Genomic DNA, 72,089 nt, shown 5'->3' with positions numbered 1-72,089 from the left:
CCTCACCTTAACCCTAACCCTAACCCTCACCCTAAGCCTAACCCTCAACCTGACCCTCAACCTCACCCTAATCCTCACATTAACCCTCACCCCTACCTAACCGAAACCCTCACCCTCAGCCTCACCCTAACCCTCACCCTCACCCTCACCCTAGCCCTCACCCTAACGCTAAACCTAACCCTCACCCTCACACTCACACTCATCCTAACCCTAAGCCTAACTCTAATCCTAACCCTCACCCTCACCCTCACCTTCAAGCTAACCCTTAACCTCACCCTAACCCTTTCCCTAAACCTTAAACTCAACCTAACCCTCACCTCACCCTCACCCTAAACCTAACCCTAACCCTAACCCTCACCCTCACCCTCACCCTAACCGTAACCCTCACCTTCACCCTAAACCAAAACCTAACCCCAACCCTAACCCTCACCCTAACCATCACCCTAAACCTCACGATAACCCTAACCCTCACTCTCACCCTAACTCTCACCCTAACCCTTACCCTCACCCTAACCCTAACCCTAAACCTCACCCAGACCCAAACTTTAACGCTCAACGTCACCCTAAACCTAACCCTAATGCTCACCCTAAACCTCACCATCACCCAAACCCTAACCCTCAGTCTCACTCTCACGCATACCCACACCCTAACCCTCACCCTCAGCCTAAACATCACCCTAAGCCTAAACCTCCCCCTTATCCTAACCCTCACCCTCACCCTCACCCTCACCCTCACCCTTAGCCTAACCCTAATCCTAACTCTAACCCTCAACCTCACCTACACCCTCAACCTAACTGTAAACATATCCCTAATCCTAACCCTCAACCTCACCCTCACCCTAAAACTAACTCTAACGCTAACCCTAACCCTCACCCTAAACCTCACCCTAACCCTAATGTTAAGCTTAACCCTCAAACTAACACTAAACCTAACCCACACCCTTATCCTAAACTGAATCCTAACCTTAAACCTAACCCTCACCATAACCCTCACAATAAGACTAAGGCTGACCCTAACCCTCACTATCACCCTCACCCTCACCCTATCCCGAACCCTCACCCTCACCCTAACCCGAAACCTCACCCAAAACATCACCCTAAAACTAACCCTCACCCTAACCCTAACCCTAACCCTCACCCAAACCTTAACTCTTACCCTAACCCTCACCCTCACCCTAACCTCACCCTAACCCTAAACCTAAACCTAGCCCTTACCCTAACCCTAACCCTCACCCTATCACTCACGCTAACCCTAACCCTCACTCTCACCCTAACCCTCACCCTAACACTTACCCTCAACCTAACCCTTACCCTCAGCCTAACGCTCACACGAAACCTAAATCTCAGCTTAACCTTAACCCTAACCATGACCCTAACCCTACGCCTAAACCTCACCCTAAACCTAAACCTCACCGGCACCCTAGCCCTCAAACCAACCCTAATCCCAAGCGTAACCCTCATTCTTACCCTCACCCTCACCCTAAAACATACACCCACCCTCACCCTAACATTAACCCTTACACACACCCTAACCCTAAACCTCACCCTAACCCTGACCCTAAACCCTCACCTTCCCCCTAACCCTAATTCTAACCCTAAACCTCACCCTAACCCTAAGCCTAAGACTAATGCTAACTCTATCCCCCACCCTCACCATCATCCTAACCCTAAACCTATCCCTAACCTCACCCTATCCCTTAACTTCACCCTAAACCTAAACCAAAACCTCATCCTCACCCTAACCCTAACACTAACCATGACCCTAACCCTAAACCTCAGCCTTACCCTAACCCTTACCCTAACCCTAGCCCTCAAACCAACCCTAATCCTAACCCTAACCCTCATTCTTACCCTCACCCTCACCCTAAATCAAACTCTAACCCTCGCCCTAACACTAACCCTAACCCACACCCTAAACCACACCCTCACCCTCACTTTCCCCCTAACCCTAATTCTAAGCCTAACCCTCACCCTCACCCTAAGCCTAAGCCTAATGTTAACTCTAACCCTCACCCTCACCGTCACCCTAACCCTAAACTTATCCCTTAACCTCACCCTATCCCTAACCTTCACCCTAACCCTAACCCAAACCCTCATCCTCACCCTAACACTAACACTAACCCTGATCCTAACCCTAACCCTCACCCTAAACCTCACCCTAATGATTACCCTCAACCTAACCCTAACCCTAACCATAACCCTAATCCTCACACTAATCCCCACCATAACCCTAACCCTAAACTTCACCCTAATCCTCACCCTATCCCTAACCCTAACCCTAACACTCACCCTAATACTAACCATAAACCTAACCCTCACCCGCAGCCTAAACATCACCGTCAGCCTAACACTCACCCTCACCCTAAACATCACCCTAACCCTAACCTTCACCCTAACCCTAACCCTAACACTCACCCTAAACCTCACCCTCACCCTCACCCTAACACGAACCATAAATCTAACCCTAAACCTCACCTTAAACCTAACCCTCAACCACAACTTAATCCAAACCCTCACCCTAACCCTAACAATCACAATAACCCTAACCCTCACTCTAACCATAAACCTACCCCTCAACCTAACACTCATCCTAACCCTAACCCTAACCCTCACCCTCACCATAACCATCACCATCACCCTAACACTCAAACAAAGCCTAAACCTCACCCACACCTTAACACTCAACCTCACGGGAGCCCTCACCCTCACCCTAACAATCACCCTCAACCTGAACATCACTCGAACCCTAACCCTCACCTTAACCCTAACCCTAATCCTCACCCTAAACCTAACCCTCACCCTGACCCTCACCCTCACCCTAATCCTCACATTAAAACTCATCCCTACCTAACCGAAACCCTCACCCTCACCCTAACCCTCACCCTAACCCTAACCCTAACCCTCACCCTTACCCTCACACTCATCCTAACCCTAAGCCTAACTCTAATCCTAACCCTCATCCTCACCCTCACCCTCAGCCTAACCCTCACCCTCACCCTAACCCTCTCCCTAAACCTTATCCTCACCCTAACCCTAACCCTAAACCTCACCCTCAACCTAAACCTAACCGTAACCCTAACACTAAACCTAACCCTCACCCTCACCCTCACCCTAAACCTAACCCTAACCCTAACCCTCACCCTCACCCTCACTCTAACCGTAACCCTCACCCTCACCCTAAACCAAACCCTAACCCCAACCCTAACCCTGACGCTAACCATCACCCTAAACCTCACGATAACCCTAACCCTCACTCTCACCCTAACCCTCACCTTAACGCTTACCCTCACCCTAACCCTAACCCTAAACCTCACCCAGACCAAAACCTTAACACTCATTGTCACATTAAACCTAACCCTAATGCTCACCCTAAACCTTACCATCACCCAAACCCTAACCATCATTCTCACCCTCACCCATACCCTCACCCTAACCCTCTCCCTCAGCCTAAACATCACCCTAAACCTAACCCTCCCCCTTATTCTAAACCTCACCCTCACCCTCACCCTCAGCCTAACCCTAAACCTAACCCTAATCCTAACCCTAACGCTCAACCTCACCCACACCTTCAACCTAACTGTAAACATATCCCTAATCCTCACCCTGAAGCTCACGCTCAACCTAACCCTCACCCTAACCCTCACCCTAACCCTCACCCTAACCCTCACCCTAACTCTAATGCTTAGCTTAACCCTCAATGTAACACTAACCCTAACACACACCCTCATCTTAAACCGAAAGCTAACCCTAACCCTAACACTTACCATAACCCTCACAATAAGACTAAGGCTAACCCTAACCCTCACTATCACCCTCACACTCACTCTAACCCGAACCCTCACCCTCACCCTAACCCTCACCCAAAACATCACCCTAAAACTAACACTCACCCTAACCCTAACCCTAACCCTCACCCAAATCTTAACTCTCACCCTAACCTTCACCCTCACCCTAACCTCACGCTAACCCTAAACCTCACCCTATCCCTTACCCTAACTCTAACCCTCACCCTAACACTCACACTAACCCTAACCCTCACTCTCACCCTAACCCTCACCCTAACACTTACCCTCACCCTAACCCTTACTCTCAGCCTAACGCTCACACTAAACCTAAATCTCACACTAACCTTAACGCTAACCATGACCCTAACCCTAAACCCTAACCCTCACCCGCACCCTAGCCCTCAAACCAACCCTAATCCTAACCCTAACCCTCATCCTTACCCTCACCCTCACCCTAAATCACACACTCACCCTCACCCTAACCCTAACCCTAACCCACAACTTAACCATAAACCTCACCCTAACCCTAATCCTAACCCTCACCCTAAACCCTCACATTCCCCCTAACCATAATTCTAACCCTAAACCTCAACCTAACCCAAAGCCTAAGACTAATGCTAAATCTAACCTTCACCCTCACCTTAATCCTAACACTAAACCTATCCCTAAACCTCACCCTATCCCTTACCTTCACCCTAACCCTAACCCAAACCCTCATGCTCACCCTAACCCTAACATTAACCCTGACCCTAACCTTAAACCTCAACCTGTCCTCACCCTAAACCAAACCCTAACCCTAGCCCTTCCCCTAACCATAACCCTCACATTCACCCTCACACTCACCCTAACCCTCATCCTAACTCTAGCCCTCACCCTAAACCTAACCCTAACCCTAAAACTCACCCTCACCCACACTCTCAAACTCAACCTAACACAAACCCTAACCCTAACCCTCACCCTCACCCTCACTCTCACCCTAACCCTCACCCTCACCCTAGCCCTCACACTAACCCTAACCCTAAGCCAAACCCTAAACCTCAACATCACCCTCACCCTCACCCTCAACCTCAGGCTAACCCTAACCCTAACTCTAATCCTAACCCTAACCCTCACCCTAACACTCACACTAACCCTAACCCTCACTCTCACCCTAACCCTCACCCTAACACTTACCCTCATCCTAACCCTTACCCTCAGCCTAACGCTCACACTAACCTTAATCCTCACTCTAACCCTGACGCTAACCATGACCCTAACCCCAACCCTAACCCTAAACCTCACCCTAACCCTAACCCTTACCCTCACCCTAGCCCTCAAACCAAACTTAATCCTAACCCTAACCCTCATCCTTACACTCACCCTCACCTTAACTCACACTCTAACCCTCACCCTAACAATAACCCTAACCCACACCCTAACCCTTACCCTCAACCTAACCCTAACCCTCACACTCACCCTCAATTTCCCACTAAACCTAATTCTAACCCTAACCCTCACCCTAAACATAAGCCTAAGACTAATGCTAACTCTAAACCTCACCTTACCGTCACCCTAACCCTAAACTTATCCCTTAACCTCACCCTATCCCTAACTTTCACCCTAACCCTAACCCAAACATTCATCCTCACCCTAACACTAACACTAACCCTGATCCTAACCCTAACCCTCACCCTAAACCTCACCCTAATGATTACCCTCAACCTAACCCTAACTCTAACCCTAAAAGTAATCCTCACACTAATCCTCACCCTAACCCTAAACTTCACCCTAATCCTCACACTAACCCTAACCCTAACCCTAACACTCACCCTAATACTAATCATAAACCTAACCCTCACCCTCAGCCTAAACATCACCGTCAGCGTAACACTCACCGTCACCCTAAACATCACCCTAACCCTAACCTTCACCCTAACCCTAACCCTAACACTCACCCTAAACCTCACCCTCACCCTAAGCCTAATCATAACCCTACCCCTAATCCTTAACCTAACCCTCTCCATCACCTTCACCCTAAACCTATTCCTACCCCTAACACTAACCCTCACCCTCACCCTCACACTAATACGAACCCTAAACCTAGCCCTAAACCTCACCTTAAACCTAATCCTCAACCACAACCTTATCCTAACCCTCACCCTAACCCTAACAATCACAATAACCCTAACCCTCACTCTAACCATAAACCTACCCCTCAACCTAACACTCATTCTAAGCCTAACCCTAAACCTAATCCTCACCCTAACCCTAACCCTAACCCTCACCATCACCATAACCATCACCATCACCATCACCCTAACACTCACCCTAAGCCTAACCCTCACCCACACCTTAACCCTCAACCTCACGCGAACCCTCACCCTCACGCTAACACTCACCCTCAACCTAAACATCACCCGAACCCTAACCCTCACCTTAACCCTAACCCTAACCCTCACCCTAAACCTAACCCTCACCCTGACCCTCACCCTCACCCTAATCCTCACATTAAGCCTCACCCCTACCTAACCGAAACCCTCACCCTCAGCCTCACCCTAACCCTCACACTCACCTCACCCTAGCCCTCACCCTAACGCTAACCCTAACCCTCACCCTCACACTCACACTCATCCTAACCCTAAGCCTAACTCTAATCCTAACCCTCACCCTCACCCTCATCCTCAGCCTAACCCTCAACCTCACCCTAACCCTCTCGCTAAACCTTACCCTCAACCTAACCCTAAACCTAAACCTCACCCTCAACCTAAACCTAACCTTAACCTTAACATTAAACCTAACCCTCACCCTCACCCTCACCCCAAACCTAACCCTAACCCTAACCCTCACCCTCACCCTCACAGTAACCCTCACCCTCACCCTAAACCAAACCCTAACCCCAACCTTAACCATCACCCTAACCATCACCCTAAACCTCACGATAACCCTAACCCTCACTCTCAACCTAACCCTCACCCTAACCTTTACCCTCACCCTAACCCTAACCCTAAACTTCACCCAGACCCAGACCCTAACCCTAACACTCACCCTAAACCTCACCCTAACCCTAATACTAAGCTTAACCCTCAACCTAACACTAACCCTAACCCACAACCTCATCCTAAATCAAACCATAACCATAACCCTAACCCTCACCATAACCCTCACAATAAGACTAAAGCTAACCGTAACCCTCATTATCACCCTAACCCTCACCCGAACTCTTACCCTCACCCTAACCCTAACCCTATCCCTAACCCTCACACTAAACCTAAACTTCACCCTAACCCTAACTCTAACCCTCACCCTAACTCTTATCCTTACCCTAACCCTCACCCTAAGCCTTAGCCTTGCCCTAACCCTCACCGTAACACTAACCGTATCACTAACCCTCAACCTAACCCTCACCGTAACAATCACCCTAACCCTAATCCTAACTCTCACACTAAGCTTAACCCTCAACCTAACACTAAACCTAATTCTCACACTCACACTAACCGTTAACCTCACCAGCACCCTAACACTCACCCTCACGCTAAATATCACCCTAACCCTAACCCTCACACTAAACTTAAGCCTACCCCTCAACCTAACCCTAGTGCTCACCCAAACCATGACCCTCAGCTTAACACTAAACCTAACCCTAATCCTAACGGTAATTCTGGCCCTCACCCTCACCCTCACCCTAACCCTAACCCTCACCCTAACCCTAACCCTCACCGTCACCCTCAGCCAAACAGTATCCCTAAACCTAATCCTAACCCTCCCACTCACCCTCACCGTAACCCTAAACATAACCCTCACCCTAACCCTACCCTCACCCTCACTGTCACCCTCACCCCTCACCCTCAGCCTAACCCTCACCCTCAACCTAACCGTCAACCTAACCCTCACGCTAATTCTCACCCTAACACTCATGATAACCCTAACACTCACTCTCACCCTAACACTCACCCTAACCCTTATCCTCAGGCTAACCCTAACCCTAAACCTAACCCTAACGTTCACACTAACCCTAACCCTCACCCTAACCCTAACCCTCACCCTAACAATCACCCTCATCCTAAACCTAAACCTAACCCTAACCCGTACCCTTACCCTCACACTCGCCCTAAGGCTAAACCTAAACCTCACTCTCACCCTAAACCTCATCTAAAGCCTTAACCTCACCCCAACCCTCACCCTAACCCTAACCCTCCAACTAAACCAAACCCTTACCCTAACCCTAACCCTAAACCTAACCCTAACTCTAACTCTAACCCTCATACTCACCCTCATCTTCACCCTCACCCTCAGCCTAACCCTAACCCTAATCCTAACGCTAACCCTCACTCTCACACAAAACCAAACCCTATGCCTAACCCTAACCCTCACCCTAACCCTAACCTGCACCCTGACGCTAACCCTCATACTAAACCTAACCCTAACACTAACCATAACCCTCAGACTAACCGTAACCTTCACCCTAACCCTACCCCTACCTCTCGCCCTATCCCTCATACTAACCCTGACCCTAACATTTATCCTAACCCTAACCATAACCTCACACTAACCCTAACCCTAAACCTTACCCTCACTCTCAACCTAATGGTAACCATAACCTTAAACCTAACCCTAACCCTAACAATAACCCTAAAGCTAACCCTAATGCTAACCCTCACCCTCACCCTAACCCTAACCCTCACACTAACCCTAACCCTCAATCTAACCGTAACCCTAAACCTAACACTAACCCTCACCCTCAACCTAATTGGAAATCTCAACCTAACCCTAAGCCTAACCCTAACCCTCTACCTAGCCCTCACCTAACACTAATCCTAACCCTAAACCTCACTCTAACCCTAACCCTAACCCTAACCCTATCTCTCACCATAACCGTAATCCTAACCCTAACCCTCACCCTACCCCTAAACCTAATCCTCAAGTTCACCCTAGCCCTCACCCTAACCATAATCATAACTCTAACCCTAATACTAAACCTAACCCTCACCCTAAACTTAACCCTAACCCTCACGCTAACCCTGATCCTAACCCTAACTTTAAACCTAACCATGAACCTCACCCTAACACTAAACCGAACCCTCACCCTCACCCTAACCCTTTGCCTTACCCTAACCCTCACTCTAAACCTTAGCTTTGTTCTAATCCTCATGCTAATAATAACCCTATCACTAACCCTCACCCTAACCCTTACCCTAACCATCACCCTAACCCTAAACCTAACCCTAATCCTCACACTAAGGCTACCCCTCATCCTAACCCTAACCCTAGCTCTCATGCTAACCATCATCCTATCCCTAAAACTAACCATCCCCCTAACACTAACCCTAAACCTCACCCGCACACTAACCCTCTCCCTAACCATCACCCTCACCATAAACATCACCCTAACCCTAACCTCACCATAACGTTAAGCCTAACCCTCACCCTAACCCTACACACTCACCCTCACCCTCACCCTCCAGTTAAAACTAAACCTAAACCTAATCCTAACCGTAAATCTAGCCCTCACCCGAACCCTAAACCAAACCCTAACCCTCGCCCTAAACCTAACCCTCACACTCACCCTCAGCCTAACCCTAACCCTAACCCTAACCCTCACCCTAACCCTCACCGTCACAATAACCCTCACCCTAAACCTAACCCTCAACCTCACCCTAACGCTCAGCCTCACCCTCAGCCTAACCCTGAAACTAATCCTACCAATCACATGCAACCTCACCCTAACCCCACCCTAGCTCTTATCCTAAACCTAACCCTCACACTCATCCTAAACCTAACACTCACCCTATAGCTTACCCTCACTCACACCCTAAACCTCAGTCTCACCCGAACCCGAACCCTCACCCTAACCCTCACCCTTACCCTAACTCTCAACCTCACCCTCACCCTCACCCAAAATCTAAACCTCAGTCTCAACTGAACCCTCACCCTCATCCTAACCCTCACCCTAAACATCACCTAAACCTAACCCTCACCGTCACCATAACACTAGCCCTAAACCTCACCCTAATCCTAACCCTCACCCTCAAACTCACCCTCAGCCTAAGCCTAACCCTAACTCTAATCCTACCCCTAAACCTCACCCTCACCCTCAACCTAACCTTAACCCTAACCCTCACCGTCACCCTCACCCTAACCCTAACACTCACCCTAACCCTAACCCTCATTCTCACCCTAACCCTCACCCTAAGACTTACCCTCACCCTAAACCTTAACCTCAGCCTAACTCTCACACTAATCCTAAACCTAATGCTAACCATGACCCTAATCCTAACCCTAAACCTCACCATAACGATAACCATAACCCGAACCCTAAACCTAATGCTAGCCCTTACCCTAACCCTAACCCTCACACTCACACTCACACTCGCCATAAACCCTCACCCTAACACTCACGATAACCCTAACACTCACCCTAACCCTTACCCTCACCCTAACCCTAAACCTAAACGTTACCCTAACCCTCACACTAAACATAACCCTCAACTGAACGCTAAACCTCACCATAACATTCACCCTAATGCTAAACCTAACTCTAAAACTAAGCCGCACCCTTACCTTCACACTCACCCTAAAGCTAACCCTAACCCTCACTCTCACCCTAAACCTCACCCTAAGCCTTAAACTCACACAACCCTCAACCTAACCCTAAACCTCAAACTAAACCTAACGCTCACACTAACCCTAACTCCACCCCTCACCCTAACACTAGCCCTAAACCTCAGCCTAACCTTAAACCTAACCCTCATCCTCACCCTAGAGCTCACACTAACCCTAAACCTAAGCCTCAGCCTCACCCTCACCCTAAACCCGACCCCACCCTTACCTTAACCTAAAGCTCACCCTAAACTAACCCTAACCCTCACACTAACCCTAACCCTCACCATAACCCTAACCCTACCCCTCAGCCTAACCCTCATCCTAATCCTAAACCTAACCCAAACTCTCACCCTAACCCTAACACTAACACTCACCCTAAACCTAAGCCTAACCCTAACCTTAACCCTAACCCTCACCCTCACCTTCAACGTAACCCTTTCCCTAAACCTAATCCTAACCCTAACCCTCACCCTCACCCTGTCTCTAAATTTAACCTTAACCCTAACTCTCACCCTCACTGTAACCCTAACCCTAAACCTATCCTTAAACCTCACCTTAGCCCTAATCCTCACCCTAACCCTAAGCAAAACACTCACCCTCACCATAACCCTAACCCTAACCATACCCTAACCCGCACCCTAAACCCAACCCTAATCCTAACCCTAACCCTCACCCTAATCCTAAACCTAACACTCACACTAAATCTAACCCTCACCCTTAGCCTAACATTAAGCCTAACCAAAACCCTGAACCTAACCCTCACACTCACCCTTACTCTAAACATAAGCCTAACCCTAACACAACCCTAACCCTCACACTCACCCTCAGCCTCAACCTAACCCTATGCCTTACCCTAACCCTCACCCTCACCCTAACCCTAACCCTAACCTTAAACCTCACCCTAACCCTAACCCTAAGCCTCACCCTCACCTCACCCTCACCGTAATGCTAACCCTAACATTAACCCTAAACCTCACCATCACCCTCACATTAAACCGAACCCGAACCCTCATCCTCACCACCACCTTCAACCTAAACCTAACCCTAATTTAACCGTAAACCTTACCCTCAACCTAACCCTGACCCTAACCCTTACTCTCACTCCAACCCTAAACCTAACCCTCATCCTCAACCTAACCCTAATCCTCACCCTAACCCTCACACTCAGCATAACCCTAACCCTAACCCTAACCCTAGCCCTCATCCTAACCCTCATCCTATCCCTAAACCTAACCCTCAACCTAACCCTAACACTAAACCTCACCCGCAACCTAACCCTCACCTTAACCCTCACCCTCACCCTAAACATCGCCCTCAACTTCACACTCAAACTAATCTTTAGCCTAACGCTCACCCACACCCTAGCCCTCACCCTCACCCTAACCCTAACCCTAAACCTAACCCCAACCCTAACCCTCACCATCAACCTCAGCCTAACAGTATCCCTAACCCTAATCCTAAACCTCACACTCACTCTCACCAAAACCCTAAACTTAACACTCACCCTAACACTAATGCTAACCATCACTCTCATACTCACCCTCAGCCTAACCCTAACAGTAACCCTAATCCTAACCCTCATCCTCACCCCTCACCCTCAGCCTAACCCTCACCCTCACCCCTCACACTCAGCCTAACCCTCACCCTCAACCTAACCCTAACCCTAACCCTCACCCTAACACTCACAATAACTCTAGCACTCACTTTCATCCTAACACTCACCCTAAACCTTTGCCTAACCCTAACCCTAAACCTAAACCTAACCCTAACCCTCACATTAACCCTAAAACTAGCCCTAAACCTAACCCTAACACTCACTCTCACCCTAACACTCACCCTCATCCTAAACCTCACCCTACCCTTTACCCTAACCTTCACCCTCACCTGTACCTCACCCTAACCCTAACCCTAAGCATAACAATAAACCTAAACCTTACCATAATGCTAACCCGCTTCCTCACCCTATCCCTAACCCTAACCCTCACCCTAACACTAAGCCTTACCCTCACCCTCAGCCTAAACCTAACCCTAATTTAACTGTAACCCTCACGCTCACCCTCAATCTAACCCTGCCCCTAAACCTTAACCTCACCCCAACCCTAACCTCCACACTAACCCTAATACTCACCCTAAGCCTAACCCTAACCTTCACCCTAACCCTAACCCTCATACTCACCCCCACCTAAACCCTAATCTTAACCCTAACCCTAACCCTAACCCTAACCCTAACCCTCATCATAGCCCTCACCCTAACCCTAACCCTATCACTAACCCTAACCCTATCCCTCTCCCTGAACTTAACTCTAACCCTAACCCTCACCCTCACCTCACATTCACGGTAACTCTAAACTTAATCCTAAACCTCACCCTCAACCTAGCCCAAACCCAAACAGTAATGCTAACCCTCACGCTCATCCTCACAATCACACTCAACCTAACCCTGCCCATAACCCTTTCTCTTACCCCAACCCTAACCTCCACCCTAAACTTAACCCTCATCCTAACCCTAACCCTAACGCTAACCCTAACCCTCACCCTAAACCTAACCCTATCCCTCACCCTACCTCTCATACTAACCCTAAACCTAACCCTAATCTTAACCATAACACTAACCCTAAACCTCACCCCAAACTTTAACCCTAACCCTCACACTCAACCTCACCCTCACCCTCGCCTTATCCGTAACCCTAACACTAACCCTAACACTATCCCTAAACCTAAACCTAATCCTAAACCTCACCCTCACCCTCACCTTAACAATAACAATAACCGTAACCCTAACCATAACCTTAACCCTCACCTGAAACCTAAACCTAACCCTCACACTCACCCTAACCCTAAACCTAACCCTAACCCTAACCCTCACCCTACAACTCACGGTAACCCTAACCCTCACACTCACCCTAACGTTCACCCTAAACCTTAACTTAATCCTAACCCTAACCCTAAGCCTAAGCCTAACCAGCACATTAACCCTCACCCTAACCCTATCCCTAACCCTAACCATCACCGTAACTCTCACCCTAACTCTAACACTAACACTAACCCTAACCCTAACCCTCACCCTAACACTATCTCTAACCTTAAACCTCACCCTCACCCTAACCCTAACCCTAACCCTAAACCTCTCCCTATGCCTTAGCCTAACAATCACCCTCACCCTCACCGTAACCAAAACCATAACCCTAACAATAACCCTAACCGTAACCCTAACCCTAACCCTCTCCCTCATCATAACCCTATCCCTAACCCAAACCCTCACCCTCACCATAACACTCACCCTATCCCTAAACCTCACACTCACCCTTAATCTAACCCTCACACTCACCCTCACCCTCCACCTAACCCTAAACCTAATCCTAATGCTAACCATCACCCTCACAACTCAATCTAACCCTATGTCTAACCTTAACCCTCACCCTAACACTAATACTAACGTAAATCTAAACCTACCCTTAACCCTCACACTAACTGTAAACCTCACGCTAACTCTACCCCTACCCCTCACCCTATCCCTTTTCCTAATCCTAACCCTAACCCTAACCTTAACAATAACCCTAACCCTAAAACTCACCCTAACCCTAACCCTAAACCTCACCCTCACTCTCACCATCATCATAGCAGTAACCGTAACCATAACTCTAACCCTAAAAATTACCCTATACCTAACCCTAATCCTAAACCTCACACTCAACCTAAACCTAACCCAAACCCTCACCCTAACCCTAACCCTCATCCTAACCGTAACCTGAAACCTAACACTACCCCTCACCCTCACCCTAACCCTAAACCTCACCCTAACCCTAACACTAACCCTCACCCTGAACCTAGCCCTCACCCTAAACTAATTGTAACCCTAACCCTCACTCTAACCCTAACCCTAACCCTAACCCTAAATCTCACACTAACGCTAATCTTAACCCTAACCCTCACCCTAACACTTTCACCCTAACACTAACCGTAACCCTAACACTAACCCTCACACTAGCCCTAACCATCACCCTAACCCTAAACTTCACCCTAACACTAACCCTAAACCTCAACCTCACCTTAGCCCTCAGCCTAACCCTAACCCTCATCCTCACCCTAAACCTCACACTAACCCTAACACTTATCCTCAATCTAACCCTCACTCTCACTAACCCTAACCCTAAACCTCACCCTAACCCTAACTCTCACCCTTACCATAAACCTCACCCTCAGCCGAACCTCAACTTTAACCTTACCGTCACACCCACCCTGACCCTCACCTTAACCCTAACCCTCACCCTAACCCTAACTCTACCCCTAAACCTCACCTTCAACCTAACCCTAACTCTAACCCTAACTCTAACACTAAACCTCACCCTAACCCTAACCCTAACCCTTATCCTCAACCAAAGTCTCAGCCTAAACCTAAGCCTAAGCCTAAAACGTACCCTAACCCACACCCTCACCCTAGCCCTCAACCTAACCCTAATCCTAACCATAACCCTCATCCTAACCCTCACCCTAACCCTAAAACTAACCATCACCTTAATTCTAATCCTCAACCCCACCCTCATACTCAGCCTAACCCTAAGCCTGAGCCTAAGCCTAAACCTCACCCTAACCCTCACCCTCACCCTCACCCTAACCCTAATCCTAACCCTAACTCTAACACTAACCCTAAACCTCAACCTAACACTCACCCCAACCTTAAACCTAAAACTAACCCTAACCCTAACCGTCGACCTAACCCTCCAACTGACCCTAAACCTAACCCTAAACCTCACCTCACCATAACCCTAATCCTAACCCTAAACCTAAAGCTCACCCTAACCGTAAACCTAACCCTAACCCTCACCCTAACCCTAAAAACTACCCCTCAGCCTAACGCTAACCCTCACCATTAACTCAACTCTGTTGCTAACACAAATGCTCACTCTCAACCTAAGCCTCAGCCTAACCCTTACCTTCACCATAACCCTATCCCTTACCCTCTCTCTAACCCGCACCCTACACTTTCCCCCCACCCTAAGCCTAACCCTAACCCAAACCCTAAACCTAACCCTAACCTTCACCCTAACCCTCACCCTAACTCTCACCCTAACCTAACCCTAACCCTCACCCTAACCCTCACCCTAACCCTAAACGTAACCCTAACCCTCACCCTCACCGGAACTGTCATCGTAAACCTTACCCTCACCCTATCCCTAAACCTAACAATAACCCTCACCCTAACCCTAACCCTCACCCGAACCCTCACTCTCAACTTCACCCTCACCCTAAACATCACCCTAACCCTAAACCTCAACCTAACCTTAACCCTCACCGTCACATTAACCCTCACCCTCACATTAACCATAACTCTAACACTCAACCCCACCCTAAACCTCAGCCTAACCCTAAGCCTAACCCTAACCCTAACCCTCCCTGTAAACCTAACAGTAACACTAAAACTAACACTAACACTGACCCTAAACCTAAGCCTAACCCAAACCCTAACCCTAATCCTCACCCTAACCATAAGCCTAAACCTATCCTTAACCCTAACCCTCACACTCACTCTCACCCTAACCCAAATCCTAAACCTAACCGTATCACTAACCCTAACCCTCAACTTAACCCTCATACTAGCCCTCACCCTAAACCTAACCCTAACACTCACCCTAACCCGAACCCTAACCCTCTTCCTCATGCTCAGCCTAAGCTTAAGCCTAAGCCTAAGCCTAACCCTAACCCTAAACTTCACCCTATCCCTAACCCTAACACTAACCCTAACTCTAACCCTAAATGTCACCCTCACACTAAGCCCAACTCTAACTCTGACCCTAAACCTAAACCTAACCCTAAAACTAATCCTCACCCTAACATATACCCTCACCCTAACACTAACCCTAACGCTAACACTAACGCTCACACTAACCCTAACCATCACCCTAACCCTTAAACTCACCCTAACACTAACCCTAACCCTCACCCTCACCCTAGCCCTCACCCTAAACCTAACCCTCATCCTCACCCTAAACCTCACACTAACCCTAACACTAACCCTCAATCTAACCCTCACCCTAACCCTAACCCTAACCCAAACCCGAACCCTAACCCTAACCCTCACCCTTACCGTAACCCTCACCCTCAGCTTATCCCTCATCTTTACCCTTAGTGTCACCCGCACCACAACCCTCACCCTAACCCTCACTCTCACTCTAACCCTAACTCTACCCCTAAACCTCATCCTCACCCTAACCCTAACTCTAAACCTTACCCTAACACTAAACCTCACCCTAAACCTGTCCCTAACCCTCACACTCAACTTCACCCTCAGCCTAACCCTAAGCCTAAGCCAAACCCTAACCCTAACCCTCACACTCACCCTCACCCTAACCCTAATCCTAACCCTAACCCTAACCCTAACCCTAAACCTCAACCTAAACCTCACCCTAACCTTAACCCTAATCCTAACCCTAACCCTAACCCTCACCATAAACCTAACACTCATTCTCACCATAAAACTCACACTAACACTTACCCTAACCATAACACTAACCCTAACCCTAACACTAACCCTAACACTAACCCTAACCATCACCCCAATGCTAAACCTCATCCTAACCCAAACCCTAACTCTAACCCTCACCCTCACCCTAGACCTCACCCTAACCCTAATTCTAACCCTAGACCCTCACCCTAACCCTAACACTCATCCTCACCCTAAACCTCACACTAACCCTAACTCTAACCCTAATCCCCAATCTAACCCTCACCCTAACCCTAAACCTAACCCTAAACCTCACCCTTATCTTAACCGTCACGCTCAGCTTAACCCTCAACTTAACTCTTACCATCATCCTCACCCTAACCCTAAACCTCATCCTAACCCTCACCCGAACCGTAAACCTAACCATCAACCTAACCCTAACCCTCACCCTCAACCTCACGCTCAGCCTAAACCTATCCCTAAGCCTAACACTTAACCTAACACTGACCCTCACCCTAGCAATCACCCTAACCCTAAACCTAATCCTAACCCTCACCTTAACCCTAACCCTAACCATCACCCTAACCCTAATCCTCACCCCCACCCTCACGCTCAGCCTAAACCTAATCCTAAACCTAACCCTAACCCTAACACTAAACCTCAACCTAACCCTCACCCAAAACTTATCCCTAACAATAACCCTAACCCTCACCCTCGACCTAACACTCCAACTAACCCTAAATCTAACTCTAAACCTCACCGTCACCATAACCCTAATCCTAACCCTAAACTCACCCTAACCCTAACCCTAACCCTCAACTTCACCCTCACCCTCACACTCTCCATAACCCTAACCCTAACCTCAATAAGAACACTAATTCTAACCCTAATCCTAAATATCACCTTAACACTAACCCTAACCAAAACACTAACCCTCACTCTAACCCTAAACTTAACCGAACCCTAACTCTCACCCTAACACTAACCGTAATCCTCACACTAACCCTAACCCTCACCCTCACCCTCACCCACAGCCTAAGCCTAAGACTAAACCTAACCATAACCATAAACGTCACACTCACCCTAACCTTACCCTAATCCTAATCGTAATCATAAGCCTAACCCTCAACATCAACCTAACACTCAACCTAACCCTAACTCTAACACTAACCCTAACACTAACCCTCACGCTAACCCTAACCCTAACCCTCAACCTAACAATAACCCTCACGCTCACCGTAACACTCACCCTAACCCTCACTCTAACCCTAAACTTAACCGAACCCTAACTCCCACCCTAAACCTAACCCTCACCCTCGCCGTAACCCTAACACTCACCCTAATCCTCAGCCTAACCCTAACTCTACACCTAAACCTCAGCCTCACCCTAACGCTAAATCTAACCCTAACCCTAACACTAAACCTCACCCTAACCCTAACCCTAACCCTCAAACTCACCCTAACCCTAACCCTAATCCAAATCCTAACCCGAAACCTATTCCTCACCTTCACCCTCAGCCTCACCCTAACCCTAATTCTAAACCTAAACTTCACGCTCACCCTAACCGTAACGCTAACAGTAACCATAACCCTAACCCTAACCCTCCCCCTAACTCTCACCGTAACACTAACATTAACACTAACCCTAAACCTCAACCTAACCCACACCAGAACCCTAACTCTAAACCTAAACCTCACCCTCACCCTAACCCTCACTCTAAAACTTACACAAATCGTAAAAATCACCCTAACCCTAATCCAAACCATCACCCTAACCATAAACCTCACCCTAAACCACACCCTTATCCTAACACTTAACATCACCCTAACCCTCACCCTAAACCTCAACCTAACCCTCACCCTGACCCCAACACTAACCCTAACCCTAAACTCACCCTAATACTCCCCCTAACCCTAAACCTCACCCTCAAACTACCCCTAACCCTAAACCTAAACCTCAACCTAAAGGTCACACTAACTCTAAACCTCAACTTCACCCTCAAACTCACTATAACTCTAACCCTAAAACTAACCGTAAACATAACCATAACACTCACTCTAAGCCTTACCCTCACCACAAACTTAACCCTAACCATAACACTAACAATAACCCTAGCCCTAACCGTAACCGTAACCCTCACCATAACCCTAACCCTAACCCTATCCCTAAGCCTAACCCTAACCCTAACTCTCACACTCACCCTCAACCTAACCCTAATCCTAAACCTAACGCTAGCCTAAACCTAACCCTCACCATAACCCTCACACTAGCCCTCACCCTAACCCTAAACCTAACCTTAAAACTCATCCTAGCACTTACCCTAACCCTAAACCTAATCATCAACCTCACCCTAACCCTAAACCTCAGCCTCAACCTCAACCTCAACATAACCCTAAGCCTAACCTTAAACCTAAACTTAACCCTCAAAATCACCCTATTCTTTACCCTAATCCTAAACCTAACCCTAACCCTACCTTGCACCCTCAGCCTCAACTTAACCCTAACTCTAACCCAAAACCTCACCCTCACCCTAACCCTAACACTAAACCTAAACCTCACCCTAACCCTAACCCTAAACCTCACCCTCACCCTAGCCCTCACCCTAACCCTAATACTAACCCTAAACCTAAACGTAACCCTCCCCATAACCCTAACAGAAAACCTCACCTAATCCTCACCCTCACCCTCACCCTCACCCTCAGCCTAACCCTAAGTCTAACCCTAACCCTAACCCTCACACTCACCCTAACCCTAACCCTAATCCTAATCCTAACCCTAAAACTAACCCTCACCCTCAACCTAATGCTCACCTTAATAGTAACCCTAACCCTCAACTTCTGCCTCACTCTAACCCTAATTCTAACCCGAAACCTAACCCTAACCCTAACCCTAACCCTATCCCTAAACCTCATCCGACCCATAACACTAACCCTCACCCTCACCCTCACAGTAACCGTAACCCTAACCCAAACCCTCACCCTAACACGTACCCTCATCATAACACTTACCCTCACCCTAACACTAACCCTCACACTAACCCTAATCATCACCTTAACCCTAAACCTCACCCTAACACTATCCCTAAACCTTACCCTCACTCTAGGTCTCACCCTAACCCTAACTCTCATCCTCACCCTAAACCTCAAACTAACCCTAACAATAATCCTCAATCTAATCCTCATCCTCACCATAACCCTAAACCTAACCCTAACCCTAACACTAAACCTCACCCTAACCCTAACCCTAACCCTCAAATTAACCCTAAACTTCACCCTCACCCTCACCCTCAGCCTAAACCTAAGGCTAACCCTAACCCTAACCCTAACCCTCACACTCACCCTAACCCTAACCCTAATCCAAATCCTAACCCTAACCCTAATCCTCCCTTTCACCCTCAGCCTCACCCTAACCCTAATTATAAACCTAAAATTCACCCTCAACCTAACCCTAACGCTAACACTAACCATAACCCTAACCCTAACCCTTAACCTCCCTCTAACTCTCACTGTATCCCTAACCCTAAAACTAACCCTAAAACTCAACCTAACCCTCACCAGAACCCTAACTCTAACCCTAAACCTCACCCTCACCCTCACCCTCACTCTAACACTTACCCAAATCCTAAAACTCACCCTAACCCTAATCCAAACCCTCACCCTAAACATAACCCTCACCCTAAACCAAACCCTCACCATAACACTTACCATCACCCTAACCCTCACCCTAAGCCTCACACTCACCCTCACCCTAAACATAATCCTAAACCTAACCCTATCCCTAAACCTCAACCTAACCCTCAACCTCACCCTAACACTAACCCTAACCCTAAACCTCACCCTAACACTCCCCCTAACCCTAACTCTAAACCTAAACCTCACCCTCAACCTACCCCTAACCCTAACCCTACACCTCAACCTAAAGGTCACACTAACCCTAACCCTCACTGTCACACTCAAACTCACTGTTACTCTAACCCTAAACCTAACAATAACACTAAACCTAACCCTAACCCTACCCTAAACATATCCGTTACCCTCAATCTAAGGCTCATCCTCACCACAAACTTAACCATAACCATAACACTAACAATAACCCTAGCCCTAACCCTAACCATAACCCTCACCATAACTCTAACCCTAACCCTAATCCTAAACCTAACCCTATCCCTAAGCCTAATCCTAACCCTAACTCTCACACTCACCCTCAACCTAACGCTAATCCTAAACCTAACCCTAGGCCTTAACCTAAAACACCCCATAACCCTCAGACTAACCCTCACCCTAACCCTAATCCTAACCATAAACCTCATCCTAGCACTCACGCTAACCCTAAACCTAACCCTCACCCTCACCCTAACCCTAACCCTCACATTCACCCTCAACTTCAGCATAACCCTAAGCCTAACTCTAACCCTAAACTTAACCCTCACACTCACCCTATCCCTTACCCTAATCTTAAACTAAAACTAACCCTACCCCGCACCCTCAGCCTCAACTTAACCCTAACTCTAACCCTAAACCTCACCCTTACCCTAACATTAACACTAAACCTAAACCTCACCCTAACCCTAACCCTTAACCTATCCCTAAACCTCATCCAAACCATAACCCTAACCGTGAGGGTGAGCCTCACCCTCACAGTAATTGTAACCCTAACCCTAACGCTAACAATAACCCTAACCCTAACCCTCACCCTAACAGTTACCCTCACCCTAACACTAACCCTCACACTAACACTAATCATCACCTTAACCCAAAACCTCACCATAACACTAACCCTAAAACTTACCCTCACCCTAGCCCTTAACCTAAGCCTAAATCTCATCCGCACCCTAAGCCTCACACTAACCCTAACACTAATCCTCAATCTAAACCTCAACCTCACCATAACCCTAACCCTAACCCTAACACTAAACCTCACCCTAACCCTAATCCTAACCGTCAAACTAACCCTAACCCCCACTCTCACCCTCAGCCTAAACCTAAGGCTAAACCTAACCCTAAAACTAACCCTCATACTCACCCTAACCCTAACCCTAATCCAAATCCTAACCCTAACCCTAATCCTCACCTTCACCCTCAGCCTCACCTTAACCCTAATTCTAAACCTAAACTTCACCCTCACCCTAACCCTAACGCTAACCCTAACCATAAACCTAACCCTCACCCTAACTCTCACCGTGACCCTAACCCTAACACTAACCCTAAAACTCAACCTAACCCTCACCAGAACCCTAACTCTAACCCTAAACCTCACCCTCACCCTCACTCTAACACTTACCCAAATCCTAAAACTCACCCTAACCCTAATCCAAACCCTCACCCTAAAAATAACCCGAACCCTAAACCAAACCCTCACCATAACACTTACCATCACCCTAACCCTCACCCTAAACCTCACACTCACCTTCACCCTAAACATAATCCTAAACCTAACCCTATCCCTAAACCTCAACCTAACCCTCACCTTCACCCTAACACTAACCCTAACCCTAAACCTCACCCTAATACTCCCCCTAACCCTAACTCTAACCTTAAACCTCACCCTCAACCTACCCCTAACGCTAATCCTACACCTCAACCTAAAGGTCACACTAACCCTAACCCTCACCGTCACCCTCAAACTCACTGTAACTCTAACCCTAAACCTAACAATAACACTAAACCTAACCCTAACACTAACCCTAAACATAACTCTTACCCTCACCCTAAGACTTACCCTCACCACAAACTTAACCCTAACCATCACACTAACAATAACCCTAGCCCTAACCCTAACTGTAACACTCACCGTAACCCTAACCCTAACCCTAATCCTAAACCTAATCCTATCCCTAAGCCTAACCCTAACCCTAACTCTCATACTCACCCTCAACCTAACGCGAATCCTAAACCTAACCCTATGCCTAAACCTAAAACTCACCATAACCCTCAGACTAACCCTCACCCTAAACCTAATCCTCACATTAAACCTCATCCTAGCACTCACCCTAACCCTAAACCTAACCCTCACCCTCACCCTAACCCTAACACTCACATTCACCCTCAACCTCAGCATAACCCTAAGCCTAACCCTAACCCTAAACTTAACCCTCACACTCACCCTATCCCTTACCCTAATCCTAAAATTAACCCTAACCCTACCCCGCTCCCTCAGCCTCAACTTAACCCTAACTCTAACCCTAAACCTCACCCTCACCCTAACCCTAACACTAAACCTAAACCTCACCCTAACCCTAACCCTAAACCTCACCCTCACCCTAGCCCTCACCCTAACCCTAATACTAAACCTAAACGTAATCCTAACCCTCCCCATAACCCTAACCATAACACTCACCCTAACGCTCAACCTCACCCTCACCCTCAGCCTATCCCTAAGCCTGAAACTAACCCTAACCCTCACACTAACCCTAACCCTAACCCTAATCCTCATCCTAACCCTAAACTTAACCCTCACTTTCAACATAACCCTCAACTTAAGCCTAACCCTAACATTAATCCTAACCCTAACCCTCAACTTCTGCCTCACCCTAACCCTAAATCTAACACTAAACCTCACCCTAACCCTAACCCTAACCCTAACCCTATCCCTAAACCTCATCCAAACCATAACCCTAACCCTCACCCTCACCCTCACAGTAAGGTTAACCCTAACCCTAATGCTAACAATAACCCTAACCCTAACCCTAACACTCACCCTAACATTTACCCTCACCCTAACAGTAACCCTAACCATAACACTAACACTCACACTAACTGTAATCATCACCTTAACCCAAAACCTCACCCTAACACTTACCCTAAACCTTACCCTCACCCTAGCCCTCACCCTAACCCTAACTCTAATCCTCACCCTAAACCTCACACTAACCCTAACACTAAATCTCAATCTAACCCTCATCCTCACAATAACCCTCACCCTAACCCTCACACTAACATTAACCCTCACCCTTACCGTAACCCTCACCCTCCGCCTAACCATCACCTTTACCCTTACCATCTCCTCCACACTAACCCTAACACTAAACCTCACCCTAACCCTAACCATAACCCTCACCCTCAACCTCACGCTCAGCCTAATGCTAAGCCTAAGCCTAACCCTTACCCTAACCCTCACCCTCACCCTAGCACTCACCCTAACCCTAATCCTAACCCTAACCCTCATCCTAACCCTAACCCTAATGATCACCCTAACCCTAATCCTTACCCCCACCCTCACCCTCAACCCTAAGCGTAAGCCTAAACCTAACCCTCACACTCACCCTCACGCTAACCTTAATCCTAAACCTAACCCTAACACTAAACCTCAACCTAACCCTCACCCTAACCTTATCCCAAACACTAACCCTAACCCTAACCCTCGACCTAATCCTCCAACTAACCCTAAATCTAACTCTAAACCTCACCCTCAGCCTAACCCTAATCCTAACCCTAACCCTAAACCTCACCCGAACTCTAAGCCTAACCCTCACCCTCACCCTCACCATAACTCTAACCCTAACAGTAACAATAACACTAATCCTAACCATAATCCTAACCCTCATGCTCACCTTAAACCTAACCCTAAACCTCACGCTAACCCTAAACTTAACCGAACCCTAAATCTGTCCCTAACCCTAACCCTAAACCTCACCCCAACCCTAACCCTCACCCTCACCTTAAATCTAAACCTACCCCTAAGAATAACACTAACCCTAAACCTGACCATAACTCTAACCATAACCCTCACCCGCAGCCTCCCCCTCACTGCAAATTTAACCCTAACCATAACACTAAAAATAACCCTAACCCTATCCCTAATAGTAACTCTAACCTCACCCCCACCCTCACCCTCAACCTAACCCGAAGACTAAATGTAACCCTAACCCTAACCCTAACCCTAAACCTCACCACAACCCTAACCCTAACCCTAATCATAAACCTAACCCTATGCCTAAACCTAACCCTCACCATAACCCTCACCCTAGCCCTCAACCTAACCCTAATCCTAACCCTAAACCTCATCCTAACTCTCACACTAACCCTAAACCTAACCTTCACCCTCATTCTTGGCCTAAGCCTAAGCCTAAGCCTAATGCTAAACCTAACCCTCACCCTATCCCTAACCCTAACACTAACCCTAACTCTAACCCTAAAAATAACCCTATCCCCAACCCTAAATCTACCCCTGAACCTCATTCTCACCCTAACCCTAACTCTAACCCTAACCCAAACACTAAAACTCACCCTAATCCTAACCTTAACCCTCACCCTAAACCTAACCCTAACCCTCACACTCACGCTAACACTAACCCTAATCCTAATCCTAACCCTAAACCTAACCCTCACCCTCAACCTAACCCTCACCTTAAGCCTAACCGGAACACTAATCCTAACCCTAACCCTCAACTTCTGCCTCACCCTAAACCTAACTCTAACCCTAAAACTCACCCTAAACCTAACCCTAACCCTATCCCTAAACCTCATCTGAACCATAACCCTAACTGTCACCCTCACCCTCACAGTAACCGTAACCTTAACCTTAACCTTAACCTTAACCTTAACGCTAACAATAACAATAACGCTAACCCTAACACTTACCCTCATGCTAACACTAACCCTCACACTAACCCTAATCATCACCTTAACCCTAAACCCCACCCTAACACTAACCCTAAACCTTACCCTCACCCTAGCCCTCACCCTAAACCTAACTCTCATCCTCACCCTAAACCTCACACTAACCCTAACACTAATCCTCAATCTAAACCTCAACCTCACCATAACCCTAACCCTAACAATAACCCTAACACTAAACCACACCCTAACCCTAACCCTAACCCTCACACTAACCCTAAACCTCACCCTCACCCTCAGCCTAAACCTAAGGCTAAACCTAACCCTAACCCTAACTCTCACACTCACCCTAACCCTAACCCTAATCCAAATCCTAACCCTAACCCGAATCCTCAACTTCACCCTCAGCCTCACCCTAACCCTAATTCTAAACCTAAACTTCACCCTCACCCTAACCCTAACGCTAAGCCTAACCATAACCCTAACCCACCCCCTAACTCTCACCGTAACCCTAACCCTAATACTAACTCTAAACCTCAACCTAACCCTCACCAGAACCCTAACTCTAACCCTAAACATCACCCTAACCCTCACCCTCACTCTAACACTTACTCAAATCCTAAAACTCACCCTAACCCTAATCCAAACCCTCACCCTAAAAATAACGCGAACCCTAAACCAAACCCTCACCCTAACACTTACCATCACCGTAACCCTCACCCTAAACCTCACACTCACCCTCACCCTAAACCTAATCATAAACCTAACCCTATCCCTAAACCTCAACCTAACCCTCACCCTCACCCTAACACTAACCCTAACCCTAAACCTCAACCTAAAGATCACAGTAACCCTAAACCTCACCCTCACCCTCAACCTCACTGTAACTCTAACCCTAACCCTAACCCTAAACATAACCATAACCCTCACCCTAAGCCTTACCCTCACCACAAACTTAACCCTAACCATAACACTAACAATAAGCTTAGCCCTAACCCTAACCATAACCCTCACCGTCACTGTAACCCTAACCCTAATCCTAAACCTAACCCTATCCCTAAGCCTAACCCTAACACTAACCCTCACACTCACCCTCAACTTAAACCTAATCCTAAACCTAACCCTATGCCTAAACCTAACCCTCACCATAACTCTCACACTAGCTCTCACCCTAACCCTAATCCTCCCCTAAACCTCATCCTAGCACTCACCCTAACCCTAAAGCTAACCATCACCCTAACCCTCAACCACAGCATAACCCTAAGGCTAATCCTAAACCTAAACTTAACCCTCACACTCAACCTATCCCTTACCCTAATCCTAAAACTAAGCCTAACCCTACCCTGCACACTCAGCCTCAACTTAACCCTAAATCTAACCCTAAACCTCAACCTCACCCTAACCCTAACACTAAACCTAAACCTCACCCTAACCCTAACCCTAAACCTCACCCTCACCCTAGCCCTCACAACAACCCTAATCCTAACCGTAAACCTAATCCTAATCCTCGCCATAACCCTAACCCTAACCCGCACACTAACTCTCAACCTCACCCTCACCCTCACCCTCAGCCTAACCCTAAGCCTAACCCTAACCCTCACACTCACCGTAACACTAACCCTAATGCTAATCCTAACCCTAAACCTAACCCTCACCCTCAACCTAACCCTCACCTTAAGCCTAACCCTAACATTAATCTTAACCCTAACTCTCAACTTCTGCATCACCCTAACCCTAAATCTAAACCTAAACCTCATCCTAACCCTAACCCTAACCCTAACCCTAACCCTCACCCTCACCCTAACATTAACCCTCACCCTTTCCGTAACCCTCACCCTCCACCTAACCATCACCTTTACCCTTACCATCTCCTCCACACTAACCCTAACACTAAACCTCACACTAACCCTAACCATAACCCTCAACCTCAACCTCATGCACAGCCTAACGCTAAGCCTAAGCCTAACCCTAACCTTTACCATAACCCTCACCCTCACCCAAGCCCTCACCCTAACCCTAATACTAACCCTAACCCTCACCCTAACCCTAACCCTAACGATCACCCTAACCCTACTCCTCATCCCCACCCTCACCCTCAGCCTAACCCTAAGCGTAAACCTAACCCTAACCCTCACTCTCACCCTCACCCTAAACCTAATCCTGAACCTAACCCTAACCCTAACACTAAACCTCAACCTAACCCTCACCCTAACCTTATCCTGAACACTAACCCTAACCCTAACCCTCGACCTAATCCTCCAACTAACCCTAAATCTAACACTAAACCTCACTCTCATCCTAACCCTAATCCTAACCCTAATCGGAAACCTCACCCCAACTCTAAGCCTAACCCTCACCCTCACCCTCACCCTCACCATAACTCTAACCCTAACAGTAACAATAACCCTAATGCTAAACATATTCTTAACCCTCACGCTCACCTTAACCCAAACCCTAACCCTCTCTCTAACCCTAAACTTAACCGAACCCTATCTCTCACCCTAAACCAAACCCTAAACCTCAACCCAACCCTAACCCTCACCCTCACCTTAACTCTAAACCTAACCCTAAGAATAACACTAACCCTAAACCTAACCATAACTCTAACCATAACCCTCACCCGCAGCCTCACCCTCACTGCAAATTTAACCCTAACCATAACACAAAAAATAACTCTAACCCTAATACTAATATTAACTCTAACCTCACCTCCACCCTCACACTCAGCCTAACCCGAAGCCTAAATGTAACCCTAACCCTAACCTTAAACCTCACATTAACCCTAACCCTAACCATAATCCTAACCCGAACCCTATGCCTAAACCTAACCATCACCATAACCCTCACCCTAGCCCTCAACCTAATCCTAATCCTAACACTAAACCTCATCCTAACACTCACCCTAATCCTAAACCTAACCCTCACCCTCATGCTCAGCCTAAGCCTAAGCCTAAGCCTAATCCTAACCCTAACCCTCACCCTACCCCTAACCCTAACACTAACCGTAACTCTAACCGTAAACCTCATGCTCACCCTAACCCTAACTGTAACCCTAACTCTACACTAACCCTAACCCTAACCCTAAAAATAACCCTAACCCCAACCCTAAATCTACCCCTGAACCTCATGCTAACCCTAACCCTAACTTTAATCCTAACCCTAACACAAAAACTCACCCTAACCCTAAACTTAACCCTCACCCTAAACCTAACCCTCACACTCACCCTCACCCTCAGTCTAAACCTAAGGCCTACCCTAACCCTAACCCTTACCCTCATACTCACCCTAACCCTAACCCTAATCCTAATCCTAACCCTATCCCTAAACCTAACCCTCACCCTAATGCTAAAACTAACACTAACCCTCACCCTCAGCCTCACCCTAACCCTAATTCTATCACTAAACCTCACCCACACCCTAACCCTAACACTAATCCTAAACATAACCCTAACCCTAACCCTCCCCCTAACGCTCACCCTAACCCTAACACTAACACCCTAACCCTAAACCTCAACCTAACCCTGACCTTAAACCTAACTCTATCACTAAACCTCAACCTCACCCTAACCCTCACATTAACCCTAACCCAAACCCTAAACTTCACCCTAACCATAACTCTAACCCTCAACCTCACCCTCACAGTAACCCTAACCCTAAACCTAAACCTAAAAATAACCCTAACCCTAATCCTAACCCTCACCTTAACCATAACCCTCACCCTAAACCAAACCCTCACCTTAACACTTACCCTCACCCTAACACTAACCGTAACCCTAACACTAACCCTCAAACTAACCCTAACCTTAAGCCTAACCCTTAACCTCAACCTAACCCTCACCATCACCCTAACCCTATCACTAACCCTATGACTAAGCCTTACGCTAACCCTCCCCCTAACCCTATAACTAACCCTAAACCTCACCCTAACCCTAACCCTAAGCCTAACCATAACCCTAAACATAACACTAAACCTAACCCTAACCCTAACCCTAAAAGTAACCCTAATCCTCAGCCTCACCCTCACCCTAACCCAAACCCTAACACTAACCCACACCCTAACCCTCACCCTACCTCTAAGCCTAACCCTAACTCTAACCCTAACCCTCACAAACACCCTCACACTAACCCTAATCCTAAACCTAACCCATTCCCTAACCCTAACCCTCACCCTTACCCTCACTCTAGCCTTCACCCTAACCCTACTCCTAACACTAAACCTCATCCTAAACCTCACTCTAACCCTTACCCTAACCCTCACCCTAACCCTAACTCTAACCCTCAACCTCATGCTCGGCCTAAGCCTAAGCCTAAGAATAATCCTAAACCTAACCATATCCCTAACCTTCACCCTAACCCTAACCCTAACACTAACTCTAAGTCTAACCCTAAATCTCACCTTCACCCATTCTCTAACTCTAACCCTAACCCTACCCCTAACAATAAACCTAAACCTAACCCTAAACCTCACCCTAAACATTACACTCACCCTTACCCTAACCCTCACCCTACCACTTACCCTCACCCTAACACTAACCCTAACAATAACACTAAGGCTCACACTAACCCTAAACATCACAATAACCCTAAACCTCACCCTAACACTAACCCTAACCCTCACCCTCACTGTAGACCTCACCCTAACCCTAACCCTCATCCTCACCCTAAACCTCACACTAACCCTGATACTAATCCTCAATCTGACCCTCACCCTCACCCTAACCCTAACACTAAACCTCCACCTAACCCTAACACTCAATCTTACCGTAACCCTCATCCTCAGCCTAACCCTCACCTTTACCCTTACCGTTACCCACACACGAACCCGCACCATAACCCTAACCCTGACCCTAACCCGCACCCTCACTCTAACTCTACACCTAAAACTCACATTCACGCTAACAGTAACTCTAACCCTAACCCTAACACTAAACCTCACCCTTACACTAGCCCTCACCCTAACCCTAATCCTAAACCTAATCCTCATCCTAACACTAACCCTAACCCTCACCCTCACCCTCACCCTAACCCTAATCCTAACCCTAACCCTCAACCTAACCCTAACCCTCACCCTCACCGTAACCCTTATCCTAACCCTCAACCAAACCCTAAACTTAACCCGAACCCTAACTCTCACCCTAACCCTAACCCTCACCCTAACCCTAATCCTTCACCTCAACCTCACCCTAGCTCTCACCCTAACCCCAATCCTAACCCTAAACCTACTCCTAACCCTCCCCCTAACCGTTAACCTAACCCTCACCCTAACCCTAATCTTCACCACCAACCTTGCCCTCAGCCTAACATTAAGCCTAAACCTAAACCTAAGCCTCAATCTAACCCTCACCCTAACCCTAAATCTAACTCTAAACCTCACCCTCACCCTAACCCTAACTCTAACCCGAACCCAAACATTAAACATCACTCTAACCCTAAACCTCACGCACACCCTCACTGTAAACGTAACACTAAACCTAACCTTAACAATAACCCTAATCCTAATCCTAACCCTCAACCTAATCATAACCTTCACCCTAACCAAAACCCTCACCCTAACACCTACCCTGATCCTAACACTAACCCTAACTCTAACCCTAACCTCACCCTAACCCTAACCCTAACAATAACCCTCAACCTAACCCTCACCCTCACGCTCAAGGTAACCGTAAACCTACCTCACCCTAACCTTAAACTTAACCTGAACCCTCACTCTCACCCTAACCCTAACCCTAACCCTAACCCTAACCCTCACCCTCACCCTCAGCATAACCTTAAGCCTAACCCTAACAATAACCCTAACCCTAACCCTAACACTCATCCTAAACATAACCTTCACCCAAACCATAAACCTCACCCTAACAATTACCCTCACCCTAACACTAACCCTAACCCTAACACTAACCCTCACACTTACCCTAAGTCTCACCCTAACCCTAAACCTCACCCTAAACCTAACCCTCAGCCTCAACTTATCCCTCAACCTAACCCTAACTCTCATCCTCAATCTAAACCTCACACTAACCCTAACACTAATACTCAAATAAACTTCACCCTCACCCTAACCCTAAGACTCACCCTGACCGTAACCCTCACCCTCAGCCTAAACCTCACCTTAACCCTTACCGTCACCCTCAACCTAACACTCACCCTAACCCTAATCCTCATCCTAACCCTCATCCTAAGGGTAACCCCAACCATAACCCTAACCATAACCCTCAAACTCTCCCTCAGCCTCAGCCTAAACCTAAGTCTAAGCTTAACCCTAACCCTAAACCTCACGCTCAACCAAGCCCTCACCCTCACCCTCACCCTCAGCATAAACTTAAGCCTAAACCTAACCCTAAGCCTAGCCCTCACACTCACTCTATCCCTTACCCTAATCCTAATCCTAACCCTATCCTTAACCCTCACCCTCACCCTCACCCTAACCCTAACCCTAACACTAAACCTCACACTAAACCTAACCCTAAACCTCACCCTCACCCTAGCCCTCACCCTAACCCTAATCCTAACCCTAACCCTCATCCTAACCCTCCCCATAACTCTAACTCTTACCCTCACCCTCACCCTCACCCTCACCCTCAGCCTAACCCTAAGACTAACCCTAACCCTAACACTCACACTCACCCTAACCCTAACCCTAATCCGAATCCTAAACCTAAACCTAACCCTCACCCTCAAACTTACCCTCAACTTAAGCCTAACCCTAACATTAATCCTAACCCTAACCCTCAACTTCAGCCTCACCCTAAACCTAACTCTAACGCTAAAACTCACCGTGACCCTAACCCTAACTCTAACCCTATCCCTAAACCTCATCTGAACCCTAACCCTAACCCTCACCCTCACCCTCACAGTAACCGTAACCCTAACCCTAACGCTAACAATAACCCTAACCCTAACCCTAACACTCACCCTAAACATAAACCTCACCCTAACCCTAACTCTCACTCTTACACTAACCCTAACCCTAACACTAACCCTCACACTAACCCTAATCATCATCTTAACCCTAAACCTCACCCTAACACTAACCCTAAACCTCACCCTCACCCTAGCCCTCACCCTAACCCTAATTCTCATCCTCACCCTAAACCTCACACTAACCCTAACACTAATCCTCAATCTAACCCTCACCCTCAACATAACTCTAATCTTAACCCTCACCCTAACATTAAACCTCACACTTACCGTAACCCTCACGCTCTGCCTAACCCTCACCTTTACACTTACCGTCACCCCCAAAATAACCCTAACACTAATCCTCACCCTTACCCTAACCCTAACCTTTACCCTCAACCTCACGCTCAGCCTACCCCAAATCCTAAGCCTAACACTTACCCTAACCCTCACCCTCACCCTAGCCCTCACCCTAAACCTAATCCTAACCCTAACCCTCATCCTAACACTCACCTGAACCCTAACCCTAACCATCACCCTACCCAAATCCTCAACCCCACCCTCACCCTCAGCCTATCCCTCAGCATAAGCCTTACCCTAACCCTCACACTCACCCTCACCCTAACCCTAATCCTAAACCTAACCCTAACCCTAACATTAAACCTCAACCTAAACCTCAACCTAACCTTATCCCTAACACTCACCCTAACCCTAACCCTCAACCTAACCCTCCAACGAACCCTAAATCTAACTGTAAACCTCACCCACACCCTAACCCTAATCCTAACCCTAACCGTAAACTTCACCCTAACCCTCCCTAACCCTCACACTCACCCTCACCCGGCCCCTCACCATAACTCTAACCCTAACAGTAACAATAACACTAATCCTAACCCTAATCCTAACCCTCACTCTCACCATAACCCTAACCCTAACCCTCCCCCTAACCCTAAACTTAACCAAACACTAACTCTCACCCTAACCCTAACCGTAACCCTCGCCTGAACCCTCACCCTCACCCTCACCTTCACCCTCAGCCTAACGCTAAGCCTAAGCCTAACCCTAACCCTAATGTCACTCACGCTAACCCTTACCTTAATCCTAATCGTAACCCTAAGCCTAACCCTCAACCTCAACCTAACCCTCAACCTAACCCTAACTCTAAAACTAACCCTAACCCTCACCCTCACCCTAAACCTAACCCTAACCCTCAACCTAACCCTAATCCTTACTCTCACCATAACCCTTACCGTAACCCTCACCCTAACCCTAAACTTAACCGAACCATAACTCTACCCCTAAACCTCACCCTCAACATAACCCTGAATCTAACAGTAAACCTAACAATAAACCTCAACCTAACCCTAATCCTAACCCTCAAACTAACCCTAACCCTCACCCTCACACTCTCCCTCAGCCTAAACCTAAGGCTAACCCTAACCCTAACCCTCACCCTCACACTCACCGTAACCCTAACCCTAATCCATATCCTACACCTAACCCTAACCCTCACCCTCACCCTCAACCTCACCTTAACCCTAATTCTAAACCTAAACTTCACCATCACCCTAACCCTAACGCTAACCCTAACAATAATCCTAACTCTAACCCTAACCCTCACCCTAACTCTCACCGTAACCCTAACCATAACCCTCAACCTCACCCTCAACCTCAACCTCATCCTAACCGTAAATCTAACCCCAAACCACACCCTCACCCTAACCCACACTCTAACCCTAATACTTACCCTCACCCTAACCCTCACCCTAACCCTCATACTCACCCTCAGCCTAAACCTAATCCTAAACTTAACCCTAACCATAACCCTCACCCTAACCCAAACCCTCACCCTAACACTTACCCTCACCCTAACCCTCACCCTTACCCTCACACTCACCCTCACCCTTACCCTAATCCTAAACCTAGCCCTATCCTTAAACGTCAAGCTAACTCTCACCCTCACCATAACACTAACCCCAACCCTAAACCTCACTCTCAACTTACCCCTAACCCTAAACGTAACCCTAAACCTCAACCTAAAGGTCACACTAACCTTAACCTTAACCTCATCCTCAACCTGTAACTCTTAACCTAACCCTAACAATCACCCTAACCCTAACCCTAACCCTCACCCTCATGCTCGGCCTAAGCCTAAGCCTAAGCCTAATCCTAACCCTAACCCTCACCCTAACCCTAAACCTAACACTAACCCTAACTCTAACCGTAAACCTCACTCTCACACTTACCCTAACTCTAACCCTAACACTAACCCAAACCCTAACCCGCAACCTAAACATAACCCTCACCCTAACCCTAACCCTCACCCTAACACTTAGCCTCAACCTAACACTAAACCTAACCCTATCACTAACACTAACCCTATCACTAACCCTAACCCTAACACTAACGCTCACACTAACCCTTACCATCATCCTAACCCTAAACCTCAACCTAAACCTAAACTTAAACCTCACCCTCATGCTAGGCCTCACCCTAAACCTAATACTCATCCTCACCCTAAACCTCACACTCACCCCAACACTAATCTTCAATCTAACCCTCACCCACACACTTTTCCTAACCCTAACCCTCACCTTTACCTTAAACCTCATCCTAAGCCTAAACCTCACCTTTACCCTTACCATCATTCTCACCCTAATCCTCCCCCTAACCCTAAAACTCAGCCTAACCCTCACCTAATGGTAAACCTAACCATCACCCTAACCCTAACCCTCACCCTCAACCTCACGCTCAGGCTAACCCTAAAAGCCTGAGCCTAACCCTTACCTTAACTCTCACCCTCACCCTAGTCCTTACCCTAACCCTAATCCTAAACCTAACACACACACTCACCCTCCCCTTAAACCTAATCCTAAGCCTAAAACTAACCCTCCCCCTAACTCTCACCCTAACAGTAACCCTAACACTAACGCTAACCCTAACCCTCAACATAAACCTAACTCTAACCCTAAACCTCACCCTGACCATAAACTTCACCCTAACCCTAAACCTAACCCTCAAACTATCACTAACCCTAAATCTAACCCTAAACCTCACCTTCACCCTCAACTTAACCCTAACCCTAACCGTATACCCCACACTAACTCTAACCCTAAACCTCACCCGCAACCTCACCCTCACTGTAACTCTAACCCTAACCCTAACACTAACCCTCACACTAACCCTAAACTTAAACCTAACCCTAAAACTCAACATAGCCCTCATTCTCACCCTAATCCTAACACTAACCCTGTACCTAACCCTTACCCTAACCCTCCCCTAATCCTATATCTAACCCTAAACCTCACCCTAACCCTAACCCTAAGCCTAAGCCTAACCCTAACCCTAAACATAACCCTAAACATAACATAAATCCTCAGCCTCACCCACACTTTAACCCAAAAACTAACCCCAACCCACACCCTAACCCTCAGCCGAACCATAAGCCTAACCCTAAGCCTAACCCCAACACTCACACTCACCCTCACCCTAACCCTAATCCTAAACCTAACCCTATCCCTTAACCTAACCATCTCCCTAACCCTCAGCCTAGCCCTCACCCTAACCCTAATCCTAATGCTAAACCTTATCCTCACCCTCACCCTAACCCTAACCCTAACCCTCACCCTAACCCTAACCCTAACCCTCACCCTCATACTCGACCTAAGCATAAGCCTAAGTCTAAGCTTAACCCTAACCCTAACCCTCATCCTAACCTTAACCCTATTACTAAACCTAACTCTAAAAGTAAACCTCACCTTCACCCTAACCCTAACTCTAATCCTAACCCTAAACCTAAACCTCACCCTAACCCTAAACCTAACCATCACCCTCACCCTCACTGTAACCGTAAACCTAACCCTAAGCCTAAAAATAACCCTAACCGTAAGCCTAACCCTCAACCTATCCATAACTCTCACCCTAAACCTAACCCTCACCCTAACACTTACCCTCACCCTAACCCTCACACTAACCAGAACCATCACTCTAACCCTAAACCTCAGCCTGAACCTAAACCTAAACCTCACCCTCACCCTAGCCCTCACCCTAACCCTAACCCTCACCATCACCCTAAACCACACACTAACCCTGACACTAATCCTCAATCTAACCCTCACTCACATCCTTCCCATAACCCTAACCCTCCCCCTAAACCTAAAAATCATCCGACCATAACCCTTATCCTCAGCCTAACCCTCACGTTTACCCTTATGGTCACCCCACCCTAACCCTTACTCTAACCCTAACACTCACACTAACCCTCACCCTAACCCTAACACTATCCCTAAACCTCATCCTCACCCTAACTCTAACTCTCACCCTAACCCTAACACTAAACCTCACCCTAACCCTAACCCTAACTATCACCCTCACCCTCAGCATAACCATAACCCTAACCCTAACCCTAACAATAACCCTAACCCTAACCCTCAACTTAACCATTACCCTCACCCTAACCCTAACCCTCACCCTAACACTTACCCTAACCCGAACACTAACCCTAAAACTAACACTAACCCTAACCCTCACCCTAATCCTAAACCGCACCCTAACCCTAACCCTAATCCTCAATCTAACCCTCACCCTACTCCTAACCCTTACCCTTACCCTAACCCTAAACCTAACCCTAATCGTCACCCTTAACTTAAATCTTACCTTCAGCCTAAACCTCACCTTTACCCTTACCATCATTCTCACCCTAACCTTCCCCCTAATCCTAAACGTCAACCTACCCCTCACCCTAACTGTAAACCTAACCATCACCCTTACCCTAAACCTCACCCTCAACCCCACGCTCAGCCTAACCCTAAGCCAAAGCCTAACCCTTACACTAAACCTCACCCTCTCCCTAGCCCTCTCCCTAAACCTAATCTTAACACCCACAATCGCCCTCAGCCTAACGCTAAGACTAAGCCTCACCCTAACCCTAACCCTCACACTCACCCTCACCCTAATCCTAATCCTAACCCTACCCCTATCCCTACCCCTTAACCTCAACCTATCACTTACACTAACCTTAACCCTAACACTAACACTAACGGTAACCCACGAACTAACCCTCCCCCTAACCCTAAATCTAACCATAAACCTCACCCTCTCCCTAACCCTAATCCTACTCCTAAACATAAAACTCAACCTAAACCTAACCCTAACCCTCACCCTCACCTTAATTCTAACTCTAACCCTAACCCTAACCCTAACCCTAAACCTAATCCTAACACACACCCTCACCCTAAATCTAATCCTAAACCTAATTATCCTCCTAACCCTTACCCTAAACCTAACAATAACCAACACCCTAACCCTAACCCTAACCCTAACCCTCAACCTAACCCTAACCTTCACGATCACCGTAACCCTAACCCTAAGCCTCACCCTAACCATAAACTTAACTCGAACCCTAACTCTCACCCTAACCCTAAGCCTAAAACTCACCCCAACCCTAACCCTCACCGTCACCCTCACTCTCAGCCTATCCCTAACCCTAACCCTAACTCTAACCTTCAAACAAACCCTAACCCTTTCCCTAATTCTAATCCTAAACCTAATGCTAACCCTCACCCTCACCCTAAACCTAACCCTAACCCTAACCCTAAGTCGAACACTAAACCTAACTCTAACAATCACAATCAGCCTCACCCTAACCCTAACTCTAACCCTAAACCTCACCCTCAACCTAAACCTAAACCTAACCCTAATCCTAACGGCAAACCTCACCCCAACCCTAACCCTCAACCTCAACCTCACCCAAGCCCTCACCCTAACTCTAATCCTAACCCTAACCCTCATCCTAACCCTCACCCTAACACTAACTCTAAAAATAACCATCACCCTAACCCTAACCCTATTGCTAACGCTCAACCTAACCCTAACCCTCACCCTCACCAAAACCCTCACCTTAACCCTCACCCTAACACTAAACTTAACCCTAACCCAAACCTCACCCTAACCCTAAACCTAACCCTCAAGCTAACCCTAAACCTCATGCTCACCCTCACCCTCAGCCTAAGCCAAGCCTAAGCCTAAGCCTAACCCTAACCCTCACACTCACCCTAAGTCTAATCCTAATCCAAATCCTAAACCTAACCCTAATTTGCACCCTTACCCTAACCATCACCTTAACCCTAACCATAACCCTAACACTAACCCTAACCCTCAACCTCAGCCTCACCCTAACCCTAACTCTAACCTTAAACCTCATCCTCCCTTAACCCTAACTCTAACCCTAACCCTCACCATGAACCTCAACCTCAGCCTAACCCTAAGCCTAAACCTAAACCTAACCCTAACGCACACACTGACAATCATCCTAACCCCAATACTAACCCTATCCCTAACCCTAACCCTCCCACTAACTCTCACCCTAACCTTAACCCTAACACTAACCCTAACCCTAAACCTCAACCTAACCCTCACCCTAACCATCACACTAAACCTAATCTTCAGCCCCACCCTCACCCCCAGCCTAACCCTAAGCCTAAGCCTAAAAATAAACCTAAAACTTACACTAACCCTCACCCTAACCCTAAGCATACCCTATCCCAAACACTAACCCTTAACCTCAACCTAACCTTCACCCTAACCTTAACCCTAACACTAACCCTAACTCTAACCCACGAACTAACCCTCCCGCTAACCCTAAATCTAACCCTAAACCTCACCCTCAACATAACCCTAACCCTAAACCTCAACCTAACCCTAAACTTCAACCTGACCCTCACCCTCACCCTCACCGTAAGTCTAACCATAAACTTAACAATAACACTAATCCTAACCCTAAACCTAACCCTAACCCTAACCCTAACCCTAATCCTAACACTCACCTTCAGCCTAACCCTCATCTTTACCCTTACCGTCACCCAAACCCTAACCCTCACCCTCACCGTAACCCTAACCCTCATCCAAACCCTCACCCTAACCCTAACCCTAACCCTAAACCTCACCCTAACACTAACAGTAAACTCACCCTCACCTTAGCCCTCACCCTCACCCTAATTCTAACCCTAATTCTAATCCTAATCCTTACCCTAACCCTAACCCTAATCCTCACCCTAAAACTAAACCTAACCCCAACCCTAACCCTCAAACTAACCCTAACCCTCAAGCTCACTGTAACACTAACCCTAACCCTCATCCTAACCATAAACTTACCCTGAACCCTAACCCTCACCCTAACCCAAACCCTCTGTCTCAACCTAGCCCTAACTTTCAGCCTCACCCTCACCCTCAGCCTAACCCTAGGCCTAACCCTAACCGTAACCCTCACACTCACCCTATTACCCTAATCCTAATCCTAACCCTAAACCTAACCCTCACCCTCACCCTATTCCTCACCCTAACCCTAACCCTAACCCTAACCCTAACTCTAACAATCTCAATCAGCCTCACACTAACCCTATCTCTAACCCTAAACCTCACCCTCACCCTAACCCTAACCCTAACTCTAACCTCACCCTAACCCTAAACCTAAACCTCACCCTCACCCTAGCCCTCACCCTAACCCTAATCCTAACCCTAACCCTCATCCTAAACCTCACGCTAACACTAAGCCTAACCCTAACCCTCACCCTCACCTTAATCCTTACCCTAACCCTCACCCTAACCCTAACCTTAACTCGAACCCTAACTCTCACCCTAACACTAACCCTTACACTATCCCTCACCTTCATCCTAAGCCTAAGCCTAATCCTAATCCTAACCCTCACACTCACCCTAAACCTCACCTTAACCTTAACCCTAACACTAAACCTAAACTTAACTCTCACCCTCAGCCTCACCATAACCCTAACTCTAAACCTAAATCTCACCATCAACCTAACCCTAACCCTAAACTTCACCATCACCCTAGGCCTCTCCCTAACCCTAATCCTAACCCTAATCCTCATCCTAACCCTCAACCTAAACCTAACCGTAACCCGCACCTTAACCCTAGCACTTGTCTCTCAACATCACCCTCAGCCTAACCCTAAGCCTAACCATAAACCTAACCCTAACACACACAATCACACTCACCCTAAACCTAATCCTAACCCTATCCCTAACCCTAAACCACCCCCTAACGATCACCCTAACACTAACCCTAACACTAACTCTAACCCTAACCCTCAACCTAACCCTCAACCTAACCCTAACTCTAAACCTAAACCTCACCCTCACCCTAACGCTCATCATAACACTTTCCCTCAACCTAAACCTAAACGTAACTAACCCTCCACCTAAGCCTAAACGTCATCTTACCCCTCACCCTAAATTTAACCTAACCATAACCCTAACACTAACCCTAACCCTAAACCTCAACCTAAACCTCACCCTCACCCTAACCGTAACACTAACCCTAACACTAACCCTCCCACTAACCCTCCCACTAACAATATATCTAACCCTAAACCTCACCCTCACCCTCACCCTAAACCTAACCCAAACCCTCACCCTAACCATAACCCTCACCCTAACCCTAACCCTCACCATAACCCTAACACTCACCTTCACATTAACCCTAACCCTCACCCTAATCCTAAACCTCACCCTAACCCTAACACTAACCATAACCCTCAACCTCACCCTAGCCCTCACCCTAACCCTAAATCTAACCCTCACCCTCAGCCTAACCCTAACCCTCACACTCACCCTAAGCCTCACACTAACCCTAAAACTAATCTTCAATCTAACCAACACCTAACACTAACCCTAACCCTAACCTAACCCTAAACCTTATCCTAACCCTAAACCTAACCCTAACACTCACGCTTATCTTAACCCTCAACCTCAGCCTAAACCTCACCATTACCCTTAACATCATCCTCACCCTATCCCTTACCCTAACCCTAACTCTAACCCTAAACCTCACCCTCTCCCTAAATCTAACTCTAACCCTAACCCAAAACCTAAACCTCACCCTAACCCTAACCCTAACCCTCACCCTCACACTCACCCTAGCCCTCAACCTAACCGTAATTCTAAACCTCACCCTCACCCTAATCCTAACCCTCATCCTCATCCTAAATCTCACACTAACCCACACCTTTATCCTCAATCTAACTCTCACCCTCACCCTAACCCTAACACTTACCCTAACCCTAAAACTAACCCTAAACCTCAACCTTAACGAAAACCTCACCCTCAGCTTAATCCTCTCCTTTACCCTTATCATCATCCTCACCATAACCCTCAATATAACCCTAAACCTCATCATAATCCTCACCCTAACCATAAACCTAAACATCACCCTAACCCTAACACAAAACCATACCCTCACCCTAAGCCTAACCATAAGCCTAAGCCTTACCCTAACCCTCACCCTCACCCTAGCCCTCACCCTAACCCTAATCCTAACCCTAACTCACATCCTAGCCCTCAACCTAACCCTAAAACTAACCATCACCCTAACCCTAATCCTAACGCCCACCCTCACCCTCAGCCTACCCCTAAGCCTAAGCCTAACCCTAACCCTAACTCTCACACTCACCGTCACCCTAACCCTAACCCTAACCCTAACACTATCCCTAAACGTCAACCTAACCCTCACCCTCACCCTAACCCTAACACTAAACCTAACGTTAACCCTTATCCTAACCCTCCCCCTAACCCTAACTCTAATCCTAAATCTTACCCTCACCCTAACACTAACCCTAACCCTAAACCTCACCATAAACCTCACCCTAACCCTCACCCTCACCCTCACCGTCAATCGCACTGTAACTCTAACCCAAACCCAAAAATAAGACTAATACTAATCCTAACCCTAACCCTAACACTAACCATAACCCTCACCCTCAGCTTCACCCTGACTGCAAACTTAACCCTTACCATAACACTAACAATAACCCTAACCGTAACTCTAAACCTAACCCTAACCCTAACCCTTACCTACACTTCACCACCAACCTCATCCTCAGCCTAACCCTAATCCTAAACCTAACCCTAACACTAACCTTCACTGTAACCCTAACCCTAACCATAAACCTAACCCTAACCGAAACACTAACCCTAATCACAAACCTAACCCTAAACCTAACCCGAACCCTAACCCTAATCCTCACCCTCACCCTCATGCTTACCCAAACAATAACCCTAACCCTCACCCTAACCCTAAGCTCAACCCTAACCCTAAGCCTAAACCTAACCCTAACCCTCACACTCACCCTCACTCTAACCCTAATCATAAACCTAACCCTATCCCTAACCCTAACCATCACCCTAACTCTCACCCAACCCCTCAACCTACCCCTAATCCTAATCCTGAACCTCATCCTAAACCTCACCCTAACTTTAATCTTAACACTCAAACTAACCCAAACCCTAAATCTAAACCTCACCCTAACCCTAAACCTAATCTGCACCCTCACCCCTACCCTCAACTTAACTCTAACCATAACAATAACCCTAACCCTAATCCTAAGCCTAACCCTCAAACTCACTGTAACTCTAACCCTAACCCTCACCATAAACAACATCCTAACGCTCACCATAAGCCTCACCCTCACTCTAGCCCTCACCCTAACCCTAATCCTAAACCTAAACCTCATCCTAACCCTCACCCTAACGCTAAAACCCTAACCCTCACACTAACCTTAACCCGCACCCTCACCCTCATGCTCGGCCTAAGCCTAAGCATAAGCCTAAGACTAACCCTATCCCTCACACTCACCTTCACCCTAAACCTAACTGTAACATTAACCCTAACACTAATCCTCACACTATCCCTCAACCTAACGCTAAATCTAACCCTAAACCTCACCCTCACTTAACACTAACCCTCCCCTTACCCCTCCCCCTAACACAAAGCCTAACACTAACTCCAACCCTAACCCTAACCCTAACCAAAACCCTCACCCTAACACTCACCCTAACACTCAACCTCACCCTAGCTCACACCCTAAACCTAAGCCTAAGCCTAATCCTCACCCTAATCTTCACTCTAACCCTAACCCCAACCCTCATGCTATCCCGAAACCTCACCCTCACCCTCACCGTAACCCTAACCCTAATCCTAAACTTAACCCTAACCCTCACCCTCACCATAAACCTCACCCTATCCCTAACCCTAACACTAACCCTAACCCTAACCCTAACCCTAAACATAACCCTCACCCTCAGCCTCACCCGAACCGCAAACTTAACCCTAAACATAACACTAACAATAAGCCTAACCCTCACCCTAACAATAACCCTAACCCTAAACCTAACCCTAACTCTAACCCTAACCCTACACCTAAACCTAAACCTGACACCTAACCCTAATCCTAACCCTCACCCTCAACCTCACAGTAACCATAACCCTAACCCTAACCCTTACAATAACCCTAACACTAACCCTAACTCTCATGGTAACCATATACTTCACCCTAACCCTAACCCTCATCCTAACACTTACCCTCACCATAACCCTAACCTTAACACTCACACTCACCCTAAACATTACCCTAATCCTAATCCTAACCCTAAGCCTATCACTCACCCTCACCCTGAATGTCACCCTAACCCTAACGCTCACCCTCAGCCTCACCCTAACCCTAAATCTAACCCTAAACTTCAATCTCACCCTAACCCTAACCCTAACCATAAACCTAAACCTCACCCTAATATTAACACTAAACCTCACCCTCACCCTAGCCCTCACCCTAACCGGAACCCTAACCCTAACCCACATCCTAACCCTCAACCTAACACTAACACTCACCCTCACCCTCAACCTCAGTCTAACCCTAAGCCTAAGCCTAACCCTAACCCTAAACATTACCCTCACCCTAACGATCACACTAACCCTAACCCTAACGGAACCCTAAACCTCACCCAAACACTAACCCTAATTCGAATCCTAAACCTAAGCCTCCCCCGAACTCTCAGCCTAACCCTAACCTTAACACTAATACTAACCCTAACCCTCAACCTAACCCTCACCCTAAACCAAACGCTAATCCTAAACCTCAGCCTCACCTTAACCCTAACTCTAACCCTAAGCCAAATCCTAAACTTCACCCTAACCCTAACCCTAACCCTCATCCTCAACCTCACCTTAATTGTAAACCTAAACCTAATCCTAACAATAACCGTAACACTATTCCTAACCCTCACCCTAAACATAACACTCACCCTAACTCAAACACTCACCATAACACTTACCCTCACCCTAACACTAACCCTAACCCTAACACTAACCCTCACACTAACGCAAACCCTAACCCTAACCCTAAACTTCAACCTAACCCTCACCCTCACCTTAACCCTAACACTAACGCTAACCCTAACCCTAACCCTCACCCTAACCCTATATCTAACCCTCAACCTCAACCTCACCCTCACCCTAACCCTAACCGTAAACCCCACCCTAACCCTAACCCTCACCCTCATGCTCGGCCTAAGCCTAAGCCTAACCCTAAACCGAACCCTCACCCTAACCCTTACACTATCACTAACCTTAACTCTAACCCTAAACCTCACCCTCACCCTAACCCTAACTCTAACACTGACCCTAAACCTGAACCTCATCCTATCCCTAACCCTCAACCTCACCCTCAACATAACTGTAACCCTAAACCTAAAAATAACCCTAACCCTAACCCTAACCCTAAACCTAACCCTAACCCTAATCCTAAACCTCACCCTCACCCTAACCCTCACCCTAACCCTAATCCTAACCCTAACCCTCATCCTAACCCTCCCCATAACTCTAACCCTTACCCTCACCCTAACCCTAACCCTCACCCTCACCCTCACCCTCAGCCTAACCCTAAGCCTAACACTAACCCTAACACTCACACTCACCCTAACCCTAACCCTAATCCGAATCCTAAACCTAAACCTAACACTCACCCTCAACCTTAGCCTCACCTTAAGCCTAACTCTAATATTAATCCTAACCCTAACCCTCAACTTCAGACTCACCATAACCCTAATTCTAACCCTAAACCTCACCGCGATCCTAACCCTAACTCTAACCCTATCCATAAACCTCATCCGAACCATAACCCTAACCCTCAATCTCACCCTCTTACTAACCATAACCCTAACCCTAATGCTAACAATAACGCTAACCCTAACCCTAACCCTAAACATAAACCTCACCCTATCCCTAACCCTCACCCTAACACTTACCCTCACCCTAACACTAACCCTAACCCTAACACTAACCCTAAACCTCACCCTCACCCTAACCCTAACGCTAACCCTAACCATAATCCTAACCCTAACCCTAAACCTCACCCTAACTCTCACAGTAACCCTAACCCTAAAACTAACCCAAAACCACAACCTAACCCTCACCCTAACCCTAACTCTAACCCCAAAACTCACCCTCACCCTAACCCACACTCTAAACCTAATACTTACCCTCACCCTAACCCTCATACTCACCCTCACCCTAACCCTAATCCTAAACTTAGCCCTAACCATAACTCTCACCCTAACCCAAACCCTCACCCTAACACTTATCCTCACCCTAAACCTCACCCTTACCCTCACACTCACCCTCATCCTAACCCTAATCCTGAAACTAGCCCTATCCCTAAACCTCAAGCTAACCCTTACCCTCACCCTAACACTAACCCTAACACTAAACCTCACCATAACACTCCTACTAACCCTAAGTCTAACCCTAAACCTCACTCTCAACCTACCCCTAACCATAACCGTAACCCTAAACCTCAACCTAAATGTCACACTAACCCTAACCCTCAACCTCATCCTCAACCTGTTACTCTTACTCTAACACTAACAATAACCCTAACCCTAACGCTAACCCTCACCCACATGCTTGGCCTAAGCCTAAGCCTAAGCCTAATCCTAACCCTAACCCTCACCAGAACCCTAACCTTACACTAAACCTAACTCTAAGCGTAAACCTCACTCTCACACTAACCCGAACTCTAACCCTAACTCTAACCCTAACCCTAACCTGCAACCTAAACATACCCTCACCCTAACCCTAACCCTCACCCTGACACTTACCCTCACCCTAATACTCACCCTAACTCTAACACTAACCCTCACACTAACCCTAACAATCACTCTAACCCTAAACCTAAACCTAAACCTAAACTTAAACTTCACCCTCACGCTAGCCCTCACCCTAACCCTAATACTCATCCTCACCCTAAACCTCACACTCACCCTAACACTAATCCTCAATCTAACCCTCACCCACACCCTTCCCCTAAACCTAACCCTCACCCTTATCTTAACCCTCACCCTCAGCCTAAACCTAACCTTTACCCTTACCATCAACCTGACCATAATCCTCCCTGTAACCCTAAAACTCAGCCTAACCCTCTCCTAATGGTAAACCTAACCATCACTGTAACCCTCACCCTCAACCTCAACCTCATGCTCAGCCTAACCCTAAGCCTAAGCCTAACCCTTACCCTAACTCTCACCCTCACCCTAGCCCTTACGCTAACCCTAATCTTAACCCTAACACACACACTCAACCTCACCTTAAACCTAAACCTAACCCTAACACTAACCCTCCCCCTAACTCTCACCCTAACACTAACCCTAAGACTAACCCTAACCCTATCCCTCAACCTAAACCTAACTCTAACCCTAAACCTCACCCTCAACTTAAACCTCACCGTAACCCTAAACTTAACCCTCAAACTAAAACTAACCCTAAATCTAACCCTAAACTTCACCTTCACCCTCAAACTAACCCTAATCCTAACAGAATACCCCACACTAACTCTAACTCTAATCCTCACTCTCACCTTCACACTCAGCCTAAGACAAAGCCTAAGCCTAACACTAACCCTAACCTTGACATTTACCCTAACCCTAAACGTAATTCTAAGCCTAACCCTAACAATCACCCTCACCCTAACCCTCACCTTAACCCTAACCCTAACATTAAGACTAATCCTAACCCAAATCCTCAACCTCACCCTAAACCTAACTCTAACAATAAACCTCACACTGACCCGAACCCTAACCCTAAACCTAAACCTAAACCTCACCCTAACCCTAACACTAACCCTCACCCTCAACCTAGCCCTCACACTAACCATAATCCTAACCCTAAACCTCATCCTAAACCTCCCCCTAACCCTAAGCCTAACCCCCACCCTAACCCTAACTTTCTCACCCACAACCTCACCCTCAGCCTAACCCTAAGCCTAACCATAAACCTAACCCTAACACACACACTCACCCTCAGCCTAACCCTAAGCCTAAACCTAAATCTAACCTTAACCCACAAACTCACCCTCACCCTAACCCTAATCCTTACTCTAACTCTAACACTATCCCTCCCCCTAACTCTCCCCTAACCCTAAACCTAACACTAACCCTAACCCTAAACCTCAAACTAACCCTGACTCTTACCCTAAACCTCACGCTCACCCTAACCCTAATACTAACCCTAACCCAAAACCTAAACCTCACCCTAACACTAACCTTAAACCACACCCTCACAGTAACCGTAAACATAAACCTTACCCTAACAACAACCCTAACTCTAATCCTAACACTCACCATAAACCTAAAATTAACCCTTATAGTAAACCTCACCCTAACCCTCCCCTAACCATAACTCTAACCCTAAACTTCACCCTCATCCTAAACCTAAACCTAACCCTAAACCTCACCCTAGCACTAACCCTCACCCGCACCCTCAACCTCACTGTAACTCTAACCCTAACCCTAATATTAACCCTAACCCTAACACTAACCATCACCCTAACCCTAATCCTAACCCCCAAACTCATCCTCAGCCTTACCCTAAGCCTAAGCCTAACCCTAACCCTAACCCTCACACTCACCGTCACCCTAACCCTAACCCTAACCCTAACACTATCCCTAAATGTCAACCTAACCCTCACCCTCACCCTAACCCTAACACTAAACCTAACCTTAACCCTCATCCTAACCCTCCCCCTAACCCTAACCCTAAACCTTACCTTCACCCTAACCCTAACCCTAACCCTAAACCTCACCATAAACCTCACCCTAACCCTCACCCTCACCCTCACCGTCAATCTCACTGTAACTCTAACCCAAACCCAACAATAAGACTAACACTAATCCTAACTCTAACCCTAACACTGACCATAACCCTCACCCTCAGCTTCACCCTGACTGCAAACTTAACCCTTACCATAACACTAACAATAACCCTAACCGTAACTCTAAACCTAACCCTAACCCTATCCCTTACCTACTCCTAACCACCAACCTCACCCTCAGCCTAACCCTAATCCTAACACTAAACCTAACCCTAACCCTCACTGTTACCCAAAACCTAACCGTAACCCTAACCGTAACCAAAACACTAACCCTAACCCCCTAACGCTAACCCTAAACTTAACCCTAACCCTAATCCTCACCCTCACCCTCATGCTTACCCAAACAATAACCCTAACCCTCACCCTAATCCTAACCCTAAACCTAAACCTAACCCTAACCCTCACACTCACCCTCACCCTAACCCTAATCATAAACCTAACCCTATCCCTAACCCTAACCCTCACCCTAACCCTCACCCAACCCCTCAAACTAACCCTAATCCTAATCCTAAACCTCATCCTAAAGCTCACTCTAACCCTAACCTTAACACTCAAACTAACCCAAACCCTAAATCTAAACCTCACCCTAACCCTAAACCTAATCTGCACCCTCACCCCTACCCTCAACTTAACTCTTACCATAACAATAACCCTAACTCTAAGCCTAAGCCTAAACCCTCAAACTCACTGTAACTCTAACCCTAACCCTAACTCTAAACCACACCCTAACGCTCACCATAAGACTCACCCTCACTCTAGCCCTCACCCTAACCCTAATCCTAACCCTAAACCTCATCATAACCCTCACCCTAACCCTAAAACCCTAAATCTCACCCTAACCCTAACCCTCAGTCTGACCCTCATGCTCGGCCTAAGCCTAAGCATAAGCCTAAGACTAACCCTATCCCTCACACTCACCTTCACCCTAAACATAACTGTAACACTAACCCTAACACTAACCCTCACACTAGCCCTCAACCTAATACTAAATCTAACGCTACACCTCACCTTCACCTAACCCTAACTCTAACCCTCCCCCTCCCCCTAACACAAAGCCTAACCCTAACTCCAACCCTAACCCTAACACTAAGCCTAACACAAACCCTCACCCTAACACTCACCCTAACTCTCAACCTCACCCTAGCCCACACCCTAAACCTAAGCCTAAGCCTAACCCTCACCCTAAACTTCACTCTAACCCTAACCCCAACCCTAATGCTATCCCTAAACCTCACCCTCACTCTCACTGTAAACATAACCCCAATCCTAACTTTAACCCTAACCCTCACCCTCACCCTAAACCTCACCCTAACCCTGACACTACCGCTAAACCTAACCCTAAACCTAACCCTAAACATAACCCTCACCCTCAGACTCACCCGAACCGCAAACTTAACCCTAAACATAACACTAACAATAACCCTAACCCTCACCTTAACAATAACCCTAACACTAAACCTAAACCTAACTCTAACCCTAACCCTAAACCTAAACCTAAACCTGACCCTAACCCTAATCCTAACTTTCATCCTCAACCTCACAGTAACCATAACACTAACCCTAACAGTTACAATAACCCTAACCCTAACCCTAACTCTCATGCTAACCATATACTTCACCCTAAACCTAACCCTCACCCAAACACTTACCCTCACCATAACCCTAACCCTACTACTGAAACTCACCCTAAACCTTACCCTAATCCTAATCCTATCCCTAAGCCTAAACCTCACCCTCACCCTAACCGTTACCCTAACCCTAACCCTCACCCTCAGCCTCACCCTAACCCTAACTCTAACCCTAAACTTCAATCTCTCCCTAACCCTAACCATAACCATAACCTTAAACCTCACCCTAACATTAACACTAAACCTCACCCTCACCCTAGCCCTCACCCTAACCTGAACCCTAACGATAACCCTCATCCTAACCCACAACCTAACACTAACCCTAACGCTCACCCTCACCTTCACCCTAACCGTAACATAAACTGAACCCTAACTTACATCCTAACACTAACCCTCACCCTAACCCTAAACCTCACTCTCACCCTCAACCTCAGTCTAACCCTAAGCCTAACCCTAACCCTAACCCTAAACATTACCCTCACCCTAACGATCAAACTAACCCTAACCCTAACCCGAACCCGAAACCTCACCCTAACACTAACCCTAATCCTAATCCTAACCCTAAACCTCCCCCTAACTCTCAACCTAACCGTAACCCTAACACTAACACTAACCCTAACCCTCAACCTAACACTCACCCTAAACCTAATTCTAATCCTAAACCTCACCCTCACCTTAAACCTAACTCTCACCCTAAGCCAAATCCTAAACTAAACCCTAACCCTAACCCTAACCCTCATCCTCACCCTCACTGTAACTGTAAACCTAAACCTAACCCTAACAATAACCCTAACCCTATTCCTAACCATCACCATACCCATAACACTCACCCTAACTCAAACACTCACCCTAACATTTACCCTCACCTTAACACTAACCCTAACCCTAACACTAACCCTCACACTAACGCAAACCCTAACCCTAAACCTAAACCTCAATGTAAACCTCACCCTCACCCTCACCCTAACACTAACCCTAACCCTAACCCTAACCCTCACCTTAACCCTATATCTAACCCTCAACCTCAACCTCACCCTCACCTTAACCCTAACCGTAAACCCCACCCTAACCCTAACCCTAACCCTCACCCTCATGCTCGGCCTAAGCCTAAGCCTAAGTCTAACCCTAAACCTAACCCTCACCCTAACCCTTACACTAACACTAACCCTAACTCTAACTCGAAACCTCACCCTCACCCTAACCCTAATTCTAACACTGACCCTAAACCTAAACATCATCCTATCCCTAAACCTCACCCTCACCCTCCCCATAACCGTAACCCTAACCCTAACAATAACCCTAACCTTAACCCTCATCCTAAACATAACCTTCACCCTAACCATAACCCTCACCCTAACACTTACCCTCACCCTAACACTAACCCTAACCCTAACACTAACCCGCACACTAACCCTAACTCTCACCCTAACGCTAAACCTCACCCTAAACTTAACGCTCACCCTCAACCTAGCCCTCAACCTAACCCTAACGCTCATCCTCACCCGAAACCTCACACTAACCGTAACACTAATCCTCAATCTAACTTTCACCCTCACCCTAACCCTAAGACTCATCCTGAACGTAACCCTCACACTCAGCCTAACCCTCACCTTTACCCTTACCGTCACCCTCACCCTAATCCTCAACCTAAACCTAATCCTCATCCTAACCCTCATCCTAAGGATCACCCCAACCATCACCTTAACCCTAACCCTCACCCTCTCACTCAGCCTCAGCCTAACCCTAACCCTAAGCTTAACCCTAACCCTAAGCCTCACCCTCAACCTAGCCCTCACCCTAGCCCTAAACCTAACCCTAATCCTAACCCTAACCCGCATCCTAACCCTTAAACTAACCAGAACCCTAACCATGATTCTAAACCTAATCCTCACCACCCAGTACACTCAGCCTAACCCTAAGCATAAATGAAGCCTAACCCTAACCCTCACACTCATCCTCACTCTAAGCCTAATCCTAAAACTAACCCTAACCCTAATATTAAACCTCAACCTAACGGTCAACCTAACCACAAGCCTAACACTAACCCTAATCCTAACCCTCACCCTAACCCTCCCCGAAACCCTAACTCTCACCCTAAACCTCACCCTCACCCTAACCATAACCCTATACCTAAACCTCACCCTAACCCTGATCCTAATCCTCACCCTTACCCTCACCCTCACTGTAACTCTAACCCTAACCCTAACTATTACACTAACCCTAACACTAACCCTAACGCTGACCCTCACCCTAACCCTAAACCAAACCCTCACCTTAACACTAACCCTAACCCTAACCCTCACCCTAATGGTAACCATAACCCTAAACCTCAGCCTAACGCTAACCCTAACCCTCATCCTCACTCTAGCCCTCACCCTAAACCCAATGCTAACCCTAAACCCCCAACTTCGCGCTCGGCCTAAGCCTAAGCCTAAGACTAAGACTAACCCTGACCCTCACAGTCACCCTCACCTTAACCCTAACCGTAACCATAACCCTAACCCTAACCCTCACACTAACCCTCACCCTAACGCTAACTCTAACCCTAAACCTCACCCTCACCCTAACCCTAAACCTCACCCTCACCCTCACCCTCTGCCTAAGATTAAGCCTAACATTAACCCCAACACTAACCCTAATACTAACCCTAACCCCCACCCTAACGCTCACCCTAATCCTAACCCTAACCCTCACCCTCACCATAGCCCATACTCAAAACCTAAGCCTAAGCCTAACCCTCAACCTAACCCTCACTCTAACCCTAACCCCAACGCTCACGCTAACCATAACCCTCACCCTCACATTCATCCAAACTCTAATCCTAACCCTAACCCTAAACATAACACTCAACCTCACCTTAACCCTAATCCTAATCCTAACACTAACCCTAACCATAACCCTAACCCTAACCCTCAACCTAACCCTAACTCTAACCCTAAACCTCACCCTCACCCTAACCCTAACACTAACCTTAATCCTAAACCTCACCCTAAACCTAAACCTTACCCTAACACTTACCCTCATCTTAAAACTAACACTAACCCTATCACTAACCCTCACACTAACGCTAACCATCACCCTAAACCTAAACCTCACCCTAACCCTAACCGTAACCCTCAACTTCACCCTTGCCCTCACCCTAACCCTAACCCTCATCCTCACCCTAAACCTCACACTAACCCTAACACTAATCCACAGTCTAGCCCTCACCCTCAGGCTAACCCTAAACCACACCCTTACCATAAACCCCACCCTCAGCCTAACCCTCAACTTTTCTCTTACAGTCACCCTCATCCTAACCCTCACCCTAAACCACAACCCTCATCCTATCCCTCACCCTAACCGTAACCCTAACCATCACCCTAACCCTAACCCTCACCCTCAACTTCAGCCTCAGCCTAAACCTAACCGTAAGCCTAAACCTAACCCCAAACCTCACACTCACCCTAGCCCTCACCCTAACCCTAATCCTAACCGTAACTCTCATCCTAACCCTCAACCGAACCTTAACCAGAACCATCACTCTAAACCTAATCCTCATCCCCACACGCACCCTCAGCCTAACCCTAATCCTAAGCCGAACCCCAAGCCTAACCCTCACACTCACCCTCACCCTAACCTTAATCCTAACCCTAAACATAATCCTAAACCTAAACCTAAACCTAACCCTCACCCTAACGCTAACCCTAATTCTAACACTCACCCTCACCTTAGTCCTCACCCTAACCCTCACCCCAAACCCAACCCTCACCCTCACCAAAACACGAAACCTAACCCTCACCCTAACCCTACCCCTAACCCTAAACCTAATCCTCACCTTAACCCTAACCCTAACCCTCACCCTCAACCTAGCCCTTACCCTAAACATAATTTTAACCCAAATCCTCATCCTAACCCTCACCCTAACTCTAACCCTAATTTTCAACCTAACCCTAAACCTAAGTCTAACCCTCAACCTAACCCTAACCCTAAACCTCACCGTAATCTGACCCTAACCCTCTCCCTAACCCTAAACCTAACCTGAACACTAAACCTCACCCTAAGCCTTACCCTAAACCTCACCCTCACCCTAGCCCTCACCCTACCCTAATCCTAACCCTAACCCACATCCTAAACTTTAACCAAACCCTAAACCTAACCATCACCCTAACCCTAATCTTATCCCCCACCCTCACCCTCAGCCTAACCCTAAGCCTAAGTCTAACCCTCATCCTAAACCTCACACTCACCGTCACCCTAACCCTAATCCTAAACCTAACACTATCCCTAAACCTCAACCTAACCCTCTCCCTCACCCTTACCCTAACACTAACCCTAGCCCTAAACCTCACCTTAACCCTCCCCCTAACCCTAAGTCTAACCCTAAACCTCACCCTCACCCTTACCCTAACCCTAACCCTAACCCTCACACTCACCCTCAACCTCACTGTAAATCTAACCCTAAACCTAACAATAACCCTAACTCTAACCCAAACCACAACGCTAAACATAATCGTCACCCTCAGCCTCACCCTCACAGCAAACTTAACCCTAACCATAACACTAACAATAACCCTAACCCTAAACCTAACCCTAATCCTCACCCCCACTATCACCCTCAGCCTAACGCTAAGCCTAAGCCTAACCGTAACCCTAACCTTAAACCTCACCCTCAGCCACACCCTCACACCAAACTTAATTCTAACCATAATATTAACAATAACCCTAACCCTAAACCTAACCCTAATCCTCATCCTAAACCTCACCCTAACCCTAACCCTGACACTCACCCTAAACCTAACCCTAACAATAATCCTCAACCTAATCCTAACCCTCATGCTTACCGTAACCCTAACCCTAACTCTCATACTAACCCTAAGCTTACCCCGAACCCTAACCCTCACCCTCACCTTCACCCTCATCCTAACCCTAAGCCTAAACCTAACCCTAACCCTAACCCTCACACTCGCCCTATTACCCTAATCCTAATCCTAACCCTAACCCTAAGCCTCACCCTCATGCTAACCCTCACCTTAACCCTAACCCTAACACTAACCCTAACCTTAACACTCACCCTCAGCCTCACCCTAACCCTAACTCTAAACCTAAATCTCACCCTCACCCTAAACCTAACCCAAAACCTCACCCTAACCCTAACCCTAAACCACACCCTCATTCTAGCCCTCCCCCAAACCCTAAACCTAACCCTAACCCACACCTTAACCCTAACCCTCACCCTCAACCTAACCCTCAGCCTAACCATAAGCCTAACCCTTAACTTAACCCTAACACACACATTCACCCTCACCCTAACCATAACACTAACCCTATCCCTAACCCTAACCCTCCCCCTAACTCTCACCCTAACCCTATCCCTAACACTAACCCCAAACCTAACCCTCAACCTTACCTTCACCCTAACCCTAACTCTAACTCTAAACCTCACCCTCACCCTAACCCTCACCATAACACTTACCCTCAACCTAACCATAACCCTAACCCTAACGCTACCCCAACCCTAAACGACATCCTAACCCTCATCCTAATCCTAACCTTAACCCTAAACCTCAACCTCAACCTCACCCTCATCCTTACCCTAACACTAACCCTAAACATAGCTCTCCCCCTAACCCTCCCCCTAAACCTATATCTAACCCTAAACCTTACCATCACTCTCACCATAACACTAATCCTAACCCTCACCGTAACAATAAACCTCAGCCTAAACCTAACCCTGACCATAACACTTACCCTCACACTAACACTAACCCTAACCTTAACACTCACCCTCACACTAACTCTAACCTCACCCTAATCCTAAACCTCACCCTAACTCTAATACTAAGCATAACCCTCACCCTCATCCTAGCCCTCACTCTAATCCTAATTATAAAACTCCCCCTCACCCTAACCCTAACACTCATCCTCACCCTAACCCTAAGCCTAACCCTAAACCTCAACCTAACCCTAACCCTCACCCTCACAGTAACCCTTACCCTAACCCTCACCCTAACGCTAAACTTTATCCCAACATTAACTCTCACCCTAAACCAAACCCTAACACTTACCCTAACCCTAACCCTCACACTCACCCTCACCTTCAGCCTAAGACTTAGCCTAAGCCTAACCCTAACCCTAAACTTCACACTTACCCTAATCCTAACCCTAATTCTAAGCCTAACCCTAACACTCACCCTCACCCTAACCCTCACCTTAAGCCTAACCCTAACATTAAACCTAATCCTAATTCACACCCTCAGCCTCACCCTAACCCTAACTCTAACAATAAACCTCACCCTGACCCGAACCCTAACCCTAACCCTAACCCTAAACCTCACCCTAACACTAACACTAACCCTCACCCTCAACCTAGCCCTCACACTAACCATAATCCTAACCCTAAACCTCATCCTAACCCTCCCCCTATCCCTAAGCCTAACCCTCACCCTAACCCTAACTTTCTCACCCACAACCTCACCCTAAGCCTAACCATAAACCTAACCATAACACACAAACTCACCCTCAGCCTAACCCTAAGCCTAAACCTAAATCTAACCCTAACCCACACACTCACCCTCACCCTAACCCTAAACCTAACTCTACCCCTAACACTATCCCTCCCCCTAACTCTCACCCTAACCCTAAACCTAACACTAACCCTAAACCTAAACCTCAACCTAACCCTTACTCTAACCCTAAAACTCACGCACACCCTAACCCTAACTCTAACCCTAACCCAAACCCTAAACCTCACCCTAACACTAACCTTAACCCACATCCTCACAGTAACCATAAACATAAACCTTACCCTAACAATAACCCTAACTCTAATCCTAAGACTCAACATAACCCTAAAATTAACCCTAACCGTAAACCTCACCCTAACCCTCCCCTAACCCTAACTCTAACCCTAAACCTCACCCTCATCCTAACCCTAACCCCAACACTAAACCTCACCCTAGCCCTAACCCTCACCCGCACCCTCAACCTCACTGTAACTCTAACCGTAACCCTAACATTAACCCTAACCCTAACACTAACCATCACCCTAACCCTAATCCTAACCCCCAAACTCACCCTCAGCCTTACCCTAAGCCTCAGCCCAACCCTAACCCTAACCCTCACACTCACCGTCACCCTAACCCTAACCCTATCCATAAACTTCAACCTAACCCTTACCCTCACCCTAACCCTAACACTAAACCTAAACCTAACCCTCACCCTAACCCTCCCCCTAACCCTAACTCTAACCCTAAAACTTACCTTCACCCTAACCCTAACCCTAACCCTAAACCTCACCATAAACATCACCCTAACCCTCATCCTCACCCTCAATGTCAATCTCACTGTAACTCTAACCGAAAACCAACAATAAGACTAACACTAATCCTGACCCTAACCCTAACACTAAGCATAAACCTCACCCTCAGCTTCACCCTGACTGCAAACTTAACCCTTACCATAACACTAACAATAACCCTAACCGTAAATCTAACCCTAACCCTAACCTTAAACCTTACCTACTCCTCACCACCAACCTCACCCTCAGCCTAACCCTAATCCTAACCCTAAACCTAACCCTAACCCTCACTGTAACCCAAACCCTAACCGTAACCCTAACCATAACCGAAACACTAACCCTAACCCCAAACCTAACCCTAACCCTAACCCTAACCCTAACCCTAATCCTCACCCTCACCCTCATGCTTACCCAAACAAGAACCCTAACCCTCACCCTAACACTAAGCCTAACCCTAACCCTAAGCCTAAACTTAACCCTAATCCTCACACTCACCCTCACCCTAACCCTAATCAAAAACCTAACCCTATCCCTAACCCTAACCCTCACCCTAACCCTCACCCAACCCCTCAACCTAACCCTAATCCTAATCCTAAACCTCATCCTAAACCTCACTCTAACCCTAAACTAAACATTCAAACTAACCCAAACCCTAAATCTAAACCTCACCCTAACCCTAAACCTAATCTGCACCCTCACCCCTACCCTCAACTTAACTCTAACCATAACAATAACCCTAACTCTAAGCCTAAGCCTAACCCTCAAACTCACTGTAACTCTAACCCTAACCCTAACTCTAAACCACACCCTCACGCTAACCATAAGCCTCACCCTCACTCTAGCCCTCACCCAAACCCTAATCCTAACCCTAAACCTCATCCTAACTCTCACCCTAACCCTAAAACCCTAAACCTCACACTAACCTTAACCCTCACCCTCACCCTCATGCTCGGCCTAAGCCTAAGCCTAAGCCTAAGACTAACCCTATCCCTCACACTCACCTTCACCCTCATCATAACTGTAACACTAACCCTAACACTAACACTAGCCCTCAACCTTACGCTAAATTTAACCCTAAACCTCACCCTCACTTAATCCTAACCCTCCCCCTCTCACTCCCCCTAACACAAAGCCTAACCCTAATTCCAACCCTAACCTTAACACTAACCCTAACCCAAACCCTCACCCTAACTCTCACCCTAACACTCAACCTCACCCTAGCCCACACCCTAAACCTAATCCTAAGCCTAAAAATCACCCTAATCTTCACTCTAACCCTAACCCCAACCCTCACGCTATCCCTAAACCTCACCCTCACCCTCACCGTAACCCAAACCCTAATCCTAACCTTAACCCTAACCCTCACCCTCACCCTAAACCTCACCCTAACCCTAACACTAACACTAGTCCTAACCCTAAACATAACCCTAAACATAACCCTCACCCTCAGCCTCACACGAACCTCAAACTTAACCCTAAACATAACACTAAAATAACCCTAACCCTCACCCTAACAATAACCCTAACCCTAAACCTAACACTAACTCTAACCCTAACCCTAAACCTAAACCTAAACCTGACCCTAACCCTAATCCTAACACTCACCCTAACCCTCCCCGAAACCCTAACTCTAACCCTAAACCTCATCCTCACCCTAACCATAACCCTTACCCTAAACCTAACCCAAACCTGATCTTAAGCCTCACCCTCACCCTCACTGTAACTCTAACCCTAACCCTAACTATTACACTAACCCTAACACTAACCCTAACGCTGAACATCACCCTAATCCTAAACCAAACCCTCACCTTAACCCTAATCCTAACCCTAACCCTCAACCTCACGGGAACCCTAACCCTAAACTCAGCCTAACGCTAACCCTAACCCTCATCCTCACTCTAGCCCTCACCCTAAAACTAATGCTAACCCTAAAACTCACCCTCACCTTCACGCTCGGCCTAAGCATAAGCCTAAGCCTAAGACTAACCCTGACCCTCACAGTCACCCTCACCCTAACCCTAACCATAACCTTAACCCTAATCCTAACCCTCACACTAACCCTCACCTGAACGCTAACTCTAACCCTATACCTCACCCTCACCCTAACCCTAAACCTCACCCTCACCCTCACCCTCTGCCTAACATTAAGCCTAACCCTAACCCCAACACTAACCCTAATACTAACCCTAACCCCCACCCTAACGCTCACCCTAAACCTAACCGTAATCCTAACCCTCACCCGCACCATAGCCCATACAGAAACCTAAGCCTAAGCCTAACCCTCAACCTAACCCTCACTCTAACCCTAAGCCCAAAGCTCACGCTAACCATAACCCTCACCCTCACCCAAACCGTAACTCTAATCCTAACGCTAACCCTAACCATAACACTCCCCCTCACGTTAACCCTAATCCTTCTCCTAACACTAACGCTAACCGTAACCGTAACCCTAACCCTCACCCTAACCCTAACTCTAACCCTAAACCTCACCCTCACCCTAACCCTAACCCTAATCCTAAACCTCACTCTAAACCTAAACCTTACCCTAACACTTACCCTCATCTTAAAACTAACACTAACCCTAACACTAACCCTCACATTAACACTAACCATCACCCTAAACATAAACCTCACCCTAACCCTAACCCTAACCCTCAACTTCACCCTAGTGATCACGCTAACCCTAACCCTCATCCTCACCCTAAACCTCACACTAACCCTAACACTAATCCTCAGTCTAGCCCTCACCCTCACGCTAACCCTAAACCACACCCTTACCATAAACCTCACCCTCAGCCTAACCCTCACCTTTTCTCTTATAGTCACCCTCATCCTAACCCTCACCCTAAACCACAACCCTCATCCTATCCCTCACCCTAACCGTAACCCTAACCATAACCTTAACCCTAACCCTCACCCTCAACTTCAGCCTCAGCGAAAACCTAACCCTAAGCCTATACCTAACCCCAAACCTCACACTCACCCTAGCCCTCACCCTAACCCTAATCCTAACCGTAACCCTCATCCTAACCCTCAACCGAACCTTAACCAGAACCATCACTCTAAACCTAATCCTCATCCCCACACGCACCCTCAGCCTAACCCTAATCCTAAGCCTAACCCCAAGCCTAACCCTCACACTCACCCTCACCCTAACCTTAATCCTAACCCTAAACATAACCCTAAACCTAAACCTAAACCTAACCCTCACCCTAACGCTAACCCTAACTCTAACACTCACCCTCACCTTGGTCCTCACCCTAACCCTCACTCCAAACCTAACCCTCACCCTCACCAAAACACGAACCCTAACCCTCACCCTAACGCTACCCCTAACCCTAAACCTAAACCTCACTTTAACCCTAACCCTAACCCTCACCCTCAACCTAGCCCTCATCCTAAACCTAATTTTAACCCTAACCCTCATCCTAACCCTCACCCTAAATCTAACCCTAATCTTCAACCTAACCCTAAACCTAATTCTAACCCTCAACCTAACCCTAACCCTAACCCTCACCGTAACCTGACCCTAACCCTCTCCCTAACCCTAAACCTAAACCGAACACTAAACCTCACCCTAAGCCTTACCCTAAACCTCACCCTCACCCTAGCCCTCATCCTAACCCTAATCCTAACCCTAACCCTCATGCTAACCCTCACCCTAAACCTAACCCTAACTCTAACCCTAACCCTAAATCTAAAACTCACCCTAACCTTAATCCTAATCCTCACCCTCTCCCTCATTGTAACCATAACCCAAACACTAACACTTACAATAACCCTAACCTAACCCTAACCCTCATCCTAACCATATCCTTCAATCTAACCTTAACTCTCATCCTAACACTTACCCTCACCCTAACCCGAACCCTAAACCTCACACTCACCCTAACCCTCAACCTAACCCTAATTCTCACACTAACCCGAACCCTAATGCTAGGCTTCAGCCTGACCCTAAACGTAACTCTACCCTACACCTCACCCTCACCATAACCATAACCCTACCCATAACTCTAAAGCTCACCCTAACACTAACCATAATCCTCACCCTCACCCTAGCCATAACCCTAAACCGAATTCTCACCCTAACCCTCATCCTAACCCTGACCCTAACACTAACCTTAACCCTCACTCTCACCCTCACCCCAACCCTAAACCTAACCCTAACCCTCAACCTAATCCTAACTGTCACCCTCACCAAAACCCTTACCCTAAACCTCACCCTAACCCTAACCCTAACACTCACCCTAACCCTAACTCTCACCATCAGCCTCACCCTCAACCTAACCCTAACCCTAACCCTAAATGTTACACTCTCCCTAACCCTAAACCTCACCCTAACCCTAAATTTAATCCTAATAGTAACCATAACCCAAAGCCTCAACCTCACCCTAACCCTCACCTTAACCCTAACCCTAACACTAACCCTAACCCTAACCCTCACCCTCAGTCACATCCTAACCCTAACTCTAACCCTAAACCTCACGATCATCCTAACCCTAACCATAAACCTAAACCTCATCCTAACCCTAACCCTAAACCTCACCCTCACCCTAGCCCTCACCCTAACCCTAATCCTAATCCTAACCCTCATCCTACACCTCCCCCTAACCCTAACCCTAACCATCACCCTAACCCTAACTATCACCCTCAAACTCACCATCAGCCTAAGCCTAAGCCTAAGCCTAACCCTAAACCTAACCCTAACACACACAATCACCTTCAGCTTTACCCTTATCCTAAACCTAAACCTAACCCTAACCCTAAGCCTCGCTCTAACTCTCACCCTAACCATAACCCTAACACTAACCTAAACCTAATCCTCAACCTAACCCTCCCCTAACCCGAACTCTAATCCTAAACCGCACCCTCACCCTAAACCTAACTCTAACCCTAACTGAAACCCTAAACCTCACCCTAACCCTAAACCTAACCCTCACCCTCACCCTCACCTTAACCTTAACCCTAAACCTAACCCTAACAATAACCCTAAACATAATGCTAACCCTCACTCTAACCATAACCCTCATCCTAACCCAAACCCTCACCCTAACACTTACCCTCACACTAACACTAACCCTAACGCTAAAACTAACCCTGACACTACCCCTAACCCTAAACCTAACCCTAAATTTCCACCTAACCCTCACCCTTACCCTATCCTTAACACTATCCCTAACCCTAAACCTCACTGTCACCACCCTTAACCCTATATCTAACTGTAAACCTAACCCTCACCCTAATCCAAAACCCGACCCTAACCATAACACTAATCCTCACCTGCACCCTCAACCTCACCTTAACTCTAACCCTAACCATACCAAAAACACTAACCCTAACCCTAACCATCACTGTAACCCTAATCCTCACCCCCACCCTCAGGCTCACCCTCACCTCAAACTTAACCCTAACCATAACACTAATAATAACCCTAACCCTAACCGTAATCCTCACCCCCATACTCATCCTCAGCCTAAACCTAAGCCTAAGCCTAACCCTAACCCTAATCCTCACCCTCACCCCAGCCCTCAACCTAACCCTAACACTCATCCTCACCCTAAACCTCACCCTAACCCTAACACTAATACTCAATCTAACCCTCACCCTAACCCTACCCCTAACCCTAACACTCACCCTAACCCTAACCTTCACCATTACCGTAACTCTTGAACCCAGACTAAACCTCATGTTTACCCTTACCGTCACCCCCACCCTAACCCTCACCCTAAACCTCACCCTCACCCTATTCCTCAACCTAACCCTAACTCTACACCTAAACCTCACCCTCACCCTAGCCCTAACTCTAACCCTAACCCTAACACTAAAACTCACCCTAACCCTAACCCTAAACCTCACCCTCACCCTCAGCCTCAGCCTAACCCTAAGCCTCACCATAAACATATCCCAAACACACACACTCACCCTCACCCTAACACTAATCCTAACCCTAACCCAAACCCTAAACCTCCCCTTAACTCTCACAATAACCCTAACCTTAACACGAACATTAACCCTAACCCTCAACCTAACCCTCACCCTAACCCTAACTCTAACCGAAACCTCACCCTCACCCTAAACCTAACTCTAACACTAACCCAAAACCTAAAACTCACCCTAACCCTAACCCTAACCCTCATCCTCACCCTCACCGTAACCATAACCCTAAACCTAAACCTAAGAATAACACTAACTCTATTCCTAACCCTCACCCTAACACTTACCGTCACCCTAACACTAACCCTAACCCTCCCTCTAACCCTCACTCTAACCCTATATCGAACCCTCAACCTCACCATCACCCTAACCCTAACCCCTAACCCCACCCTAACCCTAAAACTAACCCTCACCCTTTGCTCGGCCTAAGACTAACCCTAAGCCTAAGCCTAAAACTAAACCTAAACCTCACCCTAACCCCAACAATAACACTAAACCTAACTCTAATCCTAAACTTCAACCTCACCTTAACCCTAACTCTAAACCACCCCTAAACCTAAACCTCACCCTAACCCTAACCCTTACCCTCACCCTCACCCTCACCGTAAACGTAACCCTAACCCTAACCCTAACAATAACCTTAACCATAACCATAAACTTCATCATAACCATAACTTTCACCATAACAATAACCCTCACCCTAACATTTACCCTCACCCTAACACTAATCCTAAACCTAACACTAACAATAACACTCACCCTCACCCTAGAGCTCACCCAAAACTTAATTGTAAACTTAATCCTCATCCAAACCCTAACCCTCACCCTAACCCTAACCCTAAATCTAACCCTAACCCTAAACCTCACCCTATTCCTCACCCTAACCCTAACTCTAACCCTAAACCTCACCCTCACTCTAACCCTAACCCTAAACCTCACCCTCACCCTAGCCCTCAACCTAACCCTAATGCTAACCATAACCCTCATCCTAACACTCACCCTAACCCTAAACCTAACCCTCACCCTAACCCTCAACCCCACCCTCAACCTCACCCTTAGCCTAACCCTAAGCCTAACCCTAAACCTAACCCTAACCCACACACTCACCCTCACTCTAACCCTAAACCTAAAACTAACACTAACCCTAACCCTCACCCTCACCATAGCCTTCACCCTAACCCTAATCCTAATCCTAACCCAAACTCTAACCATAACCCTAACCCTAAACCTCACCCTAAACCTAACACTATCCCTCACCCTCACTGTAAGGGTAACCCTAACTCTAACCCTAACAATAACCGTAACCCTAACTCTAACCCTCACCCTAAACTTAACACTCACCCTAACCCTAACCCTCACCCTAACACTTACCCTCAACCTTATCTTAACCCTCAGCCTTAGCCTAATCCTCACATTTAGGCTTACCATCACACTCACCCTAACCCTAATTCTAACCCTCACCCACACCCTAACCCTCACCCTCATCTTCCCCCTAAACCTCACACTAACCCTAACCCTAATCCTTAATCTAACCCTCACCCTAATCCGAAACCTAACCCTTACTCTAACCCTAAACTTAAACCTAAACCACACCCTTATCTTAACCCTCACCCTCAGACGAAACCTCAACTTTACCCTTATCATCGTCCTCACCCTAACCCTCCCCCTAAACCTAAACCTCATCCTAAAACTCACCCTAACAGTAAACCTAACCATCAGCCTAACCCTAACCCTCACGCTCAACCTCAAGCTCAGCCGAACCCTAAGCCTAAGCCTAACCCTTACCCTAACCCTCACCCTCTCCCGAGCCCTCACCCTAACCCTAAATCCTAACCCTAAGCCTCATCCTAACCCTCAACCTAAGCCTAAACCTAACAATCACCCTAACCCTAATCCTCACGCCCACACTCACCCTCAGCCTAAACATAAGCCGAAGCCTAACCCTAACCCTAACAGTCTCACTCACCCTCACCCTAACCCTAATCCAAATCCTAACCCTACCCCTAACACTTAACCTCAACATAACCCTCACCCTAACCTGAACCCTAATATTAACCCTAACTCTAACCCACGAACTAACCCTCTCCTTAACCCTAAATCTAACAATAAATGTCACCTTAACACTAACCCTAACCCTACCCCTAACACCAAACCTCACGCTCACCCTCACAATAACCCTCACCCTCACTGTAACTCTAACCCTCACCCGAGCCCTCACCCTAACCCTATTCCTAACCCTAAATCTTATCCTAACTCTCACCCTAACCCTAACCCTAACCCTCACACTCATGCTAGGCCTAAGCCTAAGCCTAAGCCTAAGCCTAACTCTAACCGTAACCCTCACCCTAACCCTAACCCAAACACTAACCCTAACTCTAGTCCTAAATCTCACTCTCACCTTAACCCTAACTCTATCCCTAACCCTAAACCTAAACCTCACCCTGACCCTCACCGTGACCATAACCGATACCCTAAACCTGACAATAATCCTAACCCTAACCCTAACCCTTACAATAAACATAATCCTCACCCTAAACCTAACCCTCACCCTAACACTTACCCTCACCCTAACACCTACCTTAACACTAGATAACCCTCAAACTAACCCTAACCATCACCCCAACCTTAAACCTGACCCTAACCCTAACTCTAACCCTCACCTTCACCCTAGCCCTCAACCTAACCCTAACCCTCCTCCTCACCCTAAACCTCACCCTAACCCTAACACTAATCCTCAATCTAACCCTCACCCTCACCCTACCCCTACCCCTAACACTCACTCTAACCCTAACCCTCACCATTACCATAACTCTCACCCTCAGCCTAAACCTCACGTTTACCCTTACCTTCACCCCCACCCTAACCCTCACCGTAACCATAACCCTCTCCCTAACCCTCACCCTAACCATAACCCTAACCCTCACCCTAACCCTAACTCTACCCCTAAACCTAACCCTCAACCTAAACCTAACTCTAACCCTAACCCTAACACTAAACCTCACCCTAAACCCTAACACTCACCCTAACCCTAAACCTTAACCGTAACCCTAATCCTAAGCCTAACCATAAACCTATCCCTAACACACACACTCACCCTCACCTTAACACTAATCCTAACCCTAACCCTAATCCTAACCCTCTTTTTAACTCTCACTCTAACCCTATCCTTAACACAAACACTAACCCTAACCCTCAACCTCACCTTCACTCTAACCATAACCCTAAACCCCACCCTAACACTAACCCTAACCCACACCATCATGCTCAGCCTAAACCTAAGCCTAAAACTAACCCTAAAACTCACCCTAACCCCAACAATAACACTAAACCTAACTCTAACCCTAAACCTCACCTAAACCCTAACCCTAACCCTAACCCTAACCCTAAAGGTAAACCTCACCCTAACACTAACACTTCACCTCACCCTCACCCTCACTGTAACCGTAAGCCTAACCCTAACCCTAACAATAACCCTATCCCTAACCCTAACCCTCATCCTAACCATAACCTTCACCCTAACACTAACCCTCTCCCTAACACTTACCCTCACCCTAGCACTAACCCTAACACTAACCCTCACACTAACCCTAACCATCACCCTAACCCTAACCCTAATCCTCACCCTAAATCTCAAACTAACCCTAACCCTAATCCTCAATTTAACCCTCATCCTCACCCTAACCCTAACCCTCACCCTCAGCCTAATCCTCACCTTTACACTTATCGTCACCCTCACCCTAAACCTCTCTCTAACCCTAACCCTCACCCTCACCCTCAGCCTCAGCCTAAACGTAAGCCTAAGCATAAACCTAACCTTAACCCTCACCCTCACCCTAGCCCTCACCAGAAACCTAATTCGAACCCTAAACCTCATCCTATCCTTAACCTAACCATAAACCTAACCAACATTCTAAACCTAATCCTCATCCCCCACCCATACACTCAGCCTAATCCTAAGCCTAAGCTGAACCCTCATTGTAAACCTAATCCTAATGGTAACCCTAACCCTAACATTAAACATCAACCCAACCTTCACCCTAACCCTAACTCTAACCCTAAACCTCACCCTCACACTAACCATAACCCTAAACCTAAACCTCACCCTAAACCTGATCCTAACCCTCAGCCTCACCCTCACCCTCACTGTAACTCTAACCCTAACCCTAATCCTAACCCTCACCCTCACCCTAAACCTAAACTTAACCCTCACCCTAACCCTAACCTTCACCCTCACCGTAACCCTAACCCTAACCCTAACCCTAAACCTCACTCTGACCCTAACAATAACACTCACCCTCACCATAGCCCTCACACTAAACCTAATTGTAACCCTAACCCTCATCCCAAATCTCACCCTAACCCTAACCCTAACCATCAACCTAACCCTAAAACTAATTCTAACCCTCAACCTAACCCTAACCCTGACCACACTGTAACCCTAAACCTAACCCTCACCCTAATCCTAACCCTAATCCTCACCCTCATTCTGGGCGTAAGCCTAAGCCTAAGACAAAGCCTAAGCCTAACCCTAACCCTCATCCTAACCCTAACCCTAAAACTAACCCTAACTCCAACCCTAAACTTCACCCTAAACCTAACCCTAACACTAATCCTAACCGTAAACCTAAACCCTATCCCTCACCTTAACCCTAACTTTAACCCTAAACCTCACCCTCACCCTAAATCTAAACCTAACTGTATCTCTAACGCTCACCCTCAACCTAACACTCAACCCTAACCCTCATCCTCACCCTAAACCTCACCCTCACCCTAGCCCTCACCCTAGCCCTCACTCTAAACCTAATTCTAACCCTAACCCTCATACTAAACCTTAACCTAACCAGAACCCTAAATATCATTCTAAACCTAATCCTCATCCCCACCCATACACTCAGCCTAACCCTAAGCCTAAACGAACCCTAACCCTAACCCTCACACTCACCCTCACCGTAAACCTAATCCTAAAACTAACCCTACCCATAATTTTAAACCTCAACTTAACCCTCCACCTAACCCCAAGCCTAACATTAACCCTAATCCTAACCCTCAGCCTAACCCTCCCCCAAAGCATAAAACTTACCCTAAACTTCACCTTCACCCTAACCATAATCCTGTCCCTAAACCTCACCCTAACTCTTATCCTAATCCTCACCTTCACCCTCACCCTCACTGTAACTCTAACCCTAACCCTAACTATTACACTAACCCTAACCCTAACCCTGACTCTCACCCTAACACTAACCCTAACCCAAACCCTCACCTTAACCCTAACCGTAACCCTAACCCTCACCCTCACCGTAACCCTAAACCTAAACCTCATCATATCGCTAACCTTAACCCTCATCTTCACTCTAGCCCTCACCTTAAACCTAATGCTAACCCTAAACATCACCCTCACCTTCACGCTCGGCCGAAGCATAAGCCTAAGCCTAAGACAAACCCTGACCCTCACACTCACCCTCACCCTAACCCTAAACGGAAGCCTAACCCTAACCCTAACCCTCACACGAACACTAACTCTAACCCTAAACCTCACCCTCACCCTAACCCTAAACCTCACCCTCACCCTCAACCACTGCCTAACATTATGCCTAATCCTAACCCCAACCCTAACCCTAATACTAACCCTAACCCGTACCCTAACCCTCACCCTAACCCTAACCCTAACCCTCACCCTCAACATAGCCTATGCCAAAAACCTAAGCCAAAGCCTAACCCTCACCCTAACCCTCACTCTAACACTAACCCCAACGCTCACCCTAACCATAACCTCACCCTCACCCTCACCCTAAATCTAATCCTATTCCTAACCCTAACGGTAACACTCACCCTCACCTTAACCCTAATCCTAATCCTAACCCTAACTCGCAACTTCACCCCCACACTAAATTCCACCCTAACCCTCACCCTCAAACTAATCCTAACCCTAACCCTAATCCTAAACCTCACCCTAAACCTAAAACTTACCTTAACACTTACCCTCAGCTTAAAACTAACACCAACCCTAACCCTAACCCTCACACTAACGCTAACCATCACCCTAAACCTAAACCACACCCTAACCCTAACCCTAACCCTCAACTTCACCCTTGCCCTCACCCTAACCCTAACCCTCATCCTCACCCTAAACCTCACACTAACCCTAACACTAATCCTCAATCTAACCCTCACCATCACCCTAACCCGAAACCTCACCCTTACCATAACCCTCACTCTCAGCCTAACCTCACCTTTTCTCTTACAGTCACCCTCATCCTAACCCTCACCCTAAACCATAACCCTCATCCTATCCCTCACCATAACCTTAACCCTAAACATCAACCTAAACCTAACCTTCACTTTCAAATTCAGCCTCAGCCTCAGCCTAACCCTAAGCCTAAACCTAACCCCGAAACTAACACTCACCCTGGCCCTCGCCCTAACCCTAATCCTAACCCTCATCCTAACCCTCAACCTAACCTTAACCAGAACCATCACTCATCCCTACACTCACGCTCAGTCTAACCGTAAGCCTAAGCCTAACCCTCAGCCTAACCCTCACACTCAGCCTCACCTTAACCTTAATCCTAAACCTAAACCTAACCCTAAACCTAAACTTAACCCTCATCCTAACGCTAACCCTAACCCTAACCCTCACCCTCACCTTAGTCCTCACCCTAACCCTCACCCCAAACCTAACCCTCACCCTCACCGAAACATGAACCCTAACCCTCACGCTAACCCTACCCCTAACCATAAACCTAATACTAACCTAATACTAACCTAAACCTAAGCCTCACCCTCACCGAAACATGAACCCTAACCCTCACCCTAACCCTACCCCTAACCCTAATACTAACACTCATCCTCACCCTAGACCTCACCCTAACCCTAATTGTAACCCTAACCCTCATCCTAACCCTCACCCTAACCGTAACCCTAACCCTCAACCTAACCCTAAACCTAATTCTAACCCTCAACCTAACCCTAACCCTAACCCTCACCGTAACCTAACCATAACCCTCACCCTAACCCTAAACCTAACCCAAACCCTAAACCTCACCCTAAGTATAAACCTAACCCTCACTCTCACATTATCCCTCATCCTAAACCAAATCCTAACCCTAACCCTCATGCTAACCCTCACCCTCACCCTAACACTCACACTAAACCTAGCCCTAATCCTAACCCTCAACATAACCCTAACCCGCACCCTCACCATAAACCTAACGCTAACAATCTCCCTATCCCTAAACTTAATTCTAACTCTAAACCTCACCTAACCCTAACACTAACCCTCACCCTCATGCTAGACCTCATCCTAACTCTAATCCTAACCCTAACCCTAACCCTAAACCTCACACTCACCCTCACCTTAACACTAGTCCCAATCCTAACCTTAACCCTAGCCTCACCCTCACCCTAAACCTCACCCTAACCCTAACCCTAACACTAACCCTAACCCTAAACATAACCCTAACCCTCACCCTCAACCTAGCGCTCAACCTAACCCTAACCCTCATCCTCACCCTAAACATCACACTAACATCAACACTAATCCTCAATCTAACCTTCACCCTCACCCTAACCCTAAGCCTCACCCTGACCGTAACCCTCACCCTCAGCCTAACCCTCAACTTTACCCTTACCGTCACCCTCGCACTAACCCTCACCATAACCCTAATCCTCATTCTAACCCTCACCCTAAAGGTAACCACAACCATCACCCTAAACCTAACCATCACCCTCACCCTAAGCCTCAGCCTAATCCTAAGCATAAGCCTAAACCTAACCCTAACCCTCACCCTCACCCTAGCCCTCATCCTAACCCTAATTCTAACCCTAACCCTCATCCTAACGCTTAACCTAACCAGAAACCTAACCATCATTCTAAATCTAATCCTCATCCCCACCCATACACTCAGCCTAACCCTAAGCCTAAACGAACCCTAACACTAACCCTCACAGATATCCTCACCGTAAACCTAATCCGAAACCTATCCCTAACCCTAATATTAATCCTCAAACTAACCCTCACCCTAACCCCAAGCCTAACACTAACCCTAATCCTAACCCTCCCCGAAACCCTAACTCTAACCCTAAACCTCACCCTCACCCTAACCATAACTCTTACCCTAAACTTAACCCAAACCTGATCATAACCCTCACCCTCACTCTCACTGTAACTCTAACCCTAACCCTAACTATTACACTAACCCTAACCCTAACCCTGACCCTCACCCTAACCCTAACCCTAACCCAAACCCTCACCATAACCCTAACCCTAACCTTAACCCTCACTGTAACCCTAACCCTAAACCTCAACCAAACGCTAATCCTAACCCTCATACTCACTCTAGCCTTCACCATAACACTAATTCTAACCCTAAACCTCACCCTCACCTTCACGATCGGCCTAAGCCTAAGCCTAAGACTAAGACTAACCCTGACCCTCACAATCAACCTCAAACTAACCCTAACCCTAACCCTATCCCTAACCCTAACTCTCACACTAACCCTCACCTGAACGCTAACTCTAACCCTAAACCTCACCCTCACCCTAACCCTAAACCTCACCCTCACGCTCACCCTCTACCTAACATTAAGACTAAACCTAACCCCAACCCAAACCCTAATACTAACCCTAACCCCCAGCCTAACGCTCACACTAACCCTAACCCTAACCCACACCCACAACATAGCCCATCCCAAACACTAAGCCTAAGCCTAACCCTCACCATAACCCTCACTCTAACCCTAACCCCAACACTCACCCTAACCATAACCCTCATCCTCACCCTCACTCTAACTCTAATCCTAACCCTAACCCTAACCATAACACTCACCTCACCTTAATCCTAATCCTAATATTAACCCTAACTCCAATCCTCACCCCCACCCTAAATCTCACCCTAACCCTAACTCTAATCCTAAACCTAACCCTCACCCTAACCCTAACTCTAACCCTTAACATCACCTTCACCCTAACCTTAACCCTAACCCTAATCGTAAACC

Source organism: Dipodomys merriami, unplaced genomic scaffold (assembly GCF_024711535.1).
Source record: "Dipodomys merriami isolate MVZ:Mamm:240054 unplaced genomic scaffold, mDipMer1.0.p SCAF_79, whole genome shotgun sequence".
Classification (NCBI taxonomy): Eukaryota; Metazoa; Chordata; class Mammalia; order Rodentia; family Heteromyidae; genus Dipodomys; species Dipodomys merriami.
The sequence above is the reverse complement of the archived record's forward strand: the minus strand, read 5'-3'. Positions refer to the sequence as shown.